The 72089-nt window shown below is 40.3% G+C and overlaps 2 protein-coding genes across 4 annotated transcripts in view; both read right to left on the bottom strand.

The window, feature by feature from the left end:
* Window positions 1–913, bottom strand: part of POU4F1 (POU class 4 homeobox 1) — a 4287-nt gene extending 3374 nt beyond the window's left edge. Inside the window, exons 1-2 of the mRNA XM_033177477.1 lie at window positions 791–913; window positions 1–116 (exon numbers count right to left, since the gene is read on the bottom strand). The exon at window positions 1–116 is cut by the window's left edge and continues 3374 nt beyond it. Coding sequence (XP_033033368.1) covers window positions 1–116; window positions 791–913 — 239 coding nt within the window. The remainder of the gene's footprint in view (window positions 117–790) is intronic.
* Window positions 914–11881: 10968 nt separating this feature from the next.
* OBI1 (ORC ubiquitin ligase 1) lies at window positions 11882–55245 on the bottom strand. Of its 3 annotated transcripts, XM_033177474.1 has the most exons (7): window positions 55078–55245; window positions 41781–41916; window positions 39028–39119; window positions 36471–36719; window positions 32712–32800; window positions 12819–15041; window positions 11882–12486 (listed from the first exon to the last, which is right to left on the bottom strand). In XM_033177474.1, exons 1-6 carry the CDS (start codon window positions 55147–55149, stop codon window positions 13499–13501), a joined length of 2181 nt encoding a protein of 726 aa, XP_033033365.1. In that variant the 5' UTR covers window positions 55150–55245; the 3' UTR covers window positions 11882–12486; window positions 12819–13498. The 3 variants fall into 3 exon arrangements, with proteins under 3 accessions (XP_033033365.1, XP_033033366.1, XP_033033367.1); XM_033177475.1 differs by lacking the exons at window positions 11882–12486; window positions 55078–55245 and adding an exon at window positions 54054–54467 and having other exon boundaries at window positions 13069–15041; XM_033177476.1 differs by lacking the exons at window positions 11882–12486; window positions 41781–41916 and having other exon boundaries at window positions 13069–15041; window positions 55078–55211.
* Between the last annotated feature and the right edge of the window lie 16844 nt (window positions 55246–72089).

The raw sequence follows: 72089 nt of genomic DNA, 5'->3' as shown, positions 1-72089 counted from the left end.
GCGTCCGGCTTGAAAGGATGGCTCTTGCCCTGGGACACGGCGATGTCCACGGCCGCCAGCGCCTCGGCCCGCGCCAGCAGCGTCTCGTCCAGGCTGGCGAAGAGGTTGCTCTGCAGCTGCAGGCGACACAAACCAAACCAAACCAAACCAAAAAAAACCACAAAACCAAAAGAGCAAAACAAAACAACAGAAGAAACACACACACAAGCCGGAAAGCACAGCATGCGAAGGGCAAACACAAAGCAACCAAAGTAACAACGGGGTTGGGGGCAGCGGAGAGCGGGAAAGACGGAGAAGGGGGCACATTGGCGACCAGGCAGGGGGACAGACGAGAAGGGATAGGAGCCGTGGAGAGGGCGACAGAAGTAGGGAGAAAGGGGGACACAAGAACACATTCCGGGAACGGGCGTGGGAGACGAGAAAGAAGAGGGAAAAGAAGAAGAAGAAATGGAAATGTAACTCGTAGCTGGGGACCCGTGTCACACACCCGAGCACGCACAGAGACCGCCTTCTGAGGCGTGAAATTAACAGAGAAAGTGCAGGGAAGTCGAGAGTCCTGGCCCTAGCGCTCCCCACTCCGATCGCAGGCGCCCGACGCGGAGGCAGAGGCACACAGGAACACGACATTAAGCGCCGCCGGACAAAATGTGCCTCGCAGCGGGATTGCTCTACACCCCCTGCCCGCAGTTCCCCGCACCGGGACCTGCACACACCAGCCCCCGACATGCAGCGTCTCGGAGACGGGGAGGGGCAGGCGCGCGGGCCGGGGCCGCGGGCGTGGGGCGCTTACCGGCGGCGTGGGCAGGCAGGCCCGCCGGATGGCCTCGGAGCTGGAGTGCAGCGACGGGTACTTGTGCTCAGGGAGGGTGGGATGCATGGCAAAGTGAGGCTGCTTGCTGTTCATGGACATCATCGTGGCGGCTTGGCATGTATATCCACAAACACTCCGAAAGTCCGCGGGAAAGTGCGTACGCCGGCTTACCCGGCCTCCCTTCCGAGGCTGCAGCCGCGGCGGTCGCGGCGGCTAGTGGCGGCCGCGCCGCGGGCTGCTGCTACTGCTCCTGCTGCTGCTGGACTCTCCCTCTGACCGCGCAGAGCGCCGCGCGCCGGCCTCGCGGTCCTGCTTCTCCGAGAGCTCTAGCCCCGCGCGCCGACGGGATGTACTCCTCTTACACCTGAGCCCCACTTCTCGCGGCTGTCCCGGGGAGCTCTCGCGAGAGCTCGCGGCCCTACCGCGCTGACAGGCATCAGCTGTCTCCGTCTGTCTGGCGCGCGCTCTCTTTCGCGGCGGCGCCGTGCGTCTGCGCGCGCGCGCGCTCGTCGGGCCGCTACCGGCGCGTGGGAGCCGCTCTTATAGTGACCACCAGCAAGGACAGCGCAGGTGATGCACCTGTAGCTACCCGGGCATGCGCACTGCCCGCCTCACCTTTCCCACCGCGGTCTGGAAAGATCGGAAGGTCGAGCTATTGTCTAAGGTGGACACCTTTTAGAAGAAAAAAGACGAGATGAGCGCACGCCCCTCTGTGTGTTTTTTTGTTTGTTTCTTCACCCTGATCGCAAGCCCTGAATATATGCGCATTACTTAGGCACTCCTCCTCTCTGAGATGCCTAACAAGCTGTTATATAATGTATACAGCTGGGCATTTGTATGTTAAATTCTGCCCGCGCATTCCTCTGTATACAGTATAAATAACAACACAGAAATGCAGAAGGTGCTGTCTTTTGCTGCAAGAACTTGTTTCTTTCAAGGTTTATAAATAGGTTGCTGGAGAATAATCGCGGTGACAGACATTTGTTTGAAGCAGTCAGACGCTATTGATTTCCATATAATTTAATTTCCTCCGCATACTTTTGTTGTTGTTGTTGTGAATATAACTGTGTCAGGCACCGCCAGTGACAGCCACTTAGGAGCCACAAGGAGCGTGTGCTTTCTACTCAGGAAAAGCGGTTGAACTGAAATTGTGCATTTCTCTTATTGTTTGTCTCCTTCAACCGTGTACAAACCCACGTTTCAAACGAGCTCCGGGTGATCTAAGGCTTCTAGTAATCAAAAGGAAAAAATAGTTAACAGGGTGTAGTTGGGATCCTTCCTCCCCTCAGCGTCAACATACACACACACACACACACACACACACCACACACACACTTTATGCTGGGAACTCCGGGAAAACTGCTTCAGAGAAAAGGGAATAAGATGTTGAAAAGAAAACTTTCTTTTCCCTTCCATCGTTTTGGCTTTTCGCCTCTTACCTCTGCTTGCATATATATATATATATACACACACACACACACACACACATACACACACACACAAATACACATATATATACATACACACACACACATATATATTTTCAATAGGAGACAGATCAAGCTAACTTATAGGAAAGCTTCATTCAAAAATATTAAATCAAGCCAATTTGAAAGAACGGGTACAAGCTCTGGTACAGTTTTTAAATTGTTAAAACATTATTGTGAAATTAAGACCCAAAAAGAATAAATCAATTAGCCAACCTGTTATATGGCCCTTATGTGGCAGCAGATCAAAAGCCTCCCAGGGGAGCCACAGTTCAGGTGCCAAAGTCCCCAGAGACCGAGCACTTGCTCGCGGTGATAATAACCTAACAGCCCAGATGTTATCACATCTGCAGCAAGAGAGCTGGAGAGCAGCAAGGGGCTGCTTATGGAAAGCCGAGATCAGATACATAATCTTTTTGGTCTCTCTCACACCAAGGAGGTCTGTATTTCCACCAAAGAGCAGACCTCATTTCTATAAACCTAAATTTGCGTTCCCGTGGATTTTATCTTTCCTCTGCACAAACGCATGTGTATTTAGCATACCCACTCACCTACTCACATTCCAAGAAGAGCCCACAGGCGTCACCATGGCTTTTTATTTCTTTCTTTTCATATCCCCCCCCCCCCCCTCCTTCTAGCTCCAGAAGGAAGTGAGAAGGATGTTCACTTGCTGGTGAGAGAAGGAGCTGGCTCCATCCATTATGCAGTCCCCTGGGAGCGCTAAATGCAACTTTATCTCAACGGCGAGTGGACGCTGAGCTGGACGTCGCTAGAGGGAAAGAGTGAGTCCTAAGGCAGTCATCACACCGGGAGTCTGGGCTTAACCTAATCCTTCCTGACACCCCTGGAGGCAGTTCCCTTCACTCTCTCTTAAGGGGAAAGAAAAGGCCCCCACAGAGGGTGAGGGCCTGGAGCCTGCTCCTCCCTTCGCAAGGAAGCGCTGGTCTTTAGGGACCCTGAAGGGTACAGGGGCGACAGAAAGGCAAACAGTACAGGTTTGTGGCCGGTTGGGGCCTCTGAGAGCGCGGTGAGCTCCTGAGTACCCAAAAGGCACCTCGGTTCACCCTGCAACCCTGGGAGGCTTCCAATAAACCCAGCGGAGAGATGCCAGTTTAGCCTGAAGTTAGGAGTTAGTCCCACCAAGATTTCCTTCCCTGTTTACCTCTCTTTCGACAACAGGAATACCCCACCTTGGGGTGAGGACAGATCTTTGCTCGGGATATTGGGTGTTTTGATGGGACCAGAAATATGAGGGCGATGGGTACAATCCTCCCTCCCCCTCCCGCCATGGATAGGAAGCCCATCTAGGACACATCCAACTTCACTGTGGCACTTAGTGCGGGGTTTGTCACAGGAAAAGTACCCCACCAAACAACACATGTGTGTAGGAAGGAAGAGAGGCCAGTTTCAGGTAGTCTGGGGGAGAGGTGGTGGCCTAGGGGCTGTTCAACAATCCAGGGCTAGTTGGAGATTGCAGGAAGATCCCTGGGGGAGGGTGGTCTACATTCTCCTTAAAACGTAGGGGTGTGTTTTCCCCAGGCAGAGCTGTAAATTTTGATTCCAGCCTGTTCTTTTTCAGGAGCCAATTATTTCACTCCTCCCTCATTAACTTGCTACCTTATCTTCCTTCCTCAAATGCTTGCTGAGCAGTAGTCTGGCCCAGTACAAGACACTGGAGATAAAATAAGGTACACAATATGAGTACCTGCCCTATAGGAGGTGACAGTGTATGTGCGTGGGGCAGCCACGAATAAAAAGCATCTATGACACAGGTATAACAGGTGTGATGAGACGGACGTGTATAGAAATATGGGGCGGATGATCCTTGGACAGTTATCACGCCTCATCCTTGTTGGTTCTCAGCCCCAGGCTAAAGAATGGGGCATGCTGGCACATCTGCAGGCAGTTCCTTGGACCATATCAAGCCTCTCCCTACTTTCCTCCTGGTGCATAAAAGGAAAGGGTGGCGGGCTTGGGCTCAGCTCACCCATATGTCACTGTTTTGTTTTCCTGGTTTGGCAACTGCTGTAACTCGTTGGCCCCTGCCTGTGCTAATGATACCCACATGGGGTCTGAGTCTTGGCATAGATTTCTGGGCAATTTTTTTTTCCTTCTTATTTAATGACCAACACAGATCCCCTCCTCCTCCTCATCTCATAGCTTTGCATTTTATCAAGAGAAGGATAATGAATGCACAGCTATTGATTTCCAAGGAATTTCCGCCCCCAGGGACAGGGAGTCTATCATCTGGATCAGAGACACATTTCTTTCCCTCATTAATTAATTTTCTCCTCCTCCTTTGGCAGGCCTCACTTCCCGTTTCCTTTGGCAGCGCCCTTTTCCCGAGCTAAGGGAGCAGACCTTCGCTGGTTGGCGTGAGGACTGGCGGGAGAGGTTTTGTGCGAGGATCCACACTGTCTGGTGTGAACCCTCCTCACCTTTCACCTGAACCGCCACCTTCCCATCCTTCACTTCTGGAGAGCGCGCCTTACAGCTGCTGCCCACCTGGGCACTGACTTCCTCCTTCCAACGGGGTGCGGAGAAAGTATTTGACTCCGCAGCCACCACTCGTCCCACCTTCTCACCTCCGGGGGGTTGAATCTGAGTTGTCTGTCGGGGTTTAGGGACTCAGGATAGGGCCTGAGGGATGTCGACATAAGTGCCTGGAGGTTGCAGGTATACAGGGGAGGGCGCCGGGCCCCTTGCTCCTGCTGGAACCCAGAGTTCTTGCCCCGCCTGCAGGCCCGGCCACCTCGGGTCCTGGTGTTCGAAGCCGGAGCTATGTTCCTCGCAGACTCGGGAAGCCACATTGTGCGTAGGCAGTTGTCTAGGTTGAAAGGAGGCACATTTCACCAAGCAGCCAGCACCCTGCATGCAGGGGAAGCCCCCTGGGCCTAGGGTCTGCCGGCTTTAGAGTCCACTTAGGTTGTTTTAAGCACGGGTGAAAGGGCAGACAGCGGGGGAGCAGGATATGGGTTAGAGCTTCGGGTCTCGAAACAGGGGCTACTCTTGGGCTGTCCCGGCGCCCTCGGCTCTGACACTCAAAGGTGGAATAGAGGACGGAAGGGAGAAAGGACGGTGGAACTTTCGCTTCCCCTCTGGACCGCCTTCCCAGATTCATGCCCGAGCTGCTTTGATCCCAGTGTCGTATTGCTACTCGTGCATCTTGGTTCGGTACCTCCGGGGCGATGGCTACTGGGCTCCTCGCCGGCCTCACTGGGGGCCATCGGATCTCCTCCCGTCCAGTCCCGGGACCCAGCCCAGCGCCGAGATTGGAGTTCCCCGGGCCGAGCTCCAGGTCGCTTAGGCTCGGACATTTCCCGGAGACCGTCGTCCTCCCTTTCTGCTTGGCACTGAGGAGCTCCTGCGGCCTCTCTCCTACCCTAAGCCCGGGGTGGTTGGCGGTACTGGGGCCCGTCGTCATCTCTGCTTCTAAGGCTCCCAGCTGGACATTCAGACTGAGCTCCAGCTGAGACCGGCAGAGGAGGTTCTCAAGGAAACCGGTGGGAAACATACTATTTTCTTTCGTCTGGTAGTTTAAATGCAACTTCCCTTGGGGACATTTTCCTGGACGTTAACCAGCCCACCTTGAGATGTCGTTGATGACCTAGCGACCCAGATGATGTGTCCCAGGAAAATTCACTGCTGACTATTGTCACTCTTGACGCTATATCTATAGATATAGACCTATGTATGTATCTCCATCCTAATCTCTCCGTGGACATGAAACGCACCTACCTTGTGAAAGCTCTACGGGTGACACATGACTACTACGTCTCTGTCCCAACAGGGACTGGCCCTCCCCTGCCTAATAGTTGCCAGGAGTTTCGCAACCCAAGTGAACAATGTCTTATGGCTGAACATGGCCACGGACCCCTGTGATTTAGGTCCCAGGGGGAGCAGAGGCGTCCCCGCCCCGCCTGGGCCCTGATCAGAGGCGCTGCAAGAAGGCGCTGATCAGAGAAGGGGCTTCCAGGTCCTGGGTCAGAACAACAACAAACAAACGAAACTCCACAACAGACACGCCTGTCCATGGTCCCACGCAAGGACACGGGAAGTTCTGTAGCCTTCCCGCTCCGCGGATAGCCGCCTGCTGGCTGCTGCCACCAGAACGCACGGACGCCCAAGGGTGGAGGGAGCTCTGCGGTAGTCAATGAGCAGCAGGGGACCCCCAGCCCCCACAAGCGCGGCTCCGAGGACCTGGAAGCGGGTGCCTGTCGCTCTCCGCAAGCTCCGCTCTGCCTCCAGGAGCAAGATCCTCAAGAGCGTCTGGAAGCCGTGGAGAAAACCGCAAGGACGCGAGTCCAAACCCGAGAGTGCGGAGCTGGGTCCTGTCGCCCGGCTTCCAACGCTCGCCGGCGCCGCAGCCAGCAGCCCCTCCTTCCCGCCGCCCGCACAAATCAAAGCCCCTTGCGAGGGACTGGGAAATAGTTGCCTTGTCATGTAACACATTGCCCTGATTTATTATAAAATTTTAACGAAATCATGCATATTTTAACAGCCTTTAATCACTGCATGAAAATTTAATTCATGGACTGTAGCGCGTTTAAATAAATGAAGTGTTAATTCATTAGGATTAATTAATTTGTTAAAGGATTGTGTGCAAGGTTGAGGTGGAAAGAAAACTCTTTGTTGGTTTCGCGTCTTAATCGCCAGGTTTCACGAGTAGTAATAAAATGAAAGGAAACCGCAGAGCGGGACGTTCGGGTGGGGCTTGGGCGGGACCAGCCGGGAGCGCCCTGGAGAAAGCGGGAAAATCGGGCTGGAAGGGCCAGGGCGCTTCTGGCTTCCCGAGACTGGGGAGTGGGGTTCCGGTGGGGGCTGGAGGGGAAGGGAAGAGCGGGCACCGGCGGCGGGAATCCCAGAAGGCCGAGTCCGCTGGAATCCCAGGGAGAGAAGATCGGACTTAGAGCCGAGGCTAGCGGGCCAGACCCCATCTCCCCACCCCGAACACAAAGATGACCCGATGGGTTAGGCGAGGTCGCCCCTTCCTTCCCTCAAAAGGTCAAGTCTCATCTTAATGGACAGATGATGGGCCAACTCGCCACCGCCTAAGCCTTCCAGCGCCCAGGGAGCCACTGTCTCGCCATCAGGCCGCCGACTCAGGAGGTTGGGGCAAGCCCAAGAGACTCTGGGGACTCCGGAGAGGCGGCGGAGCAAAGCCAAACGTGTAAACCCAGGCTGGAGCAACCCGGGAAACCTTTTTTCAAATAGGAGGCCTGATGTTAAAGAATGGTTTCTTCAGCACCTCTTCTGAGACAGAGGCTAAATAGTCACCCCCTCCAGCACAACCCGACACGCAGGAGATGTCCTCTTCCGCGCAGAACTCTTATTCACCCTTCAAGACCCAGTACGAGTTAACACCTCTGTGAAGACGCCAGACTTTCTCACTGCTCCACGCTATTCCCAACAGGGGCATTTTTCTGCTCACAAATGATGTAAGAATCAAAATGCATTAGAATTGCATCCCCCCACCCCCAGTAAGTCTCAGTAAATATCCAAGCCAAATCCCTTGGGAAAAGGATCTTTACATCCCCAAATTACAAACGTCACTTAAGGTCCACACTTCTACACACCAATAAGCTAATATTTATTAGAGAGGGCCTGCTCCTTATTAAGACACAACACTTAGAATCTAGGATAATGAAAAGAAAAAGACACAGCAGGTCTAAGAATCTGCCTTGTTTCTGAAGTGGAGCTGTAACTCAAGGCATTCTAGACTATCTCAGTCATATAAAACTAAATATCGCCCTAACTGGCGCTCCAGGTGGGTTCTGTAAAGAAATCTGCATCTTCACAGATGCTTCCTAGCTGAGTGGGGTTCCGAGAATTAGGCAATAAATGTTCACTGTGCACTCTGAGATCATTGCTTAAAAGGTTTTCTCTCTGCCAAGTATTAAAAGGATCGGGTTACATCGTGATAGGCAAAAGCTGTGTTGTAGGACTCCCACAAATGGGAATGAAAGACCTTCTTATGAGGCTCTGGGAAACCCTTCTAATCTAATAAAGCACATCCCATAAACAGTTAATCTCAGTTTGATTCTCTTTACAAATATCCAAAGGTACAAAAGGGGGGGAAATCTAGTGTATGTATTTCACTTTGAATCACTGAAAACCATTCAAGTAGAAACAAGAAGTTCCTGAAACATCACAGATTCAAGACCAAGTTGTCTTTTTCAGTAGTTTTTTCAAACCAATGTAGATGGCCAAGAGATGATTGGGAAACAAAGCAGACTCGAAATTAAGGGACTGTAAATCTTACTGTACCATGTTCTTTTTTGTGTGTCAGCTGACTCCATAAAACAGGAAAAAGACTTGTCATTTTCAGATGGAATGATTTTAAAAATAAAAGATGAATACTAAGTCATGACCAAAAAACAAACAAAACCACTAGCATCCTGTCACATTCCCATAGCCAATGCATTTTAAGCAGTCAAAAGATGGTTTTCTAAAAACATGAACCGTCTGCTTCCTTGTCATGAGTACATCTTTATCATAGCCTTAGTGAAATTAACCAAGACAAGGTTAACTTAATCTAAATGTCAGTCAATGTGAATCTCTTAAGTAGCACATACACAACTCCCATCATTGAGCTTGTTTAGTAGTCAGACTCAGGAACTAAATGCTACTGTAAAAGAAACATGCTAAACCCAAGAGGTCAAGGCTGAAGTGAGCTGTGTTCGCACCACTACACTCCAGCCTAAGTGCGGGACCCTGTCTCAAATGTAAAAATAAAAAATAATGAAACATGCTAATACTTCCAAAACACTTTAAAAATAATGCTTGGAAAATTTCAAATCCCTTTATCCTTTGGTCTATAAATGTGAATTCTTTATTACACAAGGGAGAAGAGAAGCTCTAGAGCCACAGACCCAGCTCCAAGATATGGTTCATATCTATTCCAGCTGTGTGATCACTCTTCCTCGATTTGTTTTTCTGTAAACTGGGGACGACAGTACTTGGTTCACAAAGTTTTAAGAAGGGATTAGATGAAATAGAGGTTAGCTTAGCAAGATACTTAGTATAAGGTTTTTTGTTTTTTGTTTTTGCCTGGAGTGTGTGTACATAATGGATACATTTAAAAATCTATGAAATCACTATATTTACCATGACATCACATTTTAGAAAAGTGGTAAAGAGTGCAAATGAGAATGTGTGATTAAAATCAAATCCTACACAGATTAGACCCTTTAAATAAATGGCACACATTTAATATATAGAATATCGTTTTAGGGAGAATGGAGGGATGTTTCTGAGTATAAGCAGCGGGAAAATACCTTAGTCCAACATAGATGCTCTCACCTAGGTTAGTCATTAGTAAATCAGGTTACATACTCCAGATATCCATGTCACAGTGTCAGTGTATTTGGACTAAAAAGACACATCCTTGATCACAGAACTAGAATGAGGCTTACCCCTTGCCTTAGTCCGTCCAGGCTGCTATGACAAAATGTTTTGGACTGAGTAATTTTTAAACAATATAATTTTATTTCTCACTGTTCTGGGAGGTCCAAGATCAAGGCACCAGCAGATTCTGGTGAGGTCTCACTATCCGCTTCAAAGATGGTACCTTCTAGCTGTGTCCTTCTCACATGGCGGAAGAAGCAGGGAAACTACTCCAGACTTTTTTTTTTTTTTTTTTTTTTGTCACCCAGGCTGGAGTGCAGCGGCATCTTGGCTCACCGCAACCTCCGCATCCCGGGTTCGAGCAATTCTTCTGCCTCAGCCTCCCGAGTAGCTGGGATTACAGGTGCGCGCCACCATGCCTGGCTAATTTTTTGCATTTTTAGTAGACACGGTATTTCACTGTTAGCCAGGATGGTCTCGATCTCCTGACCTCGTGATCTGCCCACCTCGGCCTCCCCAAATGCTGGGATTATAGGCGTTGAGTCACCGCACCTGGCACCCACGCCTTTTTTTTTTTTTTTAAAATAAGGGCACTAATCCCATTCAGTGAAAGCAAAGCCCTCATGAACTAATCATCTACCAAAAGCCCCACCTCAGTACCATTATCTTGGGTGTACAACATATGAATTTGGAGGAACGTAGATTTAGATCATATCACCCTTAAATTTAACCTGTGACAGAAAAATTTTAATTGCTACATGTGAGTTTCTAATGTGTAGTCATATTATCGAAGACATTTAAAGTGCCAATAGCTCTGAATGTATCCATTAGCTTTAACATATCAGAAAAATGACTGGAAAATATGTAACATAAACAAAACTCTGCTTTAAATTAGCTCTTTCTTACTTTTCCTTTTTTTTTTTTTTGAGACAGTTTCCCTCTTGTTGCCCAGGCTGGAGTGCAATAGCATGATCTCGGCTCACTGCAACCTCCACCTCCTGGGTTCAAGCGATTCTCTTGCCTCAGCCTCCCGAGTAACCAGGATTATAGTCATGTGCCACCACGCTCGGCTAATTTTGTATTTTTAGTAGAGATGGGGTTTCTCAATGTTGGTCAGGCTAGTCTCGAACTTCCGACCTCAGGTGATCCGCCCACCTCGGTCTCCCAAAGTGCTTGGATTATAGGCATGAGCCACCATGCCAGCTTTTGGCTATTACTTCTGTAAGTGGACGGCATGATTCTTCAAATTACAAATGTGAATTGTCACTTTTATGGTTTCATTATCAGTCTATTATAACAAGGGTCCGTAAATTTTTCTGTAAAAGACCATATAGTAAATATTTTAGATGTTGTAGGTAATATGTAAACAAATGAGTGTAACTGTGTTCCAGTAACTTTATTTGGAAACAATGAAATGTGACTTTAATATAATTTTCCTGTGTTATGCAATAATCTATGGATATTTAAAAACCATCGAAAACTGTAAATTCCATTTTTTGCTCACAGGCCTTTCAAGGGAGATTTTTATAAAATATTAAAATGCATAAAATTCAATTTTATGATTGACCAGGTGTGGTGGCTCAGCACTTTTGGAGGCTGAGGCAGGAAGATCACTTGGGCCTGGGAATTCAGGACCAGGCTGGGCGACATAGTGAGACGTTGTCTCTGCAAAAACTAAAAGCATCAGCCTGACATGGTGTGTCCCTGTAGTCCCAGATCTGTGGGAGAGTGAGTGGGGAGGATGGCTTGAGCCCAGTCCATCCGAGGCTGCAGTGGGCCGTAACTGCACCACTGCACTCCAGCCTGGGAAATAGCCACAGGCCAGATTTGGTCCATGGGCCATAGCTTGTCAACGTACTATAAAATCAATTAAGACATGGTAGTTTTTTTGTAATCCCAGCACTTTGGGAGGCCGAGGAAAGCGAATCACCTGAGATCAGGAGTTCGAGACCAGCCTGGCCAACATGACGAAACCCTTTCTCTACTAAAAGTACAAAAATTAGCTGGGTGTAGTGGCAGGTGCCTGTAATCCCAGCTACTCAGGATGCTGAGGCAGGAGAATTACCTGAACCTGAGAGGTGGAGGCTGCACTGAGCAGAGATCGTGCCACTACACTCCAGCTAGGTGACAAGAGCGAGACTCCATCTAAAAAAAAAAAAAAAAAAAAGTAGTTTTTCCCAGTCTTTATAAGCTAATTCAATATATGAGTCAAAGAATCATCATCAACATCAAGGAATACAGTGCTTATGACATTCTTTATTCAATTCACATAGAAAAGCATGCAGTATTAATGTAAAACAGTATAATATTAATGTAAAATGTTCAGTGCACATTAAACAGCATACAAACCCATTTTTAAAGGCCTATATAGGCATACCAAATATGTTTAGAACAATAAACTTTTTCAGAGCCTAAATTAAAAATTGTGCTTACCTCTTACCTATCCTCACCCCCTCAACACTCTTCACAGAAAAGTTTTGTCCTACATAAAAGATATTCTATCAGTCAACTGAAACCTCTTTTTCTTAAGTATGGAAAACACAGCAAGCAAAAATGCTACCATGCATAGTTGCCACAAAGAACAGTAACATGCAAACAAGAAACATATTACTCAAAAGAAAACTCCCCTGGAATGTAAGTGGATCAAGAACTTGGCGATGAGCTCTTTCAAACCTGTACATCTGGAACAATGAAGCTATGATGTTTTAGGTCCCTCTAAACCCAAGTGCTCCATGCCTTCTTTCCATAGTATGCTAAATTTCTGATTTTACACACATACACACACAAAGATGAGAAAACATAAGCTACCTAACATAAAACAAAGGTTTTCATATAGAAAATGTATTCTTTTGGCCGGGCGCGGTGGCTCAAGCCTGTAATCCCAGCACTTTGGGAGGCCGAGACGGGCGGATCACGAGGTCAGGAGATCGAGACCATCCTGGCTAACATGGTGAAACCCCGTCTCTACTAAAAATACAAAAAACTAGCCGGGCGACGTGGCGGGCGCCTGTAGTCCCAGCTACTCGGGAGGCTGAGGCAGGAGAATGGCGTGAACCCGGGAGGCGGAGCTTGCAGTGAGCTGAGATCCGGCCACTGCACTCCAGCCTGGGCGGCAGAGCGAGACTCCATCTCAAAAAAAAAAAAAAAAAAAAAAAAAAAAAAAAAAAGAAAATGTATTCTTTCATACTAGCAGAACATTTTCACAAAACTGGACAAAACACAATGCTAAAAAATGCAAACATATGCATAAAACAACAACAAAAAAGTAAATCAATATTGGACTAAGGTTAGAGTGCTATTTCTCCATCACGGCCCTGCAGAAAAATTAGGCCATCACTGAACATAAATAAAAAGGGATATGTAAAATAATTTCCACCCTAGGAAAAACTTAAAAGAAACTCAAGTGTCTTACTGAGCAGTGTATAGACAACACTAAAAGTTTTATTTAAAAAATCCAAGTTCTGAAGACAAGTGGGGCTTATCAACAGGACACTGTATCTGACAGTTAAATAACATTTTTTAAAAAACAATGTACACCCAACCGAGATACATATCAAATTCAGTAAAAAAAAAAAAAAAAAAAAAAAAACCAACCAACCCCAAAACACAAAAATAACCTCCTCCCTAACTTCTCTAGTCACAAAGAACCCCCAAATAAAAATGAAAAGACCAAAATCTTTTCAAAATGAACAAAAAGCATTCTGGGTACAGGTTAATCCACCATCCTGACTTGATACTTGACTAAAGATTATCAATTCCAATTTGTATAGAACTTTTCTGAGGAAAAAAGGTAACTTTAACAACTTTTCTATTTCTCTCAGGACAAAACTACAAATGACACCTTTCTAATGAGTCAACTTTTAGTTGCTTTTGATGGGCTGGCATTGGAAAGGCTGCTCTGGATTTTTCTTTTTGTTGACTGATTCACATTTTTATTCCTCTTTTCAGGCACAAAGGAAGTAGACCAAGGAGACTGAAGGTGGTTATGAAGACTGTGCATTTCTGAGGACATCTTAAACAAAGATGACCCAAACCTTTGATCTTCAAATAGTCGATGTGAACTGCTTAACAAAATGCCCTGGGAAAACTCTGTCTGAAACAAGCAGCTTGGGGGTTTGATTTCATCAGTTACTGGACAAGAACTGGAATGGAGTGAAAAATCTTCATTCATTTCTTGGTCAGATGGAGAGAGGAGAAAAAAAGAAGTGGGTTTCCATTCATTTCCATTTTCTAACTGATCATTAGTTAGAGAACCTTTGGAAAGGTTTAGCTTAGTTTTTTCTTCCAACTTACCAGGTTCCTCAAGAAATTCACTGCCTTGAGATGACTTTGATAACCCATCCAAATCCAGTGACTTAAAACCGTTATTACAAGGGCTCTTGCTGTTGTCTGACTCTGACATCATAGAATCCAACTCAGAGATTTTGTCAAGGTAAGCAGCATCCATCGATGCTTCACTGGATGTTCTTGTCCGGTTCATTTCAAAAGAGCGAATAGAATTCAACCTCTTGGATACACATGAGCCTGATTTCTCACTCAATTTTGAAGATATTTCTCCAACAGAATTTGCTATTGTGGTCCCCTCTGAACTTTCAAAATCTAAGTTTTGGGCATAGCTTGTGGAACAACAGTCCCAAAATCCTGTCTTTGGGGAAGGAAAACATTCTGATTTCTTTTCATTTTCACTTCTACTTATATCATCTTCTGAAGAATCTTTATTAGAAACATTTGAAGAGTCACAAAAATCATCAAACACCAATTTTCTGAGATGGTTTGAGTGCTTTTTGGAACCTCCTGCTTGGACCACAGAGCTCTCTCTATTTTCTGGAGTACTGAGCTGAAGGCAACTAAGGGACAAAGGAGTACAAGGAGCTGGAAGATCATAAAGTTCTTCATCTTTGTAGGGTACACAGTCACTTGGTTTGTTCCCCCATTCTCTTTCCAAATAAGTATCCATACTTGTATCTGTCACATCTAACATTATTTCTACCTGTTTTTGATATAGGTCTTTGTTCTTAGAACAGTTAATTTCTGCTTTGCTGGTACTTTCCTGCCTCGCAGAACTGGTGTCACACAGTCGGCTGCTGGAAGGCTTTGCTAGGTGAGAAGAATTGGTGGTGGATGAGCCAGGCTGCTTTCTGGCACTATCGCCTTGATTCTTTGATGCCGCATCCTCCTCACTGCCTTTGCTCCCTTTGCCATCTGCAGAAAGTGCTCTCCGGCAAATGGAATTCATAGCTTCCTTCTCTTCACTTGAATTTTTTAGCTGTGCAACTTGAGATTCTAGTTCCTCTATATACTTATCACTTCGTTCCAGGGCTTTCTTGAGGCGATTGGTTTCACGCTCATACTGTTCTACTTTGGACTGAAGAGCAGCAACTGCAAACCTTCCAAACCTACAAAGAATGGAAAGATAGTTAATCTTATAACTCAAGCTTTTTTCTTTTCAAGGTTTGAGAGTGCAAACTGTCCCAGGCTATTCTAATTTCACCTAACAGTGACATTTCAGCTCAATGAGTAGGGCAAATGCCAGATGTATATTTTCAAAAAAACGTTTCCCCACTTACATAATAATAAACATATGATAATAATAGCAAAACCTAATAAGATATTTTTGTGGTTGAATCAGACTAGTGGTAGCAGAGAGGCAGAAATGTGCTGATGATTTCCTCTCGAAGAGCTGGCTCTATCAATTCAGCTCATATATGCATGAAGAGTTATGCCCTAAAACAATGGCAAAGATTTATGATAACATTTGAACAGTGGTCTGCATCTTGAAATATTTACATTCAATCATTTTCCTATCATACAGCTGTGTTTTACAACACATTTCTTATACAATGTCACCTTGTCAAACATAAAATGCCAATTTGAAATTCAGAAATCTTAGCATTCCCAGGAGAGGTGGTTTTAAATACTTATTTGGGCCCTTTCAATTATAGCCACCCTTGATCTGAAGCTTTTCAGAGTACTGGCCTTTAATTCATGGCAGCACTACTTATTTTTGGCATTTTACAACTGTGTGGGACATCAATCTCATTTCTTTCAACTTTGAAATACGAAGTCAGTGCTTGTGATTCCAATATACTAGGCAAAAAAAAAAAAAAAAAAAAGTGTACACCTTCTGAAAGAGAACATTTTGGAGAGTGACTGAAAAAGAATTCCTTTATTCATAAAAACATCTACTCCTTTTACCCGGGATTATCTTGCTTTTATTTCCATCAAGAATGAGTACTGGGTTAAGCTCAAGAAACAATTTTTGAGTACCTAGTATAGGTTAGGTGGTATATCTGGGGCTGGGAACACAAAGATAAAAAAGACTGTCTAGCTCCAAGGGACATAAAATATCTACCTTAAATTCAATCTTATCACCAAAAAAAATTCTATCTTTCAGGAAACTTCTTATGAGCCAATAAATAACATAAGCCTTACATTCTAATCCCATGAAAACTACCTTATCTCCTCCAGGGTTCTTTTCAAAACCTATTCTTAATCATCTTTTTGATGATTTCTATATTGGCCCATTTCTAAGAATTAAGGGATTGTTTGGAGGAAGCTATGAGAAGGTGACTTTCAAAAATTATTTTTATCTTTGGGTTTATCTTTTTCTTCCTTTTTTCCCCTAATTTAAAAAATAATTACAATTAAGAACATGTATTTAGTATTAAAAATAAAAAACTACAAAAAAAGCAGACGCCAATAGCAATTGCCCCTCTTAGAATCAACCACAACATGTTTTCAACTCCCACTTAATGCTCATCACCTCCTAAACCACTAGCCCAATTCACTCCCCATCTCAACCCCTACATTATCCCTGCACTCTTATCACTGAAGGAAAAAGCAGAGGCAAAGGTAAATATAGAATCATAAAATCTCAAGATCAGAAAAGGCTTTAAAAGACATGATTGCTGAATATTGATCTACTCACTGCAATTAACTGAACCTCCAGAGAGAGCACGCTCCCTTCAACTTCTAAAAAAACAGCAAAAACCACAGGTATAACAAAAACAAAAGCAACTATGATAACAAGCCTTCCCATTTTAAAGACAAAGTTTACTACTGTATTTGGTTAAATGAATGATGGGAATTTTTCTTCTGTGTTAAAAATTTTTTGGCTTATAAATGTAGTACTTTACAGAGTTGTAGTTCTGTAAGAGAACTTTAAAAAAGTGAGCAAAGACCTTTCAGTACATTAAGTACAAACGTTTGTGAGTTCCTGATTGTAACTACTCTGGCATAATCAAATAACCCGCGTTTTGAAATGGAAAAACTGTGTAGCATGCTTATTTAATGCAAATAAGCAAAAGTGACAGCCTTACATTTGCTTACCAAGATAAATTTTTTTCAAGTAAAATTTTTTATAATAAAGTTATCTCCTCAGATAAAAAAATCAAATGACTTAAAAATCAAATAATGCTACTAAATAGTAAGTCAGTTGCAACCAAAGGATATCTTTGGGAACTCAGAGGCCTACACACAGAAAGACCAGTCAAAAATAAAGAATGCTTCCCAAAATATTGCCAGTTTCTTGTTTCAGGGTTTTAGCTTGGAATTTCAAGTATAGTATCATCTTAAGATACTGCATTTGCCTCTATTTTTTTTTTTTTTTTTTTTTTTAGAAATTATGTTTTTAAAAGAAGTAACATATGGTTTGGAGTTGAAGTCAATGAGAGCCCTAAACATAATTTTTGTGTTATTTCAGAGAGAAATAACAAAGGCCAGTAGCAGATCACATATGAGAGGGACAAGCAAGCAGAAGTCACTGATGGAGTTAGGCTGTTTTCTAAAAGGCCACTGCCCCTAATTTCCCTAAGTTTCATTTCAATACTCTAAAAATCTATAATACTTTCAGTGATCAGGCCCTTCTCCCATGCTAATAAGGGACCTGTGCTGGTGGGCAGACTGACAGATATGTATATTAAAAGCCATGCAATTGATCAATTAATCAATTCATGTAATTTATTTGCTTTCATTCTCCCACGTTAGAATAGAAGCTCAAGGAGAGCAGGTAGTTTGACTGTCTTATTATATTCACTGCCAGATTCCTAGAATAATTCCTTGTTATTGTGTATTTCTTGAATAAAAGTCATTCTCTTACTTTAAGATACACTAGTGCCTTACACTGAGACAGGGTTGACACCACAGGATAAGTTAAAGGTCCTTGGCCTTCTTTTACATGTTAAATATTATGACAGTCACTGTATTACTAAACTAAACATGTCTAGTTTACTACATTTGACTGTTTACTTTATTTCTCTGACACCCAGGAAAGCAACAGAGACTGACATATATACAGTAGAGCTTTTTTTGCTACAGGCTTGGCATTCTATACTGCCCCATCCCAAAAACCTTCACCTTAGTAAGACTGCAAATAGATGAAACTTTTGACATGTGTCAGGAGATTTTTAGCTTATCGAAGGTAACTATATTAAATCTGGCAAGGGGTAATTTACCTTATTATAGAGAAATAACAATTAGGGATAAGTATCTGATGCTATACTTCCATAGAAGACAAGGAGGATATGAGCTTATTTATCTTTGGGTTTTAATACTTTTGTATTCATACTAATTCTAGATATTTCAAGTATATAACACTAAATGAAGCTATGCCAAGGCAAGCCGGAGGGATTTCTAATATCATTTGCCATACTTCCTTCTTTTCTTCAGCAAATTTCAAAATGGAGTATTTTTATAAACATTCCATTAGAGACCAAAAGGCTTTGATTTTCAAAGTAGCAGTGATGGCCAAAGGCTTCATTATGCCAGAAAAAAACACTGTACAGCAGTTCAGGAGCTACAACTGATACCAGAAGTGCATTCTGCCAGAATCTAACAAAAGCTTAAAGGATTTTTCAGCTTGCAGTATTAACTGATACATACATTCCGGATGAGACAAAAGGATGAGAGTTCCCCTTGTCCAAATAGCTAAAGAGATACAAGATCATTTCTGTCCCTAGTAGAAGAGAAATGGAAGTCCTATTGGTATGACCTTTGAGGTAGTATAACTAAATTAAACAGCATCTCTAACAACAAAAAGTTCCTAAGACCATATTTTCTCAGAGTCTATCAAACAGAAAAACAGGACGTGTTTGAAGAAAACAAATGTGGTAAAAGAATACCACAACTGAGTACCAAGAAACTAATCAGCTCTAGTGCTATGCTACTATCCTTGAGCAATTCACTTTGCCTTTCTGGTTCTCAACGACAATTCCAAAAAAATGGGTAAATGCAGCAAGCCCAGTGGGTGGCCAAGACTGCCAAAATTCAGAAATGCCTTCTTGAAAAGGGACAAGGGGGAGGGGACACTGGGGAAGTCAGTCTACTTGCCTCATCAAACTTTGACTTTATATGTTTTCCTTACTTGGTAGCTGACGTAATGAAAGAAAGTGAAAGCTATCTTTGGACCTGGACCAGCTTTTGTGGTCTGGCCTGACAGGTTTTCAGTGTTGATATCCTTGCTTTACATGGTTTCAATATGCACAAATTTCAGTTACCATGGTTTAATTTACCAGTCACCCAACAACGTGATTCAAATTTCAGTTACCACACAATATTAATGAGTAACTGCATGAAATAAAACCTTCACTTCTAGCTTTTTAGTTCACAAAACACTACATAAATAATAGACGTGCTTCATGATCAGTGACCCATTAAGTCACTTCTTTCAAGGTCAGTCACTGATTAGTCACTGCATCTACCTGTTTTTCAGTTAACATACAGATAGCAAAGTGTGCAACTGGGCTGCCTCCTTGTCTCCCAGTAAAAAACCCACCTGACATTTTACAAAAACACTTAATAAAAAGACAGAACAGGTCAACAAAGATGAAGGTGTAACAGAAATAAACAATGATAACACTGGAAGTGAAACTGCAATCAAATGTAAATGTAGTTATGGAAGAAATCACTGACTGTGGGAATATTACAACAATGTCAGTCCATTCAAGAAATTCTAGATATGCCAGAAGCACTTTGGAGAGGCAAACTTATTGACACGGATGAGAAAAGTTGTGGTGAAAAGGATGAAGATGTCTAGAGAAAATGACAGGCTGACAAAACACTTCACACTAAAGCAATGTGGAGCTCAGGATAAGATGCTGGAAGCTGATGCAAACTTAGGAGTGTGAAAATTCATCAAGGTATCAGAAATGATGCTAGCTTCATATCATAAATTATATGAGAAGGTAAGCACTATTCAAATTATTCTCCAGAAGTTTTTCACAAAAAAATCCACTAATTCTCAATATTTCTCATGTTTCAAATTTTACTGCATAAATATTAATATACTAAATAAGTATTAGTTTTACTGTTTTTGCCCATCCATATACATATATAATTGACAATGAGTTAATTGTTTTGACAAAAGTTTCTAAAGGTCATCAAACAACTGCGATTTTTCCCATTAATTACTAAGATTGCTTTGGTCCATGGCTCATGTCTGTAATCCCAATGCTTTGGGAGGTGAGGCAGGAGGATGGCTTGAGCTCAGGAGTTCAAGACCAGCCTGGGTGACATAATGAGATCATGTCTCTACAAAAAAAAAAATTAGGCACAGAAGCATGTGCCTGTAGTCCCAACTACTCATGAGGCGGAAGCTGGAGGATCGCTTGAGCCTGGGAAATGAAGGGGGCAAGTGGGCATCATAAAGTAACGGTTGATATGGAAGAAAAGCAAATAAATTTATGTGAGTCTCAAATATTTTTCTTTAAAGAACTGCCACTTAATCTGAGACACACTGATCCATTCATAGAGTGGATTTTATTGTGGACTTGCTTGTCTACATAGCCGTAGTAGCTTCTCATTTCGTGAATTTCAGAAATATTAGGAAAGTATCTTTTTTATTTTAAACACAGAGAGGTAAGGTTGCAGAGAGGAGAGCTTTCCATTTGCCCTTTCCTTTCTTAATTATATCTCCCAACGCACAATCTACCAGTTTCAGATTCTCTGAGTTTCCTAACTCCTCTTTTTGATTACACTTAGTAAGTGTATAGCCTTAACAGGAGCTCTGTAGAAATCTGAGTTTTGACAGAAGTGGGAAGAAAAATGAAAAGGTCCTGGTAGTGGTATCTATCTCATGTACATGTGTGCAGGGTGGGTAGGGCACATTTTAGGAAAAGTAGACAGGGAGGACCAGAGCTGTTGGAATATCAAAACTCTATTAGGTGGTGGGGGAAAAGGTTCAAAGCCTCTGGCATCCCTTTTCTCTCACCTGCTTCCTATGGATCATTTGTGCATTACCCACCCTTATATATGTGTTGGGAGGATAAAGGGGAAACATTCTGTCTTTAAACTACTAGAGAAGCTTTGGGAAGCAACCCACACATTTATATTGTTGCTGAGCTGTATAATTTGCCAATGTTTCCTCAAGAGAGTTTTCTCTTTTTAAAAAGAAGCTCTCAGTTACAAAACTGCTACATTCCTAGAAATTTGTTAATCATAAAAGTACTATCTATGGCCAATCCTAGTCACACGTGTTAGTTCCACAAAAATGTTAAATGAGATATACTGAAAGAGAACTTTAAAAAAAGGAAAGTGAACTTTTGGCTGGAATTTACCAAAAGTAAGTGTAACAAATACTCTTTAACTTGTATAACTACTAATGACAATCATGATGACAAAAAGAAAAGCAGCTGCCATAGTCATTAAGTGTTTACTTGGTATCAAGCAGAGTGCTATATGCTTGATATATATTATCTTATTTAATCCTCCTATCAACTTTATGAAGCAAGATCCATTATTCTTATTTTAAAAATGAGAAATGAGAAGCTTAAAAGGGGCTTAGTGGCAGGAATAGGATTTGAATCCAAGTCTTTCTAACCCCATACACCATGTTTGAAACTATATCAAATACTGGAACATAAAGTCCCTTCTTAAATAGTATCAGCACCTATTTATATTTCATATCAAAATGTAGACTAGATTTTTCTAGACACAATGTATATACAGAGTCAGTGAATTAATATTCTTGTGCTATTTATTGGTACATACATTTGCTAATAAAAACACAGAGAGGAAATACAAACATTGTAGGAAGACGTATAGTATGTATGCACAAATTCAGTAAACATTTATCAAATCACCACCATATTTTAGGCACAAATCCAATAATATTTTGAAATTTTAAAAGTTCATTTATTAAAGTTGGCCTTGCATGAAAGTACAGCATTGACAGATCACCCTGGTAAATGCCAACCCAAATATTTAACCAGAGATATAAAGACTAAGTTTGAAACAGAGCTGAAAGCATAATACTTAAATGTGCTATGTGTAGAAAGTATGTATGATAAACTTGTCTAGCTCATGTACAATCAGCAGGTATCTTCAACTACAAGTAAAAGATGTTTTTTATATGAAATGAGAAAAACTAAATACAAAATTTCAAGGTCTAAACATCACATAGGTTATTTATTTCAGGGTATAATTAAGAGAAAAAAAATACAAGCTACGTTATGTTGCATCTTAGTTTTATCACAAAACAGAAAGTGTTCCAATATTTGCAAGAATAAAAAATGCCAGAATTTCACCCTTAAAGACAAAGTTGATAAAGACAGGGGAACAAGCAAAGAATTAGGCCCTTACAGTAATTCCTCATCCCTCCATCTTCTAAAAGTACCATTTAAAAATCAACGTACAGTTTGCTTTGCAAGTTTTCAAATGAAGAGCAGGGTTAATAATTAATAGCTCATATTTATACTATTTTATTCACTTATTTTTGAGACAGGATCTCATCCTGACACCCAGGCTGGAGGACTGGAGTACAGTGGCATGATCACAGCTCATGGTAGAACAAACCTTTAAAGGAAATTCTTTGTGTGTTTATCTTATTAAATCAACTATGCATTTATAGTTAAAAACTGTGGTGAAAATTCTAGCTGAGATACCTTAGAAATTAATAAAAATGACCTGAGTGTTGAGCAGCATATGTGAACTGAAGAGGGACAGGTCCCTTTTGTGGTAAGCCTCTAATAAGGACTGACCCACATAGTATTGGGTCAGCAGGTGGATAAGGAGAAATACAGAACTAGACTGTGTTCCACGCTGGCCAGTTTCATCCTACTTGCTTCTATGGCAATTGGGACTTGGTCTCCAGCCTTCTGTTTGGAAACTGCAACTAGTTAGCCTCCATTTCCAAGGCTTCTTTCCTTCTCTCTGGGCAGCACACTGGGCAAAGCTGCTCAAAACAGGATGCCTAACTCTAAGTACTACTTTCTCTGCATTGCCTGTGAGGACAGACTACTACTTTTACTGTGGAATAAATTCCATTCTACTTGACAAATTTATCTCATTTTGATTCCAAGCAGAAATGCCTTCCTTTTCTTCCCCAGCTCCCTTCAACCAACCAAGATCAGCCTTGAAATTTGCATGACATTAACAGGGATCCTAATCTGTCATGGAAAGGAGAGAACATTAAGACATCCTATTTCATATCTTTTTATTTCTAAGAGTAAAGGACTTACATCTTTCCCCCAAACAAAATAACCTTAACAACAAAATCTCAATACTGTAAAAGAGTGCAACTACTGCTGAGTGATAAAAAATATACTTAAAAATCTCTGGATTAGTATCTACCTGTCTATACATTTTTCACCTTAACTAAATTATCTCTTATTTTCTCTCAGCATGAAACAAGATCTGAAAGAAAATGAAACAAAACGAAAAACTGATCTAGATACCCTGTAATTATTACTCAGATGACAGTTATTGAGGACTAATGTGTGCTCAGGGGCTATGAAGAAGGAAAACAAAGGAAGTAGAAGTGATCATTCCTCTTCTCAAACAGTTCATAATCCCTCTGACAACCTTACTGCTTAGTCATTAGCATGCACTGCCGCCTCCCCAAGTACCTTATCAATACAATAAAGACAAACTGACAGAAAACTGCACTACCTGTCTATCCCCAATTAGCCGCATATCCAGCGAAGGGTCCCTCAGGCAGTCAAGGGGCCTGAGTGCAACTGGCTGTCACAGTCTGGCCCCAGGGTATCATCAGACTCCCCTGACAGTCTACAAGTTCCCCTTCCGGGAAAACCAAAGGGCATAGCAGAATCAGTCACTGGATCAGGCTAGGGTCAAATACCAGGAATCACCACATTTGTCAGAGAAGAATCGTGAGAAACAAAAAAGGCCAGAATAGGTCAAGAAGGGACAACAGCAAGAGCGAGCCAGACCAGCGGTGTTGATGAGGAAGCAAAAGGTTAGAGCATTACCACTACATCTTGAGACACAGTTTAGAAAGAGCAGACCTGGGAACTGGAACTGCACAGTTCAGAGTCAGCATGGAGACAGGTAAAGGAAGGAAAATCTGGTTCAAGTAAATAGATGCAGACAAGAAACTCAAGACTTAGCCAGGCAAGCCCCTACCATCACCTCCTCTGTTTCTCTTTCTAACTCTGATTCTCTGGCATAACTTAAAGAGGAAAGCTTCCGGAAATCCTATGCTCTAATTTGGAGAAAGTTCCAGACTCTCTGATTTCCTGTTCTCTTATAAATCCTTTGTACTTTAAGCTTCAAGTATTAGAGTATAAGGACTCTTTCCTTCTGTAAGACTCCATAAAAGGAAGATACACACACATATATATTTTGTACAAATACACAAATGTGCATTTAAAAAATATGTCTTGGTGCCAAGGAGCTGCCAGATTAATTGGGTACGACAGTCATGGAACTGATCAATATGCAACATGATCATTAAAACAATAGGGTAGAAGAAGAGTAATGAAAAGAACAAGAGGAAAATGCTACCTCTGTCTGGGAAAATTATGGAGGGTCTCACATATAAAGCAACAACTGGGATAGATGTCAAAGGATAGACAGGGATTAACCAGGAAGAATAAAAACGAGAGAGGCTACTGTGGAGAACCAGGGAAAATACAGTATCATGAATGTGGGCCCAATGAGAAATTCAGCATAGTCAGAGCAGAGCACAAGAAGAGAGGGGCTAGAGAAGAGGTAAGGAGATTAAACCAAAGTTATATAGTAAAGACCCTTTTATACTAAACTAAGAATATTGGGGCTGGGCACGGTAGCTCATGCCTGCAATCCCAGACTTTGGGAGGCTGAGGCAGGTGGATAATGAGGTCAGGAGATCGAGACCATCCTGGCTAACACAGTGAAATCCCACCTCTATTAAAAATACAAAAAATTAGCTGGACATGGTGGCAGGCACCTGCAGTCCCAGCTACTCAGGAGGCTGAGGCAGGAGAATAGCATGAACCCAGGTGGCGGAGCTCGCAGTGAGCAGAAATGGTGCCACTGCACTCCAGCCTGGGTGACAGCATAGGAAAGAAAAGTAAGCAGTAGAAAGGCTGTTACAACAGGCTAGGCAAGAAATAATATGGATCTAAACTAGTGAAAATGAGAAGAGGGACTACAGAGGCATTTTAAAAAGGTAGGCTACAGAGAACATACTAAAAAACACCAGGTGTGATATGAGAAGGGGTGGAGAAGCACAGAAGATTGAGGTTTTAATCTTAGGCAACTAGGTAAGTACTAAAGTCATTAAGAAGGACAGGAACAAAGCAAGAGGATAAATAATCTTTTGCATGGGATGGGGGATTATGGATATGACTTTTTAGATATACAAATTCCCCCATCCCACCTCTAGCCGTTTTATTCTTAAAAAAAAAAAAAAAAAGGGATACATGTGCAGAACGTGCAGGTTTGTTACACAGGCATACATGTGCCATGGTGGTTTGCTGCACCTACTGACCCGTCCTCTAAATTCCCTCCCCTCAGCCCCCACCCCCAACAGGCCCTGGTGTATGTTGTTCCCCTCTCTGTGTCCATGTGCTCTCGATGTTCAATTTCCACTTATGAGTGAGAACATGTGATGTATAGTTTTCTGTTCCTGTGCTACTTTGCTGAGGATGATGGCTTCCAGTTTCACCCATGTCCCTGCAAAGGACATGATCTCATTCCTTTCTATGGCTGCATAGCATTCCATGGTGTGCATGTATCACATTTTCTTTATTCAGACTATCACTGATGGTCATTTGGGTTGGTTTCATGTCTTTGCTATTGTAAATAGTTCTGCAATAAACATGCAAGCATGTATCTTTACAAAATGATTTACATTATTTTGTCTTCCCATTCTTTATACGACACATCGTGTCAAGGTAATAGATTTCTTTTAATCCTCACAATAATGCACCCTCATCTTATGTAAAAAAAAAAAAAAAAAAAGACTTTAAGGTTAATTTATCCAATGTTATTTACTTATTTATTAATTCAATTATTCAAAAATATTTATCAGGTATCTTCAGATACTGGGGGCTTTGGAAATGAAGGGAATAGGCAACAAGGAGCTTAGAGTTTAAAATGGAGCTTAGAGTTTAGAATGAAGGAGACAGAAAACAAACAGGTCACACAATTAAATGAACAAGATAATTTCAGACAGTGATAATGGCTGTGAAGACAATATAAAATATTAATTGCTAATTATGGACTCTGTTAAAAGGGTATTTTAAGTTTTATTTCATTTAACTCTTACTATTACTTACAACACAGGTAGTACTATTAACCCCACTGCACAAAAGACAAAAACTGAGATACAGAAAGGTTAAATATCTTCATCTAAATCACAGAGCTAGTAAGTAGACAAGATTAGTGTTCGGTCATACGGAGTTTGGCTCCAAGGTTTGTGCTTAAAATCACCATGCTCTACTGTCTTACCCAATCCTGATTTTATTATTATGGTCTTCTATTAAGGGAGTAGAAGGTGCTGAGTGAAAGGGCTGCTTTAGATTGAATGATCAGAAAAGGCTTTCCTTCATCTGAGGATTGATGGAGATAGTCACGTAAAGATCTGCAAGGAGAATATTCTAAGTAAAGGAAATAAATACAGCATGTTTTAGAAATAAAGTCTAGTAGAACTGGAGTAGGATGAGCTGGAGGAGTTAAGAATGAGATGAAGAAGAGGTGGCAGATGCAGACTAGCCAGTGAAGAGTCTGGATTTTATTCTAGGAAAACACTGAATAGTTTTAAGCAGGAGATTTAAATAATTTGATATGTACTTTATTAAAAGACAGTTTTGAGCATGGTAAAAAATGAATTGGGTAGGGAAAGGAGGGACATAATGGAAGGAGGGAAAGTTGAATTCAAGAAGTCTGATTCCAGAGTTAAGTTCTTAACCACCATGCTCTGTAGTAAATTTGAGGCATACAATCTCTGGTAAAGGCACAAAAAAGATAGATGAAAACATGAACCTGTAGTTCAAGAAAGAATGTGAGGTCAAAGATTTGATTTTGTTTTGTAATATCTGACATACAGGCAGACAATTATTAAAGCCCTAAGATAACTGATTTTAAATTTCATTTCTGATGGCTCAAGAAATAAAAATAGAGCAAAAAAGGAAGCAAGCCCAGGTCACAATCAATGAAGTCTATTCCTTCCTCTTCAGAACACTTCTTTTCATATATTAATAACAGGAAATATTACTTATTGCCCAGAGTATCTAGAGCCTTTATCCTCTCCCAAAAGGAGCTGAGGCATGGGTGAAGACTTGTCCATAAGGACAAGCCTTGGGGCTGCTGTGCCGTAAAATGAAATGCACTCAGGGAGACATTTATCAAACCCATAGATCTCACTAAAGACGCAATGACAGAAAACATAACATTCCTGCATACGTATTTATAGAAAGAAAAACCATTAATTCAATTATAACCAAGTTTGATACAAATGAGCTAACAGAATATCCCATACTATTAAGGTGAATTAGTAGCTGAGGACAAAAATAACTGCTCTACTAAATCTTCATAATAGTTGGTGACATAGCATGATCCTTGCCTCAAGTGGCTAGAAAAAAAAAAAAAAAAGGTGGCACAACTGAACAGTGATATGGAGAGAGGGCATGGAACTTTCAGATGCTTTACAAGTCAATTCTTCACATCTCTTCAAATTAAAAAATCACTAAGGAACATCTAACTCTACCAATGATAAGTATATCCACATTGCTTGGCACAGTTTAGGAGTAGTAGTTAAAGTCAAGGGAATTTAGGAATACGAGAAATCCAGTACTTAATTGTTCCCTTCAGCTTCTTCCCTTTCTTGATGTGTCTTACCATGTGGAGGTGTGACACGCTTCACATTCCCCACTACATATTCAGACTGAGAACAGGCCCTTCTGCTTAGAGTAGAAAGTGGTGGACATAGTGGAGTCATGCTACCAAGCTATAAAAGTAGAGTGATGGTGGTCACAATAGAGAGATGTAAAAATTACATGGACTTTTGCTCTGATAAATGTGAGAAGAAAGTTACTGTGCTTAACTGAGTAGTACCACAATATGTGGCTACCACTACTGGAGAAAAAGGACTAGGGCTGAAGGGATCGCTTAGTATTCCTAACAGCACATGCTGTTTTCTCTCACTCAAATGCTTTTGAAGGATGAAATCTCCATTCTTCAAAGCTGGGCTTAAATCCTTTTTGATAAAGACCTTCCTTATCCCTGCAACCTAACCGCCATTCTCTGAACCCATACTGCTGTCTCTATTATTTGGCTTAATATCTGTTTAGCATTCGTTTCATATATTTTCATGTCATGCCTTCATTAACTATGACTTTTCTGGAAGCAGGGACCATGTTTTGCTGGATTTTTTCCCCTTAATATAAAAAATTTTAACCATTCACAGAAGTAGGGAGAACATAATAAACTCCCATTTACTCATAATGCATATTCAACAGTTATCAAGATTTTTGTCTTATTTCCTTTGTATGTATATCCTTTGTCTTTTGCTAAAGTATTTTATAGTCTATGTTTTAGGATGCATTTCCAAAAGAAAATATGGTGCCATAGACTAAATGTTTGTGTCCCCCATAAATTCTTATGTTGAAACCTAATCCCGAATGTGACGGTATTTGGAGGCAGGACCATCAGGAGGTGATGGTATAATATTTAAAGGTAAGGTTCTGGGGCCTATAGGTCAAAAGGTTCAAGCCCTCATAAGTGGGATTAATACCCTTAAAAAGATGTCCCAGAAAGCTCCTTTGTTCTTTCTGCCATGCGAGGATACAGCAAAAGGACACAGCTGTCTATGAAGCAGGAAGTGGGCCTCACCAGACCAGCTGGCACCTTGATCTTGGACTTCTTAGTCTCCAAAACTGTGAGAAATAAATTTCTGTTGCTTATAAGCCAATCAGTTTATGGTATTTTGTTATAGCAGCCCAAAAGGACTAATATAAATGGTGTTTTCTTAAGTAACCATGATACCTAAACAAAATTAAGAGTGATTCCTTGGTATCATTTCATTTAATTCTTGCTTCATATTCAGATTTACCCAGCTGCCTCTAAAATGTCTTTCAACAATCAGTTTGTTACTAATCAGTATCCCAACAAGTCCACAGTGCATTTGGTTATTAAGTTTCATAGTTCTCTTTTATTATAAAGCAGCACTCTCCCTCAATGACTTAGAAGAAACCTAGTCGTTTTTCCTATTGAGTATCCCACATTCTCGATTTGTCTCTATGTTTCCTCAGTCATAGGAGTTATGTTTTTTAATTCATTTACTCAAAAGATATGTAGTAGGAGCAGCACGGAAGCCAGAATCCTATAAAATGCAGTGGTTACAATAGTGACTACATACTATAGCCCTGGCTCAAACAGAACAAAGTCATAAAACAATTACACAAAGTGTTAATTATTAGCAGTTGTGACATGTGCTAAGGGAAAGGACAGGTAATAAGAAATCACATCAAGGGAACACAACCTTCTTTAGGGGTCAGAGAGAGTATTTAGCTTGTTCAAAGCATCTAGCACAATGTTAAGTAAGAAAAAATTCATTATTTCTGGGTTAGCAAGTGGAGTAAGTCTTTTTCATATATAACTCTTGTAAACTTAAAGGTCATATCACCACCCCTTGAGCTCTGAAGATCAAATCCGAATCTCTTAGGAGTCCAAGTTAGGGGAAACTGAAGGGCCAAACAGGTGGTTTCCTCCAGGTGAAATAAATACATTTAGAAGCATAATAAGAATTCAGAAAGTGGCTAAATAGATAAAGCCAACGGAAAAGACTGCATTTTCTGGACCATGAGTTTGGATATTAGGACAACGAATTTTTGGCAAGGAACAGGATGAATATTATTGAAACCTAGAAGAACATGCTTAGTAGGCTATCTGCCACATTGCTCAAGAGAGATTTTAAGTTAAAATCGAGGAAGGAAAAACGTCCAGATAACCCACATCTTCATTTTAAAAGATTATAGCATTGTTTTTTTAAAAGACTGTATGTAAAATATATTAGCTTTTATACAATACCATGTTCTTTAGACCAAGGTAAATATTATTTGAATCTCCTTTGTTCATACCAGATTTTAGTCAAGTTTTTGGGAAACAGCGTGATATCTGTTGGAGCATCTTAGAAAGAAATTCATTCTGCGATGGACTGAGTCACGTCCTCACCCTCCCCTCCAAATTCGTATGTTGAAGCCCTGACCCCTAATGTGTCTGTATTTGGAGATAAGATCTTTAGGAAGCAATTAAGGCTAAATGAGGTCACTAGGTGTTCTTTTAAGAGGAAAAGAGACCAGATTTCTCTCTCTCCCCCAACCATATAAAGACATAACAAGAAGGCAACCATCTGCAAGCCAGGAAGAAAACCCGTATCACAACCCGACTCTGTCAAATTCTGATGTGGAACTTCCGGCCTCCAAAACTATGGGAAAATAAATCTGTTGTTTAAGCCACTCACCTATAGCATTTTGTTATGATAATCTGAGCTAATACACCTTCCTAGTATTTTTTTCCTCTCTAGTGTGTAAACTTTAAAGCTCTCTCTTCTGTATGATTTGTAGAATATTTCTGCTCAACTTGTAGGATACATTGGAGACTAAGGCCAAGTGTATAAAAAAGTATACCCTGACACCTAACCAAGTAGAAAAGAGAAAAATAATTAGTCAAGGTATTTCCTAAACCAAGGCAATAAAATGGATTGGGTGATTTTTATTCACTTGCATTTATTTGTGAACTCTTGAAATGTCTTATTCTTTTCCATACAAAACAGGAGCTCTCCTCAGGTGAACCACATGTGGGTATTTTCAGCTGTGGTCAGCTTTTCTCTGAATCCCACTAGGGTTTGGTGATACAGAGTAAACAAGGCTATAAATCACATGCAATGCATTTAATACCTCAATGCATTGCAAATTGATCTGGAATACGGTTTTCAGCTCAAATCGCTTTTCAAGTGAACTGTTCCCCTCCCCTGAAGGGAAGCAATGGAAGTTAAAGATGGAAAATCCTAAAGTTATATTGGATTCAGATGTGCAGCTCCTTTTTTGAGAGTTGACAGAGGCCATGCTTCCTCAGGTGAGATTCTTCAGTTCTTTATCCAGTTTGACCCATGGATATTTTAAAACACACATCCTTGTGGCTGGCATTAAATGCGAAATCTGGTGGGCAAGTTTTCAAGAAATTAGAGCTACAAACAAAATAGCTTTCGTTCCATTCAGCATGCTGTGGGAAATGGCTAATGGACAAGCATTACTATGACCAGCAAGGCAAGCTGCCAATAAATGATAGGCGTAGAGATTCAAACCACTACATAACAGTAACGCTTCCTAAGGTTATTTCACTAATTTGTCAAAGTAGGACATTATCTGAAGTGAAAGAAAAACGGGGTTGGAAAGCACAGGGGAAGAAACTATTTAAACGTAAAAGCCATGCTTCTTTCTCATTGGTTAGTTATCTCTGCCTCCAGTAATTATGGTTAGCGTCCGCCACTTCCTGATACCACATCTGGTTTTACCAAGGGCAACATTTCCTGCTTTTCAAATGACAAGCAGAGAGCTATTTCTGTTAGGATAAATTTCTATTGTTTGCTTATTCCTGTATTGTCTTTCTCCACTAGGAAGAAATGAAGTCCAGTAGTTGGATGGGAAGAAAGTGTGGAGTTCTCATATGCCATCCCTCAGAGAGGTTGCTGGACATTGGGGGCCATATTGTCTTCTCATCTGTCATTTTTTTTCCTAGAAAAAGAAGAACCTTAAGTGCTGCCTGCGATCTTCTCTCCATTTGCAACCCTTAAATCCCAACTTTTTCTTAAAATATTGAACAAATTGTGAAGCAGTCCAATGCTTGCAAATTCTTATCTTCTGGAATGGAATAAAAATTATTCCATAAGGGAAGAATAAATTCACTTAATTGTATAGTTTTAAATCAGTAAAAAATTCAATGAACAATGTCCTAAATTCTATTTCAGACAGGCTTTTTAGTGTAATGGTTAAGAGCACAGACTCTGGGGTTGGGCTATCTAAGGTCAAATGCTACTTCTTTTTGCTTTTTTGAGACAGTCTTGCTCTGTCATCCAGGCTGGAGTGCAGTGGAGTGATCTCAGCTCAATGCAACCTCTGCCTCCCAGGCTCAAGTGATTTTCCTGCCTCAGCCACCTGAGTAACTGGGATTACAGGCGCCCACCACCACACACAGGTAATTTTTTTGTATTTTTTGTAGAGATGGGGTTCCACCATGTTGCCCAGGCTGGTCTCGAACTCCTCACCTCAGACAATCCACCCAACTCTGCCTCCCAAAGTGCTGGGATTACAAGCATCAGCCACCGTGCCCAGCCAGTCAAATGCTATTTCTAATACTTCCACTTGTGCAGATTTAGGTAAATTAATTTAATCTCTTTATGCCTCCATTTTCTCATCTGAAAACAGAGAATACTAATAGTTCTTCCTTACAGGATGTTGTATCTTGCAAAGAGAAAGAACTATATGAATATTAACTATTACTAAGACTATCTAAGAAAACAAGTAAAGGGCATTACCTTAATCTCACTACTATGTTAGTACTATTAAACAGTTATATGTAAAACTAAGTCAATGCTCACTTGTGCTAGGTCACATTATTCATCAGATAAGAAAAAAAGATAGGCATAAAATTCTTTCTTTAAAATTAGCCTTAACCGAGCCTAAAATTTTACCAACAACACGGAGTATAAACTTGACTTTTAGAGACAAGCCATTCTACCTAAATCTACATGATTAAATGAAGAATCAAGCAAAAAACAAACCCTCACAGCAGCCTAGTCTGAAATATTGACATAAACTGAAACATTGCTCTGTGAGCAAAATACATACTTTTGAGGTGATCTGTTATCAACTTCAGCCTTCAGTCGTAAATTCTCCCTCACCAGGCCACCATTTTCCAATTTCAATTTTTTATTTGCCTAAAAGAACAAATTGAAACTAAGCAAAAGCTAAAACAAAAGTGCCTTGTAAAAATTACAACATGAGCCATCTGTATTTTCTAGAGTGATAATATTATCAGAAAACTGAATAGTAGAACATGGCCTTCAGAAACTTAAAATCACTACTGGGAATGACTTCTGAAACTGTGAATACTACTAAGCATTTTAAATCCATATTCCCCAAGCACTTTGCAAATCTCCTATCCAGGGAAATAAACGAAGCTATGTTAGTTAGCTTACAGTCATTAAGGGACCATACTAATGGCAAACATATGTGGAATTTTTTTTCTTTTTCACATAACTGAATACTCTAGGCAAGGTAACATTATACCACACGCAGTATCGGCAAACTAATGCTGAAGAGTTAATTCATGAGCTATGAAATTGATTTCTGGGGTGCTGTTTAAAAATATTTTTTTCTAGTGATAACAAATCTAACATGATTTAACCACTTGATTTTTTTCTTCAAAAAGGCCTTTCCAATGTTCTGGCTCACAACTTCTAGGGCCCTCAAAATTGGATCTATCTATCCATCCATCCATCCATCCATCCACCCACCCACCCACCCATCCACCCACCCATCCATCCATATTTTCTGAAACAGAGTATTGGCTCAGTTGCCCAGGCTGCAGTGTAGTCGTGTGATCTTGGCACACTGCAACCCCCACCTCCAGGGTTCAGATGATTCTCCTGTCTCAGCCTCCCGAGGAGCTGGGACTACAGGCGTGTGCCACCACGCCCAGCTGATTTTTGTATTTTAAGTAGAGACAGGGTTTCGCTATAGTGGCCAGGCTGGTCTTGAACTCCTGGCCTCAAGTGATCCACCTGCCCCGGCCTCACAAAGTGTTAGGAATACAGGTATGAGCCACTTGCCCGGCCTGGATCAATATTTTCTAATAAATTCCATGAATTGTTCTTTGATTAAACAAAAACCTTCCAAGTATGATTTTCTTTCTTGAATTGCGTAACACCTAAAAATTACCTAACAGGACACCAATTGCTAGAAAATCTAGAGGCTCAACACTGATTCTGGACACACTGAAAACTAGAGTGCTTAAATTTTAGAGTCTTCTTAGAAGCTACTTCCTTTAAATTCCCTACTCACTGCTTTTATGTGTTACAAATAAAAATAACACTCCCTAGACTAGAAACCAACTTCACTAACCTGGGCAAGGGAAATTCTTTGACTAGAACATTTACATTCAAAGTGAATGGGTCACAAGAATAACTGTCACCAAAAAAGGTTTAAACCAAGAAGCCTTAAAAACGTATTTCAAAAATTTGGCCATTACTTTTATGAATTTCCAGAACTTCTGACTGTATTACTTATCTACCCACATATGCTGCATCGCAAGGATCACAGGAGAAATAAGGTAGAGAACATTATTGGGGGCATAAAGTCTAACTCCCTTACTTAGACCCATCCAGGTTCCCTCTGAGCTCTAAGCATCTGCTTATCTTTATGGATGCACACCAACCAGGACTGTGGAGAGTTAATTCTTTAAGTGATTGATAAACACCATTACTGCTTCTCTGAAGATATAAGGAAAGCCATTTACTTCCTCATATATGCAGACAATGAATTAAGCTCTCAAGCATAGCACCATAAGGGGAGGCACTTAGTGAATGCTTTTTGATGATGATGACAAACTTAAATTAGAAACTCATTTGATCTCCTTTCCCCCTCCCTGCCCCCATCACTACTGTATGGCTGTATTTCGAAGTCTCTCAATAGTGCTTTGACTCTCTAATACTTCTCATTATAGGCTTGCTAGTTCCTCAACTATCAGAGATATTTTCAAGTTCAAGAGGGTTAGGTGAGTAAAAGTTATGAAGGGCAGAGTTCTGCCTACCTGTTGCACCTAAAAGAATAATGAATATTTCAGCTAACTCTTCTGCATTCTCAACACTGATTGGGTAATGACACTGGCCTCGTGATGGTTCAAAACTCATCCAGTCCAGGTAATATCAGAAAAAAAGTCCATGTCATTCATGCTAAGTAGTCCTTTATTCTGAATCTTTTGTATTCCTGTATTTGATTTATAGTATGTTATTATTTTGCACTCCACACTTTAGTTTTTGTCTCTGCAATCCATGTTTTTTCATTTACTTATGTCCCAGTTTATAGCCTATTACCTACTAGCATCACTAGGCATTGAAAATGGACTTATTCAATATCCCAAATAATTCTGAAGTCTCAGGGTAGCTTTGAGTATTGAATTTAACATGTGACCGTTACAAGAGCAATGGAAAATTAACTGTGCTTTATGTATTCTTCTTTAACATCCATCCCTCATGTCACCCTTATAAGCCTCATGTTCTAAGAAGTATTTACTGCCAAAACTTTAAACAAGTTTAATAACTACAAAGGAGACCATATATGCTTACCAATGGCTCAAGAAGAACCAGGGAAATTAAAGGGAACAAGGCAAATTGACAAATACTGTAATTTCCCAGTAGGCATTCCTTTTGGCATCCTCTTGTTTTCTAACAAATCAACGTACTAACGCTGGCCATCAATACCCAAAGAAACTACACACTTCCCCTTCCTACACACTTATAACACACTCAGTACAATTATGTCTGTAGTTTCTATTTTCTCTAAAAGCACTCGGTTCTCTTTTCTCCTCACCCTGGCCTTTTCTGAACCCAAACAACATTTATTTTATATGTGGAAGATAGCTCATATCTAACATCTAAGTTGCAGATATTTCTCTGCTACTTAACCTGAGGACCTCAGAGCCAACATACAGGGGAACTTCTTTAAAATACCATATGGATCTCATTAATAATTTTGGGAGATAAGACTTAGAAATTTCACAGAGGAACAGTATTTTAAGGAAATGTAAATAGTTGAGTATGTGACTGCAGAACTGAGTACTACAAAGCCATCTCCATAGAGCACAAGAGAACCCCACTGCGGATAAACTTGAACTCAAGCTAAAGGCTGGTCACTTGGGTCAAGACAGCGTTGTAGGAGTTGACTGTAACATCTAGTGCTGATGGCATGGATCTTATCTCCCTTTCTAGGCTGAAAAATCCTAGAGGTTTGCCTTTTTCACCATGCTGTATCTTGTTCAAAGAATAATTGAAAAAAATGAACCAGTTTCATAAACCACAATATTCTTTTGCACGAAGTATTCTAAAGCAGCTGCTTATTGCTGTTATGGAATTAGTCACTAAGCCTTTATTTATCTATCTACAATCTTAAAAATAAGCGAGTGATAGCAATAGAAAAGATAAGGTCAAAACTTTTCCCTTCATAGGTGCAAAAATGGGTATGTGTTTTAGGTACACAGGGGAAGTCGCTGATACAAGCTTAAAAAAACTACAGCAAACCACAAAGAGGACGAAACAGAAACACATCCTTTAAATTGGCATTACTCTTCTAGAAGAAGATGCAATCTTAAAAAGAAGCAGCACTACAGTCTCTAATTACAGTCACAAATGGAACCACCTGGTATTTCTTGGCAGTTAATGATATTTAAATGAGAAAAAGTCTTCTTATTGCATATAAATGCTAATCCAGAGATTCTGTCCTTTCCTCACACATCATCTGATGATGAGTCAAGATAATACGGCTATTTATGCTTTTGAAGGTACTTATTTTAAAAACAACCATAATAGATTTTTAAAAACCACAACTTACCTCCTTTAGCTTATCCACATCATCTTTCACTTTTTCATAGATTTCATTAGCTGTTCTGAGTTTTTTCTTCCACTCTGCTACAGTTTCTGGGTTAATTTTAGTTGGGTTATCTGTGACTAGATGTCTGTCTTCATTTTGGTTGCCCTGCATCAAGGTTAAAGGATCCAGAATAGTTTTGATCTGTGACTCCAAGCTGAGATTTTTACTCTTAAGCTCTTCTACTTCTTTCTGTAAACAATCTATTTCGTCCTGAAAAAGCATTGCATAGTCATGAGGTAGGCATAGACACTAAACACATACATACATATGCTAAACTGAAGTCAACATGGTTTGAATTTTGTACTTAAAATTCTGTAGACACATAGATTCTTTACACATCAAAAGAGTTTTGTAGGGAGAAAGTCACATACAGTTTAAAGTGGCCTGACTGATAAAAACTGGGATTTATGTTGCCTTCATTTTAATTCAATGTTAGTTGTGATTTTTAAAAATGCTAAACCTTTGATTCTATTTAAGATATCGTCCATAAAATAAGAAAAGTCACATGAATTCCAACAGGGAAGTAGATTCCATTTCAAAAAAAACAAAAAACAATAAAAAACATTAAACTGCTTTACTGAGGGGAATTTAAAAGTACATTGAGGGGGGCCGGGTTAAAAAAAAAAAGGTACAGTTTGTCCCCACCTCATCCCCACATCTACAGGGGATTGGTTCGAGGACCCTAAGGGATACCAAAATCCATGGATGCTCAAGTTCCTGATGGAAAATGGCTAGTGGTGTATTTGCATATAACCTATGTACATCCTTCCATACATTTTAAATTGGCTCTATTTATAATAACTAATACAATGTAAATGTCATACAAATAGTTGTTAAACTGCATTATTTATATATTTTTTTTTTAAATTTTCAATCTTGGTTGTTTGAATCCACAGATGATGAACCCTTGGATATGGTGGGCTGACTGTACAGAGTTATCAAGATGATCACGCCTGTAATTCCAGCACTTTGGGAGGCCAAGGAGGGTGGGCCAGCTGAGGTCAGGAGTTCAGGACCAGCCTGGCCAACATGGTGAAACCTCACCTCTACTAAAAATATAAAAAATTAGCTGAGTGTGGTGGCAGGCACCTGTAGTCCCAGCTACTTGAGAGGCTGAGGCAGGAGAATTGCTTGACCCCAGGAGGCAGAGGTTGCAGTGAGCTGAGATCACACCATTTGCATACCAGCCTGGGTGACAGTGAGACTGTCTCACAAAAGAAAAAGATAATCGTTAGGGTTTTGTTTGATATTTTCACTTCTATTTTTGAAGTATGAGTGAAACCATCTATCATTTCCTTCTACTTTTCATTTCAGAATAATATCTGTAGTTAATTTTGAATTTTTAACTTTTCTGGATTCTGGTTCTTCAATTACTACTGGTACTATTTCAAGTATTAGCTTTCCCACTCTGGAACTGTTTATTATCTTAAAACCAGTTACTAAACATTTGGGTTAGAACTTCTTACTATGATGCCATTTATTCATCTATAATAAATATGTAACCTTAAATTGAGGTTTTTAAAAATTCTGTTAGAAAATAAACTCCCAAGTAGCTCAAGTGATCTTCCAAAGGATTAATTTGTTTACTATCTGAGTATGATATTCATTATATAAAAATACATTTTAGCATTAAATGACACACAGATAGTATTACTTACTATTTTAAATTGCAATACATTTCAACTTAAATAGCATTTTTATAAAACAAGCAAATTCATATATGTGGGGAACACATATATGAATAAACATTTATTTAATCATGTATTTATGCCCCACTGCATTCCAAAAATTTTTGAGGCAGTTGAAGTAGCTTCCACATATACAGTTAAACTGAAAGACATTTTGAGTCAAAAGAGGGGATCAATAATATCTCCTTCTGTAGTCAACATATAAAATGACAACTGGGCTTAATGTGTACTATTCAAAAGTGTGTGTATTCTATTAGCATGAATTTATTTGTAAAAATAGCATCACCATGTTCAATCATCCTGTTCATTCACCTTAGACAATAATTAGGAAATAGCACGTTTCACACTAAAATCTCTGTGCTGGCAGTTGACATAAGGTATAGTATTTACTTTACTAGCATTGATCAGGCTTATAATCATCCGTAATTTCATGGGCAGAAGCAACTGATGACTGTAGAGGTTGGACTGGCTTTCACAAGGAGATTTCCTTTTTCTCCCAACTTCTTGAGGAAGCAAATAAAAATGACGTCTGTAGATATACAAATTTTAACTTAAAAAAAAAAAAAAGAAAGAAATGCTTCCAAATGTTCCTTTTTTCTGGAATCCCATTCCCCTCTTCCTTGGTACTTAAAGAAAAAAAAAAAAACAAAAAATCTCTTTCTTCTATTTTTCAAAAGGAAAAAAGAAAAAGCATTTATCAAATTTTTTTTATAAGCTTTTAAAACTAAGTTTCATTGGATATTTACTCTAAGAAGTCTGGGGTGTGAGGTAGGTCAGTTTTTACCTTGAATTCACTGCTAATATAATTTTAAACTTTAATTATCGTTTACCTCATACTCTTTGTGTAGTAATTCAAGTCTAGTTTTCCGAAGATGCTTCCTGACTGTGTGGCTTAGCGTAGGTTCACTTTCACTTGTTCCTCCTATAGGAAAAAAAAAATCCTAATTTTTCGTTCTGATTCGGGAAGAATGAAAATGATCCTTTTTCATACTGTTTTATATAGCTTCCTAGCTTCGTATCTACCCTTCCCCTTTCATACACACTTGGGGCTAACATCTAGGCTTTTTCTCTATCCTAATCCTAAGGAAAAAAAAATACATCAAATAACACCATAAGAAATATCTTCAGTAATACATTCATACTGTGTTTACATATTTATATATCTTATCACAGCAAACTCAGCAAAGGAAAGGGCTATATATTATCATATTTGGACTACTTCAAATTCTGAAAACTAGACTATATTTAAATAATAAAATAAAACTAATTATTATATTTACATTTAACCAACAGATTATATAAAAATTTATTACTGGCCAGGTGCGGTGGCTCACACCTGTAATCCCAGCACTTTGAGAGGCTGAGGCAGGCGGATCACGAGGCCAGGAGATCGACACCATCCTGGCTACAGTGAAATCCCATCTCCACTAAAAATACACACACACACAAAAATTAGCTGGGTGTGGTGGTGGGCACTTGTAGTCCCAGCTACTCAGGAGGCTGAGGCAGGAGAATGGCATGAACCTGGGAGGCAGAGCTTGCAGTGAGCCGAGATTGCACCACTGCACTCCAGCCTGGGCGACAAAGTAAGACTCCGTTTCAAAAAAAAAAAAAAAAAAGTATTACTGCTATATACCTGTGTATGTAGATTAATTTAATGTGTCTTTTCACGGATTCTAACAGCCTAGTTACAATGGACTGTAAGTCATGGCATTAACTATATGTCATGACTTGTTACAAATGCACTCACAATGAATCTTCCTGAGAGCTCTTCACTGATGCTCTGGTTACCTTCTTTGTACTTCTTAGCATTATAATAATAGCAAAGGCATTTTACAGATGTTCTTTTTCAGGATGTTCTATCCAAATGCAAAAAGAGATGAACTATTTTCCTTGAGAGAATTTATGAAATACCACTTAGGTATGAATGAATAAAGGTAGGATATGGGATGAGAAGAAAAGCTAGGGGAAAATATTCAGATCATCAGAGTTCATATTCTGCAAGAAAAGACTTGACTCCTTGGTGAAATTCAGCAGGTTAAAAAAAAATAATAATAAAAAAAATAAAACAGAGGTTAACCCTGTAGCATGCAACACAGCAGAGAACTAGTCCTCTACCAGACTTCACCCAGGTACCAAGAGCCAACTCTGATTGTTCCTTCATATCTCTTATTTGCTAAGTACTACCAGTTCTTTTGCTCTGCAGCAAATATATTCCTTTCTATTTGCTTTGTAAAAATCTTGGCCGGGCACAGGGGCTCACGCCTGTAATTCCCAGCACTTTGGGAGGCCAAGGCGGGCAGATCACCTGAGGTCGGGAGTTCGAGACCAGCCTGACCAACATGGAGAAATCCCATCTCTACTAAAAATACAAAATTAGCCGGGCGTGGTGGTGCATGCCTATAATCCCAGCTACTCGGGAGGCTGAGGGAGGAGAATCACTTGAACCCACGAGGCAGTTTGTGGTGAGCCGAGATCACGCCATTGCACTCCAGCCTGGGCAACAAGAGCGAAACTCAGTCTCAAAAAAAAAAAAAAAAATCTTAATTTAAGTCCATTTTCCCTAACTTGGGACTATAAACAATGACTTCTTAAGTTTTCTGAAAAATGTTTTCTACTTGGCTAATTATAGATTCACTTTCAATTTTTCCTAAAGCAAAAACAAGTAGAAATCATTTTAATTTTTACAACCTAAAATAAATAACTTATATGAGTAGAATAAAGACCAAACTCTGAAAAGGCTCTTTAGAAGTTTTCTTTTTCAAGGATCCTGTAGTTCAAGTTTTACTCCCCTCCTTCCCCACCAATATTAGTGTTACACAGAATTTATTTTTTACCCTTAATCCACTTACATATTCTATCACCTAGGCAAAAGCCGCCTACCAGACCTACTCACATCCTGTCTATTCCTATAGTCCAACCTATGTATTACCACGAGTAATATTCGTAAAGCACATTTTGGATCATACCATCATGCTCAAAACCATCATGCCGGATTCACCCTTCTTCTCAGTCCTTCAGCAAGTCCCTGATTTAGCTGTCATTCAAGGTTCTCTACACTAAAGTCTCAATTTACCTTCTGTCTTATTTCAGTAGTCGAACCCAAAGTAGACTACTGATCATTTCTAAAAACATGCTTTGTGTTTTCCTGTGTGTAAACTTTAGTACGTGCTATTCTCCCTGCAGGAAATGCCCTCCTTAATTTCCACCAGTTGAAATGTTATCCATCCTTAAATTTAAATGTCCAGCTTAAAGGCCACCTACCTTATGAAGTCCTTCTCAATGTTCTTAGCTGAAGTTTCTTGCCTGAACTCTCTGAGCTTTTTGGGAGGCCCTTAGCACTTGCTGCTTTTCTTTTGGTTCAGTAAGCTCCGTGAGGCTCTCAGGGTTACTCCTCTTAGCACCTCTCAGTGCCTTGTGCTCCAGTTGCTCCACATACACATTACACAAATTACTCATCCACTCAGTACTATGTTGGCCAAATAGCATCACTGAAAATAGTCTGTTTCAATCTTCCCAAAATATATATTATTTGGAGATTGTTTCAAACCTATTCCTATGTGTATATAAAACAGTCCCTTACCTATAATTTCTTTGCAAGGATTTTCAGGAGTGATGGGGACTCTGCAAGCTGGACACTGGCTATTATTCTTCAACCACAAATCAATACAAATCGAACAAAATACATGGTTGTTGATACATATGACAGGCTGACGTACCTTTGAAAAAAAAAAAAATCACTTTTAGTACAGGACAACAGTCATAATTAGAAGACCAAATGGTTTTGTTTAGAGAAAACTGCTTCTCTAGATTATAGCAGAGTGGGTGTTTAAGAAGGGATGTATCTAGGGCTTTTAAAAACACTGCTTCTGTTGGCACTTTGCTTTTTACACATGTTTGAGAGAGATACTAGCTGAGATACCGGATCATGGAGACTGAAGTTTTTGACATAAAATGCTTTATTTTGTACCTAAACCACAGAACTCATGCCAAAAACAAAATGCTTTTTGTTCCACTAAGGCTGGGACAATTTTGCTCAAACTCTTCTATTTTAACATTATGGAACCACAGGATTAGGTTTTTGAAAATATCATTTAGCACAATCATCCATCTGATGACTGAATCCTTTTCTCAATTCATTCCACTGTGTTACAGAGTAACAGCAACTATTAAGTATTGATATTTTACTAGAAATTCCCTAAAAGCAAACAGTAATGAAAGCTAAAACAACCCAAAAGGCATGAATTCCACTCTCCAGTAGTTTATAATCTAAACAGCAAACAATGCAGAATTACTGAGATACACCAACTATACAAATCTTTGACTCCAGCCTCCATTTAAACAAGCACAAATAATAATGCCTTACATTTACAGCACCCCCTCCTTTTTTTTTTTTTTTTTTTTGAGACGGAGTCTCACTCTTTCACCCACGCTGGAGTACAGGGGCACCATCTAGGCTCACTGCAACCTCTGCCTCCTGGGTCAAGCAATTCTCCTGTCTCAGCCTCCTGAGTAGCTGGGACCACAGGCGCCCGCCACCACGCCAGCTCACTTTTGTATTTTTAGTAGAGATGGCGTTTCACCATATTGATCAGGTTGGTCTCAAACTCTTGACCTCAGGTGATCCGCCTGCCTTGGCCTCCCAAAGTGCTGGGATTACAGGCGTAAGCCACCAAACCTGGCCTATAGTCATATTTTACAAAGGGCTTTCACATGCATCTTTCACTGCCCCAACCCTTTTCCATCTCTCCTTTTAAAAATACCACAACTTGGTGAGGTAAACAGCATAAATGTGCTTTACAAATAAGAAAACAAAGGCATGAAGAAAGTAGGTAGCTTGCTCAGGGTTAACTGAGTGTTTTGACTGTTTGTAGTAGTTTTATCAGGAGGAAAAAAAGAAAAGAGACATTGTTTTGGTTTTCTCCACAGCATTAATATCTGATATTATATGTGTGTTTACATATTTATTATCTATCTCCCTTATCAGAATGAAACTCCATGAGAGCAAGAACTTCTTTACTCTCATTCATAACGAAACCTTTAGTGCCTAGAAGATAGCTTGGTACTTAGCAGGTACTCAACAAAGGTTTGTTGAATGATTAACTGCTATTAAGACAGTATTAACATTCAACTAGTTGAGAAAGTTTTCAGAAGGAAATAATGATTTAATATTTTTTCAAATAGCACAAATTTAACAATACAAACAAAAACAGCACAGAAAAATATAGTCTTTCACTTGATTTACATGTTATCTTCACGGTGGGACTCAGAACATTTCATAGCCATTTTCTATTTCCCTATTCTAATAGTAAAGTGTAGAACCCTTCTGCACTAGGAACTGGAAGACTAGAAGGTCAAGGGAAAGCAGAATAAGTAGAGGGAGAATGAAGACGCAGTACCAACACAAACCACTTTTCTTGGAGAAAATGCTTGTGCTGCTCTATGTCTGACTTAAAAGGATGCTACTGAGTATTCGTTAATTTGAAAGGGGCCCCCACTCTCAAAGAAATAATAGACGCGTGGCTATTCATGACGGGCAGGTAATCATTTGAGTCTCATTACAAAGAGTTCTCCGGTCTCAGTCCGGCTTTCTGAACATTCTGGTTCTCCCTTGATTATGAACACTAACCCAAGAAAACTAAAAGATAATTTGGAATTGATTTAAACTTCTTCTTGGAGAAACTTAATTCTAAATCATTCATTTCAACTGGTTTGACAAGATTCATTAAAAAAAAAAAAAAAAGAGAACCGTAGTGTTTCAAAGTCTTCTTTCAAAGTGGTCCTACCAGCAGCCAGGAGTGAACGCTTATCTATAAAGCATTCCTGGTCAGAGTCTCAAATGGCAGACAAACTTGAACTTTATTTGCAGGCTCTATTTTTTTTTTCTTAAAAATTCATGTGATTTGCAAGTCCAGACCATAATATATTTATATATGTTTTAATTTCATCTTTATGTCATGAAATCTTTTAAGAACACAAAAATCCCAAACCAAGAAATTACTGCCTTATCTATTCTGTAACTTCCCCCAAACACACACACACACACCCCCCATATCCCTGCAATATTCCTAGAAGTACTATATGCCCCAAATTAGGAAGCTCAGGTAAAAAAGGAAGTTATCTACTGGTATCTACTTTTATAGTAGTAAGTTATTTTTTATAAGTTATGAATTCATCTGAAAATGGATAAAAGCCAATGCTCAAGACATAAAAGTGTGCACATTATATGAGAGGATTCAAGATGCTCTGCCTCCCTTTCCATTAAAAAAAAAAAAAAAATTTAAAAGCAATCAGTAGGCCAGGCATGGTGGCTCACTCCTGTAATCCCAGCACTGTGGGAGGCCGAGGTGGGTGGATCACCTTAGGTCGGGAGTTTTGAGACCAGACTGGCTAACATGGAGAAACCCCATCTCTACTAGAAATACAAAATTAGTGGGTTGTGGTGGTGCATGCCTGTAATACTTGGGAGGCTGACGCAGGAGAATCACTTGAACCCAGTAGGCAGAGGTTGCAGTGAGTCGAGATCGCGCCATTGCACCCCAGCCTGGGCAACAAGAGCAAAACACCATCTCAAAAAAAAAAAAAAAAAAAAAAGACAATCAGTATTTTTCATGTATTTGCTCCCACAACAAAGGTTAAATATTATCTCCCCAATCTACAAAGTGGTTGTGAGCAACTCAGTAGTTGTTGTTATCATATACTGAAGTGGCAAAGACAAGAAAAGCAGATTTCACACAAGGTAAAAATCAAGAATTCTGTTTTAGCTATGCTAAATTTGTGATGCCAAGCCCATTTTTAGGTGGACAAGTTCAGCACAGCAGGTTTTCAGTCACTGGCATAAAAGATATGGGTATATAAAGCCATAGGACTAGAGGAGATCCCATGAACCGACAAAATAGCTGGTGAAAAGGCATTCCAGCAAGCAAAGGAAAAGGAAGAGCAACCAGCAGAGGAAATTGACAAGGAGGGGTCCTGTGATGTAGGAAAGGAGAATATGATATCACAGAAGTCCAGGCAAGGAAGTTTTTCAAGAGAGAGGCAGCGGCCAGATAAGTAAAATATTGATGAGAGATTGAGTTTGATGTGCACTGAGATGTGACTATGGGATTTAACTGCTTGGAAGTCACTGTGATCAGCTACCGACAAGCACTGTTTCAGTGAATGTTGGGGATGGAAATCTGACTGGAGGTTGAGAGACAATGAAAGATGAAGAAGTGAAGTCAGAAAATACAGACAATTCTTTCACGTTTTGCTGTAAAGGAGAGAGCATAAAAATGAGACCACAGTTAGGAATGCCAATGGGAATGATAAAGAGAGGATATTAGTGATGGAGGAATAGTGATGGGGGTATTACAGCGATAGGCAGCAAAGTCCCTAACAAGTCAAGAGGGGAAAGGGATTCAAAGCACAAAAGGAGATTTTGGCTTATACAAGAGTGAGGGTTTGTCTTCTTTTGCAACAGAAGGGAAAGCAAGAGGTGTGTGAACGAATACAAAGGGGTTGGAAGATCTGTGGATGGTACAATGAGGAAATTCATGTTCCAACTATTTCAGCTGCTTATCTTTTGTCATTAAATATGGGGTGAGGTTATTAGGTGAAAACGAGAAGGGAGGTGGGTTACAGATTTGAGGAAACAGGAGAATAAAGCAGTAATTTTGAAAAGTGAGAAAGCAAATTTACTAGGTATATGTAGCAGATTGCTATATATTGTTGAGTTCCTTTTCCAGGTCTGTGGTTTCTAATGCAAGGTAAGATTAATTAATGTAGGTGTGTATTTTTCTTATCAATATTTAGCTGTGGAGATTCAGGCAGGAAGTAGATGAGTAGTTTGGTTTATCCAGAGTTGGGGTTTTTGCCAAGGAGGAAGAGACAGGGACTGATGGTAACAAATGACCACAAATAATAAGGGAAACACGTAAGTGGTAATGATGACAGTGAAAAAGTGATAGGGTCAACAAAAATGTCTCGATAAGGTTAAAGTAATGGTGGAGAGTAAGTATGATGGAAACAGGATCGGAGAGTGTGATGCTTATAGTCAAGATACTAAAGGTGGTATAACTGCTTTCGCTAACGTTTTGTCCTGGGCCATCTTATCTGATATGTTCTATTTTCACTCTCAATCTCATGTGTCACATGGCATTAACATCTATCCTATGCTGACAACTCCCAAGTCTCCCTCTGTAACTGGACCTCAGTAAGTGGCAGAGCTTAGGCTCTGATAGACAAACCTGGGGCCAACTCCAGTTCTGCCATTTATTGAGCAATCTGACCTTGGGTAAGCCTGTTAGCTACTGTGGGCATCAGCTTCTGCCTCTGAAAACTGTGGCTTAACCTAGCAACCTTTTCATTCAGGTTTAAGATAATACAATGGATGTCAGCACAGACACTTCCACAAAGCAATCCCTCAAAAAAAAAAAAGGTAATAATATTACTATATCCAAGTGCCTAGGAGCCAACTACATATAAGGATACTGCAGCGGCCTCAACCATAACATGTCCAAAATCAAACTTGGCCTCCACACACACTTGCTCCTCTTCCTGCACATCCTCCCATCTAAGTTAATGAGATCACTACTTCTCCACTTGAGCTACAACAGAGCTATGTCTGAATCACTCTTTCTACTTATCCTCACCATCCAAACTGTCACCAGATGCTGGTATTATACATTAAGTCTAAGAAGTCACAGATATGAAGATTCACCAATATTTTATGTGTCACTAAGAATGAAAAACTGTCAATTACAATTGTTAAGATACAACCAGATTCCAGAGATGTTATAATTTGAAAAAAACATGTACATCTCAGAATAGTCAAAACATGACAAATCTACCTCCAAATGTTCTTTCACCTCTCATCTATCCTTTCCTTTACATCTTCACCCCAATGAATTTAAGGTTCTCATTCTTTTACCTTTGATCTACGGCAATGACCACCTCCCAAGCTTACAAATGTTCATTTCAGCACACCTTTCACAATGATGCCAGAGCTACCTTCCTAAAATATGAATAAGCAGATTTCACTCCTCTCCTACAAAACAGTAATGATTTTTTTCCTGCTCATAGTTCAAGGTATAGCCTTCAAAGAACATAATCTAATTCTTAAACAGCCATTTCCTTTGATCTACCATTTCAATATTTGACACAATGCACACTTCAACTTCACAGGTCTACTTATGTTCACCAGTAAGAATATGAACATTGGGGGCTCCCTGTTTATGGGTTCCCTATTTATGGAGCTCCCATTTCTCAGCTTGATGTATCCCATTTCTCAGCTTGATGGAGGTTTCTCCATCCTCCCTAGACAGTAACAAAAAAATAAAAAATAAAAAATAAAAACCTTCTCTCCTTTTAAGATGCAAATAAAATGCTACCTCCTCTGCAAGCCTTCACTAATCTTTTTCAGAATTAACCAAGTCTTTGACAGGGCACTCTGTTCATTTATTTAATGTTCACCTCTTTCTGCATTGTGCTGTACTTAAAAACTGTTTACATCCTGTCTTCCTTAATAGATTTCAGGCTCACTGACCTGGGTGAGTGTCTTTCTCATCTTTAACAATAACTGTAAGATTAATAAAAGTGAATTTTGATGTAGTATAATGAAAGGCTGAGATAATAATCCTAAAAGTTTCAAGCAGCAAAAGGTCAACAGCCACTGTCAAACTGTGAAAAAGCAAAAGTTTAACCTCCGCATTTAATATGCCAAAATGATACGGAACCACCACCACAGGCAGACTGCTTGGCTCTGTCTGCTAAGAGCCATTAACAATGTCACCCACAGGAAAATTTTCTGCACTGTTGGATACCTGGTATTATCACCACCTTTGTGTTGGAGGATTTCTGAAACAGTTAATTCATTTCTTTGGAAATGAATACTGGAATGAGTATCAGATGAAGATTTCTAGACAACGGAATCAATGAATTTATCTTAGGAGAATAGAAATTTCTAAATAACTACTAAAACAAGTTACTTGTTATATATTTGACTGTAATCTGTGGTAGCAAAACACAAAGAATCTAGCACCCATCCTCTTCTACCCAGATCCTGCTCTGGGCAGAACAAAACACACACATGATTTTCTTTAATAAGATCTTTCCAAGACAAAAAAAAAGTCATCATTTGTCACATTATTAGATTTTCTATCCGATTTACTTTCCAATGAGACCTGTTGCAATAAAACAGAACTCATGAAATAAAAATACAAGACCAAAAAATGGCAATGGTAAGTAACATACAATTCCAAACTCATCTGGAGTAAGCACATTAAAGTGGTATCCTAGGGAGTGGTCCCCAAACTTTTTGGCACTAGGGACTGGTTTCATGGAAGACAATTTTTCCACAGACTGGAGGGTTCCACCTCAGAACATCAGGCATTAGAATCTCATAAGGAGCACACAATCTAGATCCCTTGCATGCACAGTTTGCATTCGGGTTCGTGCTCCTATGAGAATCTAACGCTGCCTCTGATCTGATAGGAGGCAGAGCTCAGGTGGTAATGCTACCTCACTCCCTGCTCACCTTCTGCTGTGCAGTCCTGGTTCCTGATAGGCCACTGACTGACCAGTACCGGACTGAGACTGGAGACTCCTGCCCTAGGGTATATCCCCCAGGTGAAAAGGATGGGCCCTTCTTACTGGAATGGGCCTGAGGGGCCAGTCCTTGGCGCAGATATATTAACCTTACAATCTGTTACTCTACTCTGATATTTCATTTCTTTTAAGGATGTTCCCGTCTTAAGAGACTCCAATCTACCACCAAATCCCCTTTCTTAAAAAAAGCAAGTATACTTGGGCAGAGACATGCCCAAGGCTGTTGTTCATTAATATCCGTATCATCCTAGACTCACCCACCAGGAGTTATACATTGGCTTCAAACAGCGTTTCTCAACTTTGGCATTACTAACATTTTGGACTGAAGAAATTTTTGTTTTAGGGGGTTTCCTGCATATTACAGGATGTTTGTCTAGCAGCATCCCTGGGCTCTACCCACCAGATGCGAGCAGCAGCCCCTTGAAAACAACGAGAGATGCCTCCACACACTGCCCCATGTCCCTAGGGGACAAAATCTACCTCCACCTAGTTGAGAACCACTAGTATGGGATATTCACAGGAATCTTACTAATAAGCTAGTGGGGCTGTTAGTATCAAATCTATTTTCAGTTGTGGAAACTGAGACTCTAAGAAATAATGATATGGGTTGTAAATGGTAGAGCTAGCATTTGTACTCAATGTGATTCAACTGCAAAATCACGTGTTCTTTCAACTAAGAAATAGTTATTTCTTCCTTGGAGCAGGGTTAGTGAACAATAATCTGGGAATAATAAATACAAGACGATGTACCTGAAGGAAGTGAGATCCTGGACACTGATGGAGGTGATGGGAGTGAAGAGGGTATTGATGAACTTTACCAACTGGTCTTGCAATTATATCTATATATTATAAAATCAACCCCCCTGCCCTTCTGGCATCCTCCCTTCACTAGAGACAAGAGCCTACTCTGCTTCTGGAACGAATACTATTCTTTCTAGCACCTTGTCAAAACTTTATGGGTTTCTCTAGTGAAGACCTGGAAAGACAATGAAAAGGATTAGTCTTCGGTGTAAAAATGACTATGATGGGGCACCACTACTTCAACATTAGGAATCTGGAAACTCTTCAAAGTAGAATTCCTGCATAGCTCTTGGTTACGTTTTAAGACATCCCTGGCTCTGGGCCAAAATTTAGGTCCTATAACTTAAGGAAAAAAAAAAAAAAACCTGTGTGAAATAAGTCACTTAATGCCCATAGTACTGGTTCCCCATTCCTGTCCAGGTAAAAGGAGAGATGATACATCTCTTCTCTCCTACCTTCATCCCTACCAGAAATGTTTTAGGATAAACTGGAATTGGATTTGTCAAGTAAGTATGTCAGCTATTACATACCAACCCTGAAAATTACTAGGATACATCTATGATTTTTGAATTAGTATACACTACATAAAAATACAATATTGTTAGACTTTTCTGAAAGTGACTAAATCCTTCAAACTTATTTTAAACTGGAAAAAAGAGAAAAATGTAGAACTTGCTTGCAGTCCATATGGCTTTTTTCCAAAGCAAATTACTTATGACAATTATGTACAAGGCTGGTTCTTAAATCCACTCTTGGGAACTGACAGGCAATCAGGACTCAAACATGGGCTCCATGTACTGACAGGGATGACTTGCTGGTCAATCAACAGCTCCAAGTGAACAGTGATTAATGAATTTTGTCATACTGGAGTGAGGACTCTAAGTTGCATAAGGCTTTGTCCCTAGCCCTATCTTTTCAATATTTTACATAAACAATATGGGTGAGAAGCAGAGAGGCATCCCCGAAAGAAGGGATTCTTCTGATAGCATTCCTTACGGGAAACAGTCTATTAGAGGATACTCCAAGACACAGGAACTCCTGCATTATAAGGAAGCTGATTTCATTTCTGGTTATTTCAGCCAGAAAGCTTGACCTTAACATTAAGTAGAAGTCATTATTTTATGGAGCCACACAAGGCCTGAGTTCCTTCCAAATGAAAAATATTTTAATTATTTAAAGATTCTCTATCATATCCATTCATTCCAGCACTATTCCAGTCCACCTACATTTCAACCCCAATTTTATTCTCTCCCAAATGCTTTCAAAATACTCTGGTTGTTTATCTTAAAGTATAGGGCCCAAACCTGGACTCATAGTCAAATGAGAAATAACTGAATATGATACATTTATGTTGAAAAAGCATTAGTTACTTTGCACTTCTCTTGAGAATCTCCTTCACCCTTTCATAAAACCAACTGCGGGCCACATTTGGCTTTCACTCATGGCAAAATGCATGCATAGCTAATAGGAAGTATTGCATGCCATAATTTGGTTTCACAGTTTGAGTCTCAACTGAAAAGATAAACCCCGGAATTATCTAGAGGTAAACTGGTTTCTAACAGCCTGGTGGCACTATCAAAACGTCACTTAACAGATACCCTGGGATGGATCATTACTACATTTCTGCTGGCTGGCCCACCAGTCTAAGCGCGGAGGCTCAAGCCTGTAATCCCAGCACTTTGGGAGGCCGAGACGGGCGGATCACGAGGTCAGGAGATCGAGACCATCCTGGCTAACACGGTGAAACCCCGTCTCTACTAAAAAAATACAAAAAATTAGCCGGGCGAGATGGCGGGCGCCTGTAGTCCCAGCTACTCGGGAGGCTGAGGCGAGAGAATGGCGTAAACCCGGGAGGCGGAGCTTGCAGTGAGCTGAGATCCGGCCACTGCACTCCCTCTGGGCGACAGAGCGAGACTCTGTCTCAACAACAACCAAAAAAAAAAAAGGAAGAATAGGCAAGAAAATATGCTATACAAAAATCATCCCATAGGATGGTACCTAACTTCTTCAGGCCACATACAGCTCTTACTTACAATATTTACGAAGTAACTAAAGACATTACTGGGTAGAGAAAATTCACCTTTAAGACTGAAGTAGAGACAGAGGTCTGAATTTTCCAACTTTAAGTGCAAAGGCAAAGCATTAACAGGTGAATACTTAGGCTCACTCTCCTTCCTCTCCATCCCCACTGGCATCTATCTCTTCAGATTTAATGCCCTGCCCTCACCTCTCCCCCTTCATGGTATCCACTTTGTGACCCTCCATCACAAAGTGGAATAATCAAATAATCAAAAGAGAAGATGGTGACTGTGAGATCTGGGGACATATGGTGACATTGGCACAAGAACAAATATCTTTAAAAAAGAGCTAGGCAGGAAGGACCTTAGGACCATTCTCAGAAGTGGCCAGAGATGTTCTATGTTAGGGAAGCAGAAGTGAACCTGAGGACACGCCATTTTTAATATCTCACAGTATAATATGTGTAGAAGGGTGAGCAGCCCAATCATATTGAATTTGCTTTCACTATACAAAAGGCAAGAGTCATGGAATCAGTTGAAAATTCTGGATGTACTGTGGCAATTTCCAGAACAGGTCTCATTTGGTTGGGAATGCAAATCTTCATTTAGAAGTGTTCCAGCTTCATAAAGCAACTGGGAAGAACAATTACTGGAAAAGGCTGGTTTCCTCAGTTTGAGGGCTGGCCTCAATGGCTACAGCAAAAGCTAACAGTTATTAAATATTATGTGCCAGACTTTATGCTAAACTTTGCACATGCTTTGTTTAATCTTCTGAAAACTGAAAGGATAGGGAATTCGTGTTATTACCATATTTCTACTGTTACAGATAAGGAAACAGGCTCAAAAGAGTTAAGTAACTTTAGCCGGGCGCAGTGGCTCACGTCTGTAATCCCAGCACTTTGGGAGGCCGAGGCGGGCAGATCACCTGAGGTCGGGAGTTCAAGACCAGCCTGATCAACATGGAGAAACCCCGTCTCTACCAAAAATACAAAATTAGCCGGGCGTGGTGGCGCATGCGTGTAATCCCAGCTATTGGGGAGGCTGAGGCAAGAGAATTGCTTGAACCCGGGAGGCGGAGGTTGCGGTGAGCAGAGATGGCGCCATTGCACTCCAGCCCGGACAACAACAGCGAAACTCCATCTCAGAAAAATTTAAAAAGTTAAGTAACTTGTAAAAGGTTGTATGACTGGTAAGATTAGAACCCGGCTAGTCTGAATGTAGAACTCAGGCCCTTAGTCACCTCACCGAAATTTCTGCTTCCATGGTGGTATCTGGCGGGGGGGAAAGCCAGTTTAAAAATCCTTAAATTTTTTTGTTTTTTTGTTTTTTCTGAGACAAAGTCTCACTCTTCTCTTCTCTCCCAGGCTGGAGTGCAATGGAGCGATCTCGGCTCACTGCAACCTCAGCCACCCAGGTTCAAGGGATTCTCCTGCCTCAACTGGGATTACAGGCGCCTGCCACCACACCTGGCAAATTTTGTATTTTTAGTAGCAATGGGGTTTCACCATATTGGCCAAGCTAGTCTCAAACTCCTGACCTCAGGCGATCCGCCTGCCGCGGCCTCCCAAAGTGCTGGGATTACAGGTGTGAGTCGCCACGCCCGGCCTAAAAAGTCTTAATCTTTTTATTTTTATTATCTGATTTTTATTTTATAATAAAGTTAACCAATACAGAAAAAAAAAAAAAAAAAAAAAAACAAAAAAACACTAAAAGTGCCTGCTGTCATGGATGAGCTTAGGTGAGTGTTTTACAAAGTAATCTGAAGACAAATGATGATAATGATAGAGGTTCAACTGCGAAGACTCAAAGCCTTAGTATTCCGAAGACACAAATGATAGTATAGAAGTTCAACCACAAAGACTCTAAGCTTTAGTATTCTTATTTTAAAAATGGAAAAACAGCCCTATCTTAAAGCACTGGTGTGAAGAGTAAACAAAATAATACATGCATACAAAAGCACTCTGTAGTCTGCAAATCACTCACTATATTCTACGATGCATCACTCTCATTAAATACAGAAAGTATAGGTTTGGTAAATCACACAGAACACTGTCAACACAATTGCAAAAGACAGCCCATAACCAACGGAAACTAGGTATAATGTGTAAAAAATTACTTCCCAAGCGTATTTTTATCAGCCTTTAAAGCTAGTGTTGGAGGAAACTAACTCAGAATTTAACACCCATTTCCAGGAACTTTATGTCAGGAGCCAAATGCAGACTGCGGCAAATAGAAACATCGCTTCTTCCTTCCCCCTAGCCATGCATGCAGGCAGTAAGCAGTAGCGAATGCCAGCTCAAACACCACCCTCGAGGAGGCCATCCTTGATCTCTCCAGTCAAACTGATCAAGCCATCCCCAATACATAATCTCCCAGCACATTTGCTATTTCACTGGCATTTCATTCTGACTGCTATCAAGAATTATCAGTTGCTTCCAATGCTGACTTACTTCTACTTTTTGAACCCAGTAAATTCACACAGAGCTTGAATCACCCCAGGCAGATCGTACTGGCCGGCACTCAAATGCTTGCTCTAGAAGTTTGTATTTCTCAAATCTAAGTCTACGGCTGTAGTTTCAGTCTGCGCTGGCGGGTAAACACACACCCAGACACACTACAGATGTAAAAATAATTCAGGGTGGGAAAAAATTGGTGGTTGTATCTTTCCCCTTCTTGATCTATTCGGTAAAGAAATGCTCTTTAAAACACCGAAAGTGAGGCGCAAATGGAAATGAATGAGGAGAGGGATGCATTAGAATATTCAAAGCTCCGTTTCTAAGTCAGAACCACTTTCCCTACCTTGTTTCACAAACACAGTAGGCACCTCTTGCATCACAAAGAGAGTATTCTATCTCCTGACTGACCCATTCTTGGAGTTAAAGGCCACACCTCTTATTCTAATACCCTCCACTGGCACTTACTATTTACTTTTCAAATTAGGAATTCGGAGCAGAGGTCATCCTCAAGGCCAGGGTAAGAAAAGGTAAAAGGTCTTAGAAATTGAAAAGACTCAATACACAGCACCGTAGGCCCCAGAAGATGAACACTAGTTACACAGAGGACTAAGGAGCCCGAGGTGAGGGAGGCTCCCAGGAAATGTGTTTTAATAGGTTTCACTACACGCCACACGAGCCTGCACAGTGAAGTTAAACATCTCTGCGATGTATTTCTGATCGGGCCTCTTGCGAGGCCGGTGTGAGGCCGCGGGCGGTGGCAGGGCCGTCTCGCCGTCCTCCTGGCAGACCACAGGTCGCTGTCACCCTCCTCCGAAAGGCGCCCAGATGAAACCATTAATCACGGTGCGCTGCCCCAGTCTCCCAGGACGCGGCCTCCCATCAAGAACGCGGGTGAGCGTTTTCTCCCATCTCGGCGCCTCACGCCCCTTCCCCGCCCCCCGCACGAGACCGCCCTCGGCCCGGCAAGCGACTTCATATCCAACCCCGTTTTGTAGCTGTGCCCACAATCACCCATTACCTTCCCCAAGCAAATGTGGCACGTGATGGGCAGAGTGAGCGACAATGTAACATTCTGCACGGTCTGAGCCATGGCAGCGTTCAGAATCCCGCCAACACGGAAGTCCCGCCGACCTACCGCGACTCCTCGCCAAGACTGGGCACGCGCGGACCGGCTACGGCGGCCCGATAGGGCCATAACCCGCCTGGGAGAGAAAACGAAAACGCACTTTCGAAATGCGGGATCTCCAAGGCATTTTCGTTTCATTAATAAATAAATAAATAAATAAATAAATAAAATAAAACAAAATCACTGGTTAGCCAACTGCAAGATACCTACGAATGTGTAGGAAGGTAGTTTACTACAAGTCTCGAGGATCTTGGAAAATCTAAAGGAAAGCGTAATAGTGGAGAGAAGAGAGGAAGATACGGAAAGGCGATTTTTAAAATCCCCAAATTGTTATCGGGGATTGGATGGGGTGAAGGAGAGTTTTTCCCTAATTATTAAACCCCAGACAGTCCGTCAACACAGCGCAATCAAAACATGAAGAGAAAAGACGTTATCTACACGTTTCAATTTTTTTCAAAACAGCTTTCCACCTCTGTCAGTTCTCTTTCCACTCAAATAATATAATGTGCTTCCAGGGGGTACAATAATTCACTTAAGAAAACAGTGATTGTCTACTTATCTGTGTCCGAGACGATCCGGATACATTTAATCGCAGCTTTCCCTGAAAATACGCTTTCCCTTGGGCTTTTCTGGGTTTTCCACCAAAAGCAGATTTAACGTTTTAACGTCTTGACTTTAGGTGCATGGTTGGATACGCAATGTACCGCTCTGTTGAACCCCAAGGGAGAATTATTTGTGAGGTTATAAATTAGCTTTTCCTACCAACAAAAAAAAGAAAAAAAACTAAAAGTTCCTAAATTCATCTTAAATGAAGTATAGCAGATTTGGAATACTGGAACTTAACTTTATAACTTAATAATATTTGGAACTTAACTTTAAGCGAGGAAGAGCTGATATGATAAATTATGCTAACAAAATCTGTGAGTTGAGAGATTTAAAAACAAGACCACTGGGACAACTTTTACTAATCTTTCTGAAAAAGAGGCAGTATGACTTCAAGAAGCAGCCTCATGGTTAAAAGAAACGGTTCTGGACCTGGGCTGCTCTAGCGGAAATCCCTGCCCCCAACAACTTCCTACCTAAATGGTGGCCCCATGGCTTCAGGCAACTTTTGTTTTGTTTTGTTTTTTGAGACAGGGTCTAGCTCTGTCACCCAGACTGGAGTGTACTGGTGCCAACACAGCGGTCTTCCAGGCTCAAGCGATCCTGTTCGCCTGCCTCAGCCAGCCTCCTGAGTAGCTGGGATTACAGGCATGCGCCACCAGGCCTGGCTAATTTTTGTATTTTTAGTAAAGACGGGGTTTCACCATGTTGGCCAGGCTGGTCTCCAACTCCTGACCTGAAGTGATCTGCCCGCCTCGAGGGTAAGGGAGTGGTTTCCCCATGTTGCCCAGGCTGGTCTCGAACTTCTGGGCTCAATGGATCCCGCCTCCTTGGCCTACGGATTACAGCTGTGAGCACTATTCTGCTCTCTACTTTTATGAGATCAACTTTGTTAGATTGTACATGTGAGATTATGTGGTAATTGTCTTTCTGTGTCTGGCTTGTTTCACTCAACACAACATCCTCCAGGTTCATCCATGTTGTTGCAAATGACAGGATTTTATTATTTTTTTAAGGCTCAATAGTATTCTATTGTAAAGACATTTATTTTTAAAACATTTCCCATTACTTAATGGGGCAAGTCCATTTCCTTGTAAATCATCTTGTTGATGGCTGTCAATACCTAGTCACAAAGATAATTTTAAAAATCATATCCTACATTTTAAGTATTAAAATCTGGACTATTTCTAACATCTCTTTCCACATTTCATAGCATTGCCACAGCTTCTCAGTGTTTCAGTGCACAGTCCATACAGCTATTTCTCTGCTGATGACATTGTATTATAGTTGGTGATGTATTTGTCCCCACAACAGGCTATGTTTCTTGAGGTCAGGGATCGCATCCAATTTATCTAATGTCTGTGCTAGGTTACTGTTCCACAAATAGTAATATTCTCATTTTCAACAGCCTAACTTTATAACAAACCCAGGCTGTTTTATTTTAAACAATGTCTTTACTTGTTTTTAATCTCAAAATGGAAGATTCTATTGCTTTTTGACAATAATAAAAATAACACATGCTCATTTTAAGAAAAATAAACCATTAAAAAGTATATAAAACAATAAGTAAAAGTTCCTCCATATTTCTGCCTCAACTCTGTAACCAGTGTGGAAATCACTATTAACATTCTAGAATATATCCTTAAAACATATTAATTTATCTGTTACTGTATACATAGGCACAAAGTCATAGCATAACATACTTGCTTTATTCACTTAATGTTTTATGAATCAATACACATATACCCTCACACTTGCACACACATATCCATATAATATTGTTAGCAATATAGATTGATTAGGACTCTTCCTCAGTCCAGATTAATGCCAGGCTGGTTCCCAGGCTTTGCTTTTAATAATGAAAGTGGCTTAAGGTCAGGAATTATCTCTTCTCTGCTTTGTGAAGGACATTTCCCATTTTTTGACAAATCATGTTCTAAATAGATGTCGTTGGCCCAAATCACTAAACCATCCTACCATTACCCTAATAGGAAAACAAAAATTACGTGGTTCACTGCTGCTTAATTTTGATCACCACATGTTTGTTGATAGCTGTATGAGCAGCCCTGTGATCTGACGAGTTCTATTACATTTGACACCTGGAATGGGCTAAAGTTGTCCTACATTCTTAGAATTATAAATATTTAGAGCTAAAAGGGCTCTTAGGGGTTGTTTATGCAGGCCTTTCCTTTCACAGATGAGGAAATCGAGGCCTACATAAGGTAAACCACCGGATAACAGTAGAATGGGGCTAAATCGTAGATCACACTTGCTAGACTCTCTGAGAATGTTGGTCCAATGCCTTTGTGTAAGTGCAATATGAACTATTATTAATAAAGTAGCTCAGTAATAAAAAGTCAGTCATAATTGAATTTCTTTGCTAAGAAAACCATCAAATAGCCATAGAACACCTTTTGCCCCATGTTTAAATCAGATTCATTTTGATGATAAATTATTTAAAAGCAAGTTTGAAAAAATATAAAATCTTAAGTGCTATTAAAAATTGATTAGGAATGCATTATTCTTTCATTGACCCAGTTTGGATTGTTTTTTAATTTTTTTTGGTCAAAGCTAATAAATTTGAGTAGATGTTTCAGACAGACGTTTTGTAATCATTTGGTCATCAGTCAATTAATCACAACTTCATAAATATTGATTTCAGCTTACACTTATTTTTCATTCCTGAAAGTTTTTTTTGTTTGTTTTAAATTTGTACACCCCCCAACCTGGATTGTGGTTAACACTGAGGAAACTCATACAGATCCATTAAAAATTAATCAGGGGTGCTGGCCTAGTAGCATGAATGTCAGGTATGGTATGGTCCTCTCACAGGCTAGGAATTCTGAACTAAGGTGTCTCAAGATGTTGGCATGAAAAACTTGTTACTGCAGCAGAAAATTTGCGTTTCTCTTAAACAGTGGGTTTCGGTTTCGGTTTTGATTTTTTAGAATAGATTGACACATGTTGTTTGCTTTCACTGTAAAATTCCTAGAAGTTAGCAGTCATTCATTTAATGTATTTTTATTAAAAGCATTAAGACACAACTAACTCAGACAAAGCTCCATCTCATGGAGCTTACATTTTAGTGGGAAAAGTTACATGGCACTGTTTTGGAACTAACTCTAGCCTCTTGAGTAGCAGTTGAGATTTTAATACTGAACCCGCACATCAACTTTGTATGTAATCACAGTATAGTAATTGCAGAATAAATAAATAAATAAAAATAGTTATTTATTTGTTCAATACACCAATATTTTAAACTTCTTTCATGTGCCAGACACTGGTGTAAGAGTAGGTATACAACTGTGAATCAAACAAAAAAGATCCTTCCCTTCATTTATTCATTCAACAAATATTTTATTTACTACCAATGATGTGCCAGCCACTGTACTATTAATGAACCACTTTATAAATGGAACAACTGAGCCCAACTCTTCTATTCAAGCATGAAATGCCTATTTGTATACTAATTTCTCTCTGGATGGTCTTATTTCTCTCTTGTTTAGCCTCTGGCCATTGTGACACAGCAAGTTATAATTTTAAATATTTTTAAATATTGCAAATTGGGTGACTGTTTTAAATTAGGTCATTTAAAAAAGAATATTTTAGTTCTACCTAAGGCTAAGTAGTGCTTCACAAATGTTTGTTGAGTGCTGGAGAATAAATGAAGCAAATATCACTTCTAGGAATATTGTAACAGGAACTACCAAGGAGGAGAGGTTGTGGGGCAAAGTAGCGGAATAGGGAACCCAACTCTGAGATACTGACTGCTTTTGTCTCTTAAGTTGCCTATCAGAGCACATTCATTTTCTTCCTACCTTATTTTAGGTGTGAACAGAAATTCCAAGGTGACGCTCCGCCATAGGAACCCAAAGTCAGGCCCCTTTTAATAAAACTAATGTTTTCATTCTATTTACTGAAGCTCTACAAATAATTGCATTCTGTCTGAGGGTACCACTCCCACAAAGGCATGCTAAACTTGACCATGGAGTTCTCAAGTTGCTTTTCCTGGAAATAGGGCTCAACACCTCAATGCTCCCAGTCATTGTGAAGCAGACTCGTTGTCTGGGGTAAATACCAAGGTTCTTGATCTCACAGCCAAGGAAATTGAGGTTGTGGAAACACGCACACGCACAGTGAGATTGGTGCAGGAGTTCAATAGGCAAAAAGAAAGAACAGCTTTCTGTCACAGAGAAGGGTCTCAAGCAGGTTGCCAAGTCGCGGTAAAAATGTTGGGGTTTTTATAAATGGGCTAGTGAGGAGTGGTGGGTGGGGAACTTATCTTCCTAAGACCCAAAGATTTAGTTGGGGCCAGATGTGCTGTCTGCATAGAGCAGAGATTTCTATCAGCTCTCACCTCATTCACCCCATTCCTTGATTATGTAGGCAGACTCTTTTTTTTTTTTTTTGAGATGGAGTCTCGCTGCATTGCCCAGGCTGGAGTGCAGTGTTGCTGTCTGGGCTTACTGCAAGCTCCGCCTCCCGGGTTCAAGCAGTTCTCCCACCCAGCCTCTCGAGTAGCTGGGATTACATGCCCGCACCATCATGCCCGGCTTTTGTGTGTGTGTGTTTGTAGAGACAGGGTTTCACCATGTTGGCCAGGATGGTCTCGAACTCCTGACCTCAGGTGATCCGCCTGCCTCAGCCTCCCAAAGTGCTGGGCGTGAGCCACTGTGGCTGGCCTTAGGCAAACTCTTAGTCTGTGCTGCTTTGTTTTGCTTATCTAGGAGGCAGGGTTTCTGTGTTTGTTCCCAGACATCTTTTTGCAGTTGTAGGTATTGCCCCCACCTCATTTCAGAGTCCGCTTTTAGTTTCCCTATCTTAGTGTGCCTAAAGGGAAAGGAATGTGCTTATTAAGGCCCACTGTTTTTACTGGGGCCCATTGTATGAGTGTGAAGTTTGGTAGATTACCCAGGAGACTCCCCGACTCTTTTGTGCCCAACCTGTTTATCTGTTTTTACAGCCTAATCTTTCAGGCTGTTCTTTGTTAGAAGAAAAGTGATTTCTTTGAACTGCATGAGGTTAGAAAGGGAGCTATTTCTTAGCTGCTTTTTGTTAGAAGGAAAGTTTTCTGCCAGGGACTTTCTTTACCCTGTCTACCTAATAATTTCTTTCTATCTCCTATAACGTATTTCCCCCCTCAGGAATGGAATCGCTAACTGCTGTTAGGCGGAATTGGGCCACAACTTCTGGCTACTTCCTGCTGGAAGGGGCGTGGTATGGGAACAGCAGCTAGGGCTCCTCCTGGGGTTGATTTAAGGGTCCTTGATAGAAGAGCGGTTTTATTTTTGGCCCCATTTGCAGCATCATTTAAAGCTTGATGGTTTCTAGGTGAGAAGAGATAAACTTTACAAGGAGGTTTATAAATATAGGGTTTAAATATGTGGATTAAGACTACCATTATTAGTGGAGGCAATATAGGTCATGACATGACAACAGAGTTCGTTTTATACCTTTGAGCCATTTAGATGGATTGTGCTGTTGTAGGTGGGTGTATGGCGCTTGTCTTTGTTAAGTTTTCTTGGTTTTACCCCCCCCCCCAAAAAAAAGGAAACCCGACAGGATTTATAGGATAATTGCCCAGAACTAGAACATTGTTCTGGATTATTATTATTATTATTATTATTATTATTATTATACTTTAAGTTCTAGGGTACATGTGCACAACGTGCAGGTTTGTTACGTATGTTCTTGATTTTTACATTACCCATCCCTTTCTGTTTCCTTGAGCCACAGTTGAAGATTGGTGGTTGGCTTACAGGAATAAGCTGGTTAGTTTAAAATGTAGGCAAGAATTTCAAACGACTAATGAGTCTAAAAGTTAATGACAGATGTATGATAAGTTTTAAAACATAATTTATGGCTGGGCGCGGTGGCTCACGCCTCTAATCCCAGCAGTTTGGGAGACCGAGGCCAGCGGATCACGAGGTCAGGAGATCGACATCATCCTGGCTAACATGGTGAAACCCTGTCTCTACTAAAAATACAAAAAATTAGCCGGGCGTGGTGGCGGGCGCCTGCAGTCCCAGCTACTCCGGAGGCTGAGGCAGGAGAATGCCTTGAACCCCGGAGGCGGATCTTGCAGTGAGCCGAGATCACGCCACTGCACTCCAGCCTGGGCAACACAGCGAGACTTGGTCTCAAAAACAAAACAAACAAAACAAACATAACTTATCTCTCTCCGGTCATTGTTTTTGTTACAAACAACTTATGATAGGACTGAGCTGTTTGCAAAATAAACTTTAGTTTTATACTTGGCCTGATTATTTGCATAAAGTGCAGCAAGAATAATTACCTCTATACAGGCCTTTTTGATTGGCTTTGATGGAACTCTGTTCCGCAAGGAATCTTAGACAGGATTTTTAAAACCAAAGCCCAGACATGGGTTTGTACCTTTAAATACATGTGAGTTGGCTAAACTTCTTTCTTCTTGAGGTTCCAGAAGCATGGAGTTTCTGGCCTGTTAAAAAGTGACATTCTTTACTTACCACAGGTCAACAACCCTTGTACACTGTGTAGAAAAGTATGAGGTCACTTTTTTTAAAGGGGCTTTTATTGGCTTTGCAAATCAGGCTTGCTTCCTTAAAGGGAAACAGACTCTTCCAGTCAAAGCTTTGGTAAAACAACCAGTTTTTCCAATTGTGTTTTGTTGCAAAAGAGAATGGATTCTTGCTGCACTGATGCAAACAACTATATTGTTGTAATTTAAGAATACTTATAACTAGTTTCCAAATGTTAGAGGAACTAGGCAGGGAGAAACAAACATGCTTTAAATCTTGTTTATGGGAGTATAACTTGTTTAGGTGTTGAAAAATTTTAAGAGAGTTTCCTTTACTTTGAAAAACAAAATAAGGATTGGCAATGTTTCAAGCATAAATTAAGAATATTGCCTTAGTTTTCTATTAGTTTAGTCCATTTTGTTAACTCTTGTTCTGCTTGATATTCATAAATATTTTAGTTTTTTATGAGTCCTGTACATTTTTCTGTTATTAGAAACCTGTATTTATTATTAGAGTTATTACAGCATCTGTTAAAGTTTCACAGCTTGATTATAAACCGTATTTTGAAGAAAATTAAGACAATAATTGTCTGTAAATGACAAAATGTCCAGTTTGGATGCAGTCAGAAACAAAGAAATTTGGTTATTTTTGTGGTTGACAATAGCACAACATAACAATCTTAATTGTGACTGACAGCACATATTTAGACGTTAGACACCCCATGCAGTTTTGGAACGCATGTTAATATTATTCCCTAAATATAACCTGAAGAGTATTAGACATTATTTTGGCAATTCCATGTACCTAATAAACATGTTAAATAATTCTGTTTACTTTTCTTCCGGATGCTCCAGGGTCCCTCTGTAGCACCCAAAAGCTAAGGGGTTAGGAAAGACAACCTTGAGGCTAAAGTTTGATTTTGGGAAACGTGTCAAATATGTTTAGAATTTAAAACACTTGATATTATGAAATAGAATTTTAGATTACTGTAAGTTGTTTGTTTTGCCAAAATGATGAGTCAAAAATTTGAAACAGCAAAAACCATCCATCAGCCTTTTGTGTTACATGAAAATCCTGTTCAACAGAGAAAGTTAAATTTCACCTTTGCATTAGTTTGCTATTAATGTGAACCCTAACTTTTAATGAAACCTTATAGACAATCCTATTTAATCTTAACCAGTTTGACCATGAAGTGAGATTTTCACAAACCTTTTATGACTCTCTTCAAGTTTTGCTAAAGAGCAGATTGGCATCTTAAGAAAACCTTGGGCAGCAGCTGACATCTGTAATCCCAGCACTTTGGGAGGCCGAGATGGGCAGATCACGAGGTCAGGAGTTTGAGACCAGCCTAACCCACATGGAGACATCCTGTCTCTACTAAAAATACAAAACATTAGTCCAGCATGGTGGCGCGCGCCCGTAATCCCAGCTACTAAGGAGGCTGAGGCAGGAGAATCGCTTGAACCCAGGAGGTGGAGGTTGTAGTGAGCTGACATCGCGACATTGCACTCCAGCCTGGGTGACAGAGCAAGATTCCATCTCAAAGAAAGAAAGGAAGAAAAAAAAACTTTGTTGTGCTTTTATTTTAGTGTTTAATTTACAGAAAAAAACCAGATAATACTCTTTTGAATTTAGTTAATATGTTCACACAAGAGTTTCTTTTGCAAGATTAATTTTTACAATCTTTTCACAATTTGCTTAAGCCCTTCACTTTATTTTATTTAATTTAAGACAATCCTTTATTTCTAGGCAAAATGTACATTTCCATGCCTTTTTATACTCTTTAAATGAAAACACCTTTTACTGGTTTGTATGCACCTTGTGTGTAGATTTATATTCAGTAGTTTCAATTACGTGTCATAATGGTAACTCTTAGCAATTTTCAACTGTAATGTAAAACCTGGTAGGCTGTTTTAATTCTGTGCTAGATGTAGATAAAGTTTGACTTATTTTAGCATAGTTAGGGGCATGGTTGCTTCCATATGTTCCCAGGCCTTACCAGTTGTGAAACAGGCAAGTTGACAGTTTATAAAGGCCAAAGAAGCAGTTTACAACCTCAAAACATTTAGCAAACCTGTAGTATCTGACCTGCCTAATTTAGACCACATTTTTACACCTTGAAGACATTTGTATTTTAGAGCACCTGTTAAAGTTTCACAATAATTCCTAAGACTATTTTTATTTTTAAAGATTAAAGTTATATGAACTGAAAGGTACCACAGTTTTTACTTTTCCCTTTAAAATATTTGATTTAAGCATTTATTGTTCTTAGCCCAATTAATTAGAGATTACACACATAACACATATATAACCACACAGACCAACAGAAGAAGATCCACTTCTTATAAGATTTTTTTATTTGCTAATTTCTCAATTGGATTATTGGCCTCCCAGTGAGACCCTTTAAGAAAAGGGCTAGGAATACAATTTCCAGGGCCTAGCGGACAAGGATAGCTGGAAGACAAAGACAGATTTTGAGAGGTACTTACTTATTGACCTCTAATTCCAAGGGTTCCATGAAGAAACCTGATTTTTTCCAAAATGAGATTTGTGGCACCTTTTCTGTTTTCCCAAGGAGTCCTAGGCCACCAGAAGTCATTCTAGGGTTTTTCAAGCATGCACCAAGAATGACAAGAAACAGTGAAAAAAGTAGTCCAGTTGATAGCAAAAAATCTCTTCCAGAAAAACAAGATTTATGAAGAGAAAAACATAAAGCCCTTTTAAATATACCCATTAAAAAGAAAAGCCTTACTGAGGACTCCCGTATCTTTGCTATCTGCCTAAGTGATTTCTCCTTAATTCTTTTATCATAACCCTGAATGTGAAAGTATCTAAAGACAGTATTTAGATAGTAATTTAAATTAATGAGGTCATAAGTGTGAGGACCTCATCTTATAGGACTGTAGCCTTCTAAGAAGAGGAAGAGAGATCAGAGCTCTCTTACTCCCCACAGTGTCAGGATGTACAAGAAAAGCAGAAGACGGCTATCTTCAAACCAAGGAGAGAGCCCTCAGCAAAACCCAACCATATTGTCATTCTGAGAAGACTTCTAGGCTCCAGAAGTGTGAGAAAATAAGTTTCTATTGATTAAGCCATCCAGTCTATGCTATTTTGTTATGGCAGGCTGAACCAAGACACTTTTCCCCTTATTTATGTCTTATTCTTACTTATTTATACTTTTTTTTCTGTTTGTGATTTTTATTTATGCTTTTCTGATTTTCTTAAACTTAAAAATTACTTTTTTTTTTTTTGAGACGGAGTCTCGCTCTGTCGCCCAGGCTGGAGTACAGTGGCTGGATCTTGGCTCACTGCAAGCTCTGTCTCCCAGGTTAACGCCATTCTCCTGCCTCGGCCTCCCGAGTAGCTGGGACTACAGGCGCCCGCCACCTCGCCCGGCTAGTTTTTTTGTATTTTTTAGTAGAGACGGGGTTTCACCGTGTTAGCCAGGATGGTCTCGATCTCCTGACCTCGTGATCCACCCGTCTCGGCCTCCCAAAGTGCTGGGATTACAGGCTTGAGCCACCGCGCCCGGCCTAAAAATTACTTTCATAACCACAAAAGTTTTAACAGTAAAAAAAAAAATCAACCTTAAAAGCATCATCATTATACTATATATTTTACTACATATGCTACCTATACCTTTATAGAGAGCAAAATTCAACGAAAATCCACGTGAAAACCAAATTTCAATTCAATTTTATGGAAATATATTGAGGGCCTGCTGGGTCTGGCCAAAGCCCTAACAAGTGCTATACTTAAGGGCCTCACACAAATCTCATACCTGTCTTTCCACAGTTATAACACACACCATTTCTGTACTTCATGAACTTAAATGGTGACTTACAGAATTGTTTTTGGTCTCCCTAGAGTGTTCCTTGAGATTAATGTAGCTGTGAAAAATTTATAATAGTGGCCACCAAAATCTGCTTCTCCTCCCCTTTCTGGAAGACAGTTATGTTTACAGTCCTATTGAAGTTGTCTTGATCATGGTGCTTTCTTTGGCCAATGAAATATGAGTAGAAGTAATACAGATAGGTGTCTTCCACACTCAAACTTTACAACTATGTGCTTACTTCCTCATGCCCCTTTTTCTTTTGCTTTGAGTACTGGAAGTACTTCAGTAGAGGTTTCTCTGTAAGCCTGGCTCCTACCTTGAAGACAGCACAGAGAAGAATCTCAAGCCACATGCAACAGACTTGAAACATAAGTTAGAAATAAGTCTTTATTGTTATAAGCTACTGACATTTTGGAGTGTTTTTTTTTTTTTTCAATAGCTGCAAATGCTAGCTCATCCTTCCAATACAACAGCCTTGCCCTCTAAGTGCTCATGTTTTGTGAGACTATATATGTGTCTGTGTCTATGTATACAGTACAGGCTAGCCCTTTCTTGGAAAAATATGTGCTAACCACAGATAAGCCACATAGATTTTCTTTCAGGGGAATCTTGTTGCCCCGCTCATTGGGATAACTCTCAGCAGACACTCTTTAACCTTCATCCCCTTCAGGGTTTGCCTCAACTACAGAGAACTATCTCAATCAAGGTCATATTCTTCTTGGGGTGGCTCACATCTGAAGACTAATGGAGGCAGGGATATAAAGGCTTGATTATTTGGGGACAATGCAGAACAACTGTAATGGGTGGCTTTAGCTCTGGAGCTCCCTATGGGATCTGATGAAGTGTTGATGGGTCTGCATCCCAGCTTGACTTCTTCCTGTGCCCTACCCTGCTTCCCTCTCCTACCCTTTCACTGGTATTGGTCACAAGGGCATTTCCTGACAAACCTCCTGCATATTCAACTCTGTCTCAGAATCAGCTTCCCAGAGAACCCAACCTGCAGCAATATACCTTGATCTTGGTTTCTGGTACATAGGATATGCATGTATGTGCATGCATGTGCTCATGTGTGCATTAATGGACTCGTATGTTTAATTATCTGTGCATCTAATCCTGGCTTCATGGCTATCCCCATAATTATTCTATAAAGAAACAACTGGATTTAAGAAACAACAATAGGAAAGAAGAAAAGAAGGGAAGAAGGAGGGAGAGAAGAAGAAAGGAGGGAAGGAGAGAGCAAGAAAGAAAGAGAGTGAGAAAGAGAGAGATTGAAAGAGAATTGAGAGACATTTCCAGCTCAAAGTTCTTTTCTTTGTCCTTGTCCCAAATTCTACATGGATGTATTTGATACTGGGCTTTTAGCTCCCATTTCTCCTGTTGTTCACTGGAATATCCTATCCATCTTTATGCTTTCTCTTTCTGACCCCATATTAGGACAACCTAAACACATTTTACTGTGAGGTTATTGATTACACGTTCGATTCTCAGCAGTCTCAGCATTAAGTACCCCGGGAATCAAGGAGGCAGAAGGTTACGTTGGCACCACACCTCACCTACCTGCATGACGGAGGGCAAATCATTGCACATGTGTGGGCCTCGGTACTCTCAGCTGCTTGTCAAGGAGTTTGGGCAAAATAGCCTCCAAAGGTTCTTTCAGGTCTTAAAAGAAGCCTAAAACATTGAATCTAATTGCTAAATCTAATTATAGCATAAAAAGAGCTACCAAATATAGAAGTTCCTCCTACAGTTTTAGGGAGGGTATAAGTGGCTAAGGAATTCCAAGGGACCAGTGGAACACTCAAGAGCTTTGGGACATGGATAGAAGCATCAGAATAACACTGTAAATGATGCCATCATTCTTCACAGTTGGCATCATGTTGGTAAACTCAGCTTGCTTCAGATTTGACTCAGTCTTGAAAGTACAGAAACTGCAATATATCAGTTCAGTCAATACTTACCAGGTTCACTTTAATCAAACTGACCACCACAGATACATAAAGAATAATGCAAACGCATGAATTTACAAAGAAAGAAACGCCTTTCTGGTGACTTGCATCTTTCATTTGGCAGCCATTACTTTAGAGCAAAGGAAAATGGAGAGTCTGGAGGGTATGCTGTTTCTGGGGTGCAGAAAATTCTAAAGCGTTAAGACCAAGGATACTTCTTCTCTCTGATCTTTGCAATCAGTAGGTCTCTCTGCTGGAGTGGGTTGGGCACACACCTACTGTGGATACGTTTTGTGCCTCAGGGTCTTCCCACTTTCCTCCTTTGGTTACCCATTTGTTGTTGAGATAGGTCATTATTACTTATAACTGCAGCCCCCTCTGCTCCTGGGGGCCTCAGAGACTATCTTCTTCTAGAAGATATGTTAGAGGCACAAGTTTATCTTTCAGAAGGAGACTTGGTTTTTATGTTGAAGGTCATTGAGGGAAACTCCTTATCAACTACAGGTGTGTAAGAAGGACCTTTCAGAAATCAGAAGGCAGGGCCCCTTTTTTGGCTTTTGGTTTTTATTTTTTAAGCTCCTCAGTATACTTTTTTTTTTTTTTAATGAAAGAAAATGCCAACACAGTATTACAGTATTGTAGTATACTTTGAAGAGGTACATTTAACAACTGAATTTCTTTAACACAAAAATATAATGTAAAAAAGTTAGTTCACGACGGGCGCGGTGGCTCAAGCCTGTAATCCCAGCACTTTGGGAGGCCGCGACGGGCGGATCACAAGGTCAGGAGATCGAGACCATCCTGGCTAACGCTGTGAAACCCCGTCTCTACTAAAAAATACAAAAAAAACTAGCCGGGCGAGGTGGCGGGCGCCTGTAGTCCCAGCTACTCGGGAGGCTGAGGCAGGAGAATGGCGTAAACCTGGGAGGCGGAGCTTGCAGTGAGCTGAGGTCTGGCCACTTCACTCTAGCCTGGGCGACAGAGCGAGACTCCGTCTCAAAAAAAAAAAAAAAAGTTAGTTCACATAATCCAAGATAATTATAGGATTTGTTGTAGAATATTAAGTCCTGGGCACTACAAGAAGTGCTGTCTTGGGAAGTTTTTGGTTTTATAAATCCATGGGTCACATCTCCATCAGTGGATCATGAAATCAATTGTGGGTGAACAGCAGAGCAAACAAGAGCAGGTTCAGGTGTAAAAAACTCCTTCACCGTCTCTCCCCCAAGCCAGGGTGGATGGGTTGAAAATTTTTATGTGGGATTTGTGTTTTCTCCCCACTCACACCAGCCTGCAGAACCTTAGTAATTTATACTGCCTCCACCTTTTCCATCCCCTTACCTTCACCTGATTGCAACCTATACTTTAAGAAACTTTCCAGAAAAGAGAATGGAATACAAATATATAGTGCATTGCATGTGGTAATTGTAAATATTTCTTTGTGCTGTTTTTGCTGTTTGTGATACATTTCTGACTGTGGTTTACAATAAAAAATTTCAGAGCTGGTATCATAGTATACAAGTCTAGGCTGAATGATCAGCATGTCCCTACAATGAAGTATTTACATTCTTTCTGAGATGATGTTAAATATCAAAACTTGGTTCACCTGATAAATACAAGACTTGGGCCAAACGAGTCTTCTAGTATTACCCCACCCATCCACCCTAAGCAAGAAGGTGTTTTACCAACCCAGTGGTGCCTTGATTAACCACTTTTTTTTTCTGTCTCCATTCCCTCCTTGCCTTACCCCTCCACCAAAATATAAAGTTAAACATTATATATTTTCAAGAAATAGTCTCAACTTGACTGCTCTGGCTTTGCAAAAACTGAGTGCAAGCAAAAGAAAAGAGTATGACTTTTGTTGTAATTTCTTCCTCAGACACAAAATTCTAGCAGTGCTTGATATGGTTTGGCTGTGTCCCCACCCAAATTTCATCTTGAATTATAGCTCCCATAATTCCCACATGTTGTGGGAGGACCCAGTAGGAGATAGTTGAATCGTGGGGGCAGTTTCCCCCATACTGTTCTCGCCGTAGTGAGTAATTCTCACAAGATCTGATGGTTTTATAAGGGGAAACCCCTTTCGCTTGATTCTCATTCTCTCTTAACTGCTGCCATGTGATACGTGTCTTTTGCCTTCCTCCATGATTGTGAGGCCTCCTCAGTCACATGGAACTGAGTCAATGAAACCTCTTGTTCTTTTTCTTTTTTCTTTCTTTTTTTTTTTGTTTGAAACAGAGTCTCGCTCTGTCATCGAGGCTGGAGTGCAGTGGTGTGATTTCAACTCACTGCAACCTCCACCTCCCGGGCTCAAGCAATTCTCCTGCCTCAGCCTCCTGAGTAGCTGGGATTACAGACACAGGCCACTATGTCCAGCTAATTTTTGTATTTTTAGTAAAGATGATGTTTCACTATATTGATCAGGCTGTTCTCGAACTCCTGACTTCAAGTGAGCCTCCCAAAGTGCTGGGATTATAGGCTTGAGCCACTGTGCCTGGCATACCTATTTTTCTTCATAAATGACCAAATTTTGGGTATGTCTTTATAAGCAGCCTGAAAACGGACTAATACAGTACTGCAAAAGGTAACCCAATATGAATAATGGTTCAGCCCAGCAGACATTCTGCAATGTGTACTATGTGTTCTTAGCAACAACCCTTTTAGATAGCCTGCCATTCTTTCTGTTTTGTAGTTCAGAGAATTGAAGTTCAGAGAGGTAACAAAACTACATAGCTGCTAAATGCCATTGATGGATTTTCTGATACGTGTTCCAGTGGTTGCTCATTCACCAATCATTTGTCAAGGATGTACTACTTCCTAGAAACTGTGTATTAGGAAACCTGGAAAATATTAAATTAAGACATAGTGTCTGCCCTCAAAGAGCTTGAGTCACTCTGTGGCTATAGATACATTTCATACTTAATCAAATATAGTAAGATAATATAGCCATAACAGTCATCACTTAGGGAGTATTAACTTTGGGCCAGGCATGAGGCCTGCACTGTGCTGTGGGCATCCTGTGAAGAAGTCTGCTTTAAGGGTAGGGATCAGGCAAGTTTTGCCATCTCTAGGAAATAGTGGTTAGAATATTCAGCAGCAACCAAGGACAGCAAAGCCCTCAGGACAGAGCAGACTGACTGTGCAGAGAAATTGGCTGGGTGAGAGAGTGCCTTCTGTCATGGGGATGCAAGCAAGGGACAGAGAGTTGTGAAGATTTCAGGATTACTAGCTTGGACAACAAAGTGTGGGATAAGACATAAGCAATCACTGAATTTTGTAAGTTTACTCAAGATTTGGTATTGTGGAATGATCTCACTTACCTGTGGAATCTAAAAAAGTAAAACTCAAGGTCAGGTACAGTGGCTCCCACCTGTAATGCCAGCACTTTGAGGGGCTGAGGCAGGAGGATCGCTTGAGCCCAGGAGTTTGAAACTGCAATAAGCTATGATGGCATGACTGCACTCCAGTCTGGATGACAGAGAAAGACCCAATCTCTTAAAACAAACAAACAAAGAGACAGACAGACAGACAGACAGACAGACAGACAAAGGAAACACTAAGTTTCAGGAACAGCTAGTTGACTTAAAAATTTGATTTTCTGTTTGTTTGTTTGTTTTAGGAGTTTATTTTGGAAAAATTGAATACATCAAAAATTGTACCTCAATATTCAAATCTTTCTGTGAAGGGAACTCATCTTTTGATTGAAAACCTGTACCTAAAAGTTTAATGAAATAGGAGAAGTCAATTTTAGAGTGTTTAGGCAGATATGGGTAACTGATGTAGAAGATGGATAATAAACAGGTAATTACCAGAAGATACAATCTAGTTGAATGACAAAGAATATCATTAAAAATAAATTTTGAAGTAATTCATGTTTGAATAACTGTTTTTTAAATTTAAATCATTATTTGGATGGATCTGTAAGGAATCAAACATCGTTGTTTTAAAATAAACTTTTAAAAGTATGAAGGCACAAGTATCTAGGATTCAAAGTATGTGCTGAAGGAAAAATTTAAAAATTTT

The sequence above is a fragment of the Trachypithecus francoisi genome, unplaced genomic scaffold (assembly GCF_009764315.1).
Source record: "Trachypithecus francoisi isolate TF-2019V2 unplaced genomic scaffold, Tfra_2.0 Lachesis_group18, whole genome shotgun sequence".
Lineage (NCBI taxonomy): Eukaryota > Metazoa > Chordata > Mammalia > Primates > Cercopithecidae > Trachypithecus > Trachypithecus francoisi.
The sequence above is the reverse complement of the archived record's forward strand: the minus strand, read 5'-3'. Positions and strand labels throughout refer to the sequence as shown.

Excerpts from the sequence above, each read along its gene's own strand:
- OBI1 (XM_033177474.1), bottom strand. The coding sequence starts at position 55,149 with ATGGCTCAGACCGTGCAGAATGTTACATTGTCGCTCACTCTGCCCATC. Across the intron at positions 36,720-39,027 it reads TACTACACAAAGAGTATGAG|GACGAAATAGATTGTTTACA; the intron begins GTAAACGATAAT and ends ATGCTTTTTCAG. Across the intron at positions 15,042-32,711 it reads GATAACAGATCACCTCAAAA|GTTTGGAAGGTTTGCAGTTG; the intron begins GTATGTATTTTG and ends CATTCTTTGTAG.